Source organism: Stomoxys calcitrans, chromosome 1 (genome assembly GCF_963082655.1).
Source record: "Stomoxys calcitrans chromosome 1, idStoCalc2.1, whole genome shotgun sequence".
Taxonomy (NCBI): domain Eukaryota; kingdom Metazoa; phylum Arthropoda; class Insecta; order Diptera; family Muscidae; genus Stomoxys; species Stomoxys calcitrans.
This window is the reverse complement of record NC_081552.1, coordinates 217,359,380-217,431,468: the sequence shown is the minus strand read 5'-3', so window position 1 is coordinate 217,431,468 and position 72,089 is coordinate 217,359,380.

Sequence of the window (72,089 nt, the reverse complement as noted above, 5' to 3'; positions counted from 1 at the left end):
AAGATGAAATTTTAAAATTTTTAATGGGGTCACGAATTAAGGCCCATTTCCCTCTAGGACGTCTAGTTAAGGAGATACAGCCATTTTAAGTTTTCCAAGTGAAATTTCGAATTTTAATGGATTTTCAGTAATATTTGAAAATTTTTAATGGGATCACGAATTATTGCCCATTTCCTTCTAGGACGTATAGTTATGGGGATACAGCCCTTTTAAGTTTTCCAAGTGAAATTTCGATTTTTAATGGATTTTCGGTAAAGTTTTAAAAAATTTAATGGGGTCACGAATTGCGGCCCATTTCCTTCTAGGACGCATAGTTAAGGAGATACAGCCATTTTAAGTTTTCCAAGTGAAATTTCGATTTTTAATGGATTTTCGGTAAAATTTTAAAATTTTTATTGGGGTCACGAATTTAGGCCGATTTCCCCCTAGGACGCATAGTTAAGGAGATACAGCCATTTTAAGTTTTCCAAGTGAAATTTCGATTTTTAATGGATTTTCGGTAAGATTTTTAATGGGGTCACGAATTATGGTCGATTTCCTTCTAGGACGCATAGTTAAGGAGATACAGCCATTTTAAGCTTTCCAAGTGAAATTTCAATTTTTAATGGATTTTCGGTAAAATTTTAAAATTTATAATGGGATCACGAATTAAGGCCCATTTCCTCCTAGGACGCATAGTTACGGAGATACAGCCATTTTAAATTTTCCAAGTGAAATTTCGATTTTTAACGGATTTTCGGAAAAAATTTTAAATTTTTAATGGGGTCACGAATTATGGTCCATTTCCTTTTAGGACGCATAGTTAAGGAGATACAGCCATTTTAAGTTTTACAAGTGAAATTTCGATATTTAATGGATTTTCGGTAAAATTTTAAAATTTTTATTGGGGTCACGAATTAAGGCCCATTTCCCTCTAGGACGCCTAGTTAAGGAGATACAGCCATTTTAAGTTTTCCAAGTGAAATTTCGAATTTTAATGGATTTTCAGTAATATTTGAAAATTTTAAATGGGATCACGAATTATTGCCCATTTCCTTCTAGGACGCATAGTTAAGGAGATACAGCCATTTTAAGTTTTCCAAGTGAAATTTCGATTTTAAATGGATTTTCCGTAAAATTTTAAAAATTTTAATGGGGTCACGAATTAAGGCCCATTTCCCTCTAGGACGCTTAGTTAAGGAAATACAGCCATTTTAAGTTTTCCAAGTAAAATTTCGATTTTTAATGGATTTTCGTTGAAATTTTTAATTTTTAATAGGGTCACGAATTATGACCCATTTCCTCCTAGGACGCATAGTTATGGAGATACAGCCATTTTAAGTTTTCCAAGTGAAATTTCGATTTTTTATGGATTTTCGGTAAAATTTTAAAATTTTTATTGGGGTCACGAATTAAGGCCCATTTCCCTCTACGGCGCATAGCTAAGGAGATTCCGCGATTTTAAGTTTTCCAAATGAAATTTCGATTTTGAATGGATTTTTGGTGAAATTTTTAATGGGGCCCATTTCCCTCTAGGACGCATAGTTAAGGAGATGCAGTCATTTTAAGTTTTCCAAGTGAAATTCGCTTTTTAATCGATTTGCGGTAAATTTTGAATGGGGTCACGAATTAAGACCCATTTCCTCCAAGGACGCATAGTTAAGGAGATACAGCCATTTTAAATTTTTCAAGTGAAATTTCGATTTTTAATGGATTTTCGGTAAAATTTTAAAATTTTTATTGGTGTCACGAATTCAGTGAAGTGAAATTTCGATTTTTAATGGATTTTCGGTAAAATTATATTAAATGGGGTCACGAATTTAAGCCCATCTCCCTCTAGGACGCTTAGTTAAGGAGATACAGTTATTTAAAATTTTCCTAGTGAAATTTTGATTTTTAATGGATTTTCGGTAAAATTTTAAAAATTTTAATGGGGTCACGAATTAAGGCCCATTTCCCTCTAAAGGAGATACAGCCATTTTAAATTTTCCAAGTGAAATTTCGATTTTTAATGGATTTTCGGTAAAATTTTAAAAATTTTAATGGGGTCACGAATTAAGGCCCATTTCTCTCTAGGACGCATAGTTAAGGAGATTCCGCGATGTTAAATTTTCCAAGTGAAATTTCGATTTTTAATGGATTTTCGGTAAAATTTTAAAAATTTTAATGGGGTCACGACTTAAGGCCCATTTCCCTCTAGGACGCATAGTTAAGAAGATACAGCCATTTTAAGTTTTCCAAGTGAAATTTCGATTTTTAATGGATTTTCGGGGACGCATTGTTAAGGAGATACAGCCATTTTAAGTTTTCCAAGTGAAATTTCGATTTTTAATGGATTTTCGGTAAAATTTTAAAAATTTTAATGGGGTCACGAATTAAGGCCCATTTCTCTCTAGGACGCATAGTTAAGGAGATTCCGCGATGTTAAGTTTTCCAAGTGAAATTTCGATTTTTAATGGATTTTCGGTGAAATATTTAATGGGGCCCATTTCCCTCTAGGACGCATAGTTAAGGAGATACAGCCATTTTTCCAAGTGAAATTTCAATTTTTAATGGATTTTCGGTAAAATTTTAAAAATTTTAATGGGGTCACGAATTAAGGCTCATTTCCCTCTAGGACGCTTAGTTAAGGAGATACAGCCATTTTAAGTTTTCCAAGTGAAATTTCGATTTTTAATGGATTTTCGGTGAAATTTTTAGTGGGGTCACGAATAAAGGCCCATTTCCCTCTACGGCGCATAGTTAAGGAGATACAGCCATTTTAAGTTTTCCAAGTGAAATTTCGATTTTTAATGGATTTTCGGTAAAGTTTTAAAAAATTTAATGGGGTCACGAATTGCGGCCCATTTCCCTCTAGGACGCATAGTTAAGGAGATACAGCCATTTTAAGTTTTCCAAGTGAAATTTCGATTTTTAATGGATTTTTGGTAAAATTTTAAAATTTTTATTGGGGTCACGAATTTAGGCCGATTTCCTCCTAGGACGCATAGTTACGGAGATACAGCCATTTAAAATTTTCCAAGTGAAATTTCGATTTTTAACGGATTTTCGGAAAAATTTTTAAATTTTTAATGGGGTCACGAATTATAGTCCATTTCCTTCTAGGACGCATAGTTAAGGAGATACAGTTATTTAAAATTTTACAAGTGAAATTTCGATTTTTAATGGATTTTCGGTAAAATTTTAAAATTTTTAATGGGGTCACGAATTAAGGCCCATTTCCCTCTAGGACGCATAGTTAAGGAGATACAGCCATTTTTCCAAGTGAAATTTCAATTTTTAATGGATTTTCGGTAAAATTTTAAAATTTTTTATGGGTTCACGAATTAAGGCCCATTTCCTCCTAGGACGCATAGTTATGGAGATACAGCCATTTTAAGTTTTCCAAGTGAAATTTCGATTTTTAATGGATTTTCGGTAAAGTTTTAAAAAATTTAATGGGGTCACGAATTGCGGCCCATTTCCCTCTAGGACGCATAGTTAAGGAGATACAGCCATTTTAAGTTTTCCAAGTGAAATTTCGATTTTTAATGGATTTTGGTAAAATTTTAAAATTTTTATTGGGGTCACGAATTTAGGCCGATTTCCCTCTAGGACGCATAGTTAAGGAGATACAGGCATTTTAAGTTTTCCAAGTGAAATTTCGATTTTTAATGGATTTTCGGTAAGATTTTAAAATTATTAATGGGGTCACGAATTATGGCCGATTTCCTTCTAGGACGCATAGTTAAGGAGATACACCCATTTTAAGTTTTCCAAGTGAAATTTCGATTTTTAATGGATTTTCGGTAAAATTTTAAAATTTTTAATGGGATCACGAATTAAGGCCCATTTCCTCCTAGGACGCATAGTTACGGAGATACAGCCATTTAAAATTTTCCAAGTGAAATTTCGATTTTTAACGGATTTTCGGAAAAATTTTTAAATTTTTAATGGGGTCACGAATTATAGTCCATTTCCTTCTAGGACGCATAGTTAAGGAGATACAGTTATTTAAAATTTTACAAGTGAAATTTCGATTTTTAATGGATTTTCGGTAAAATTTTAAAATTTTTAATGGGGTCACGAATTAAGGCCCATTTCCCTCTAGGACGCCTAGTTAAGGAGATACAGCCATTTTAAGTTTTCCAAGTGAAATTTCGAATTTTAATGGATTTTCAGTAATATTTGAAAATTTTTAATGGGATCACGAATTATTGCCCATTTCCTTCTAGGACGCATAGTTAAGGAGATACAGCCATTTTAAGTTTTCCAAGTGAAATTTCGATTTTAAATGGATTTTCCGTAAAATTTTAAAAATTTTAATGGGGTCACGAATAAAGGCCCATTTCCCTCTAGGACGCTTAGTTAAGGAAATACAGCCATTTTAAGTTTTCCGAGTAAAATTTCGATTTTTAATGGATTTTCGTTGAAATTTTTAATTTTTAATTGCGTCACGAATTATGACCCATTTCCTCCAAGAACGCATAGTTATGGAGATACAGCCATTTTAAGTTTTCCAAGTGAAATTTCGATTTTTTATGGATTTTCGGTAAAATTTTAAAATTTTTATTGGGGTCACGAATTAAGGCCCATTTCCCTCCAGGACACATAGTTAAGGAGATACAGCCATTTAAAATTTTTCAAGTGAAATTTCGATTTTTAATGGATTTTCGGTAAAATTTTGAAATTTTTATTGGTGTCACGAATTAAGGCCCATTTCCCTCTAGGACGCATAGTTAAGGAGATACAGCCATTTTATGTTTTCCAAGTGAAATTTCGATTTTTAATGGATTTTCGGTAAAATTTTATTAAATGGGGTCACGAATTTAAGCCCATCACCCTCTAGGACGCATAGTTAAGGAGATACAGCCATTTTAAGTTTTCCAAGTGAAATTTCGTTTTTTAATGGATTTTCGGTGAAATTTTTAAAGGGGTCACGAATTAAGGCCCATTTCCTTCTAGGACACATAGTTAAGGAGATACAGCCATTTTAAGTTTTCCAAGTGAAATTTCGATTTTTAATGGATTTTCGGTAAAATTTTAAAAATTTTAATGGGGTCACGAATTAAGGCCCATATTCCTCTAGGACGCATAGCTAAGGAGATTCCGCGATTTTAAGTTTTCCAAGTGAAATTTCGATTTTTAATGTATTTTCGGTGAAATATTTAATGGGGCCCATTTCCCTCTAGGACGCATAGTTAAGGAGATACAGCCATTTTTCCAAGTGAAATTTCAATTTTTAATGGATTTTCGGTAAAATTATGAAATTTTTAATGGGGTCACGAATTAAGGCCCATTTCCCTCTAGGACGCATAGTTAAGGAGATACAGCCATTTTAAGTTTTCCAAGTGAAATTTCGAGTTTTAACGGATTTTCGGTGAAATTTTTAATGGGGTCACGAATTAAGGCCCATTTCCTTCTAGGACACATAGTTAAGGAGATACAGCCATTTTAAGTTTTCCAAGTGAAATTTCGATTTTTAACGGATTTTCGGTAAAATTTTAAAAATTTTAATGGGGTCACGAATTAAGGCCCATTTCCCTCTAGGACGCTTAGTTAAGGAGATACAGTTATTTAAAATTTTCCTAGTGAAATTTTGATTTTTAATGGATTTTCGCTAAAATTTTAAAAATTTTAATGGGGTCACGAATTAAGGCCCATTTCCCTCTAAAAGAGATACAGCCATTTTAAATTTTCCAAGTGAAATTTCGATTTTTAATGGATTTTCGGTAAATTTTTATTGGGGTCACGAATTAAGGCCCATTTCTCTCTAGGACGCATAGCTAAGGAGATTCCGCGATTTTAAGTTTTCCAAGTGAAATTTCGATTTTTAATGGATTTTCGGTAAAATTTTAAAATTTTTAATGGGATCACGAATTAAGGCCCATTTCCCCCTAGGACGCATAGCTAAGGAGATTCCGCGATTTTAAGTTTTCCAAGTGAAATTTCGATTTTTAATATATTTTCGGTGAAATATTTAATAGGGCCCATTTCCCTCTAGGACGCATAGTTAAGGAGATACAGCCATTTTAAGTTTTCCAAGTGAAATTTCGATTTTTAATGGATTTTCAGTAAAATTTTAAAATTTTTATTGGTGTCACCAATTAAGGCCCATTTCCCTCTAGGACGCTTAGTTAAGGAGATACAGCCATTTTAAGTTTTCCAAGTGAAATTTCGATTTTTAATGGATTTTCGGTGAATTTAAAAAAATTTTAATGGGGTTACACTTTAAGGCCCATTTCCCTCTAGGACGCATAGTTAAAGAGATACAGCCATTTAAAGTTTTCCAAGTGACATTTCGATTTTTAATGGATTTTCGGTGAATTTTAAAATTTTTTAATGGAGTTACACTTTAAGGCCCATTTCCCTCTAGGACGCATAGTTAAGGAGATACAGTCATTTTAAGATTTCCATGTGAAATTTCCATGTTTAATGAATTTTAGATGAAATTTTAAAAATTTTAATGGGGTCACGAATTAAGGCCCATTTCCCTCTAGGACGCTTAGTTAAGGAGATGCAGACATTTTAAATTTTCCAAGTGAAATTTCGATTTTTAATGAATTTTCGGTAAATTTATTAAATTTTTAAAGGGGTCACAAATTAAGGCCCATTTCCCTCTAGGACGCATAGTTAAGGAGATACAGCCATTTTAAGTTTTCCAAGTGAAATTTCGATTTTTAATGGATTTTCGGTGAATTTCCCTCCAGGACACATAGTTAAGGAGATACAGCCATTTAAAATTTTTCAAGTGAAATTTCGATTTTTAATGGATTTTCGGTAAAATTTTGAAATTTTTATTGGTGTCACGAATTAAGGCCCATTTCCCTCTAGGACGCATAGTTAAGGAGATACAGCCATTTTAAGTTTTCCAAGTGAAATTTCGATTTTTAATGGATTTTCGGTAAAATTTTATTAAATGGGGTCACGAATTAAGGCCCATTTCCCTCTAGGACGCATAGTTAAGGAGATACAGCCATTTTAAGTTTTCCAAGTGAAATTTCGAGTTTTAACGGATTTTCGGTGAAATTTTTAATGGGGTCACGAATTAAGGCCCATTTCCTTCTAGGACACATAGTTAAGGAGATACAGCCATTTTAAGTTTTCCAAGTGAAATTTCGATTTTTAACGATTTTCGGTAAAATTTTAAAAATTTTAATGGGGTCACGAATTAAGGCCCATTTCCCTCTAGGACGCTTAGTTAAGGAGATACAGTTATTTAAAATTTTCCTAGTGAAATTTTGATTTTTAATGGATTTTCGCTAAAATTTTAAAAATTTTAATGGGGTCACGAATTAAGGCCCATTTCCCTCTAAAGGAGATACAGCCATTTTAAATTTTCCAAGTGAAATTTCGATTTTTAATGGATTTTCGGTAAATTTTTATTGGGGTCACGAATTAAGGCCCATTTCCCTCTAGGACGCATAGCTAAGGAGATTCCGCGATTTTAAGTTTTCCAAGTGAAATTTCGATTTTTAATGGATTTTCGGTAAAATTTTAAAATTTTTAATGGGATCACGAATTAAGGCCCATTTCCCCCTAGGACGCATAGCTAAGGAGATTCCGCGATTTTAAGTTTTCCAAGTGAAATTTCGATTTTTAATATATTTTCGGTGAAATATTTAATAGGGCCCATTTCCCTCTAGGACGCATAGTTAAGGAGATACAGCCATTTTAAGTTTTCCAAGTGAAATTTCGATTTTTAATGGATTTTCAGTAAAATTTTAAAATTTTTTTGGTGTCACCAATTAAGGCCCATTTCCCTCTAGGACGCTTAGTTAAGGAGATACAGCCATTTTAAGTTTTCCAAGTGAAATTTCGATTTTTAATGGATTTTCGGTGAATTTAAAAAAATTTTAATGGGGTTACACTTTAAGGCCCATTTCCCTCTAGGACGCATAGTTAAAGAGATACAGCCATTTAAAGTTTTCCAAGTGACATTCGATTTTTAATGGATTTTCGGTGAATTTAAAATTTTTTAATGGAGTTACACTTTAAGGCCCATTTCCCTCTAGGACGCATAGTTAAGGAGATACAGTCATTTTAAGATTTCCATGTGAAATTTCCATGTTTAATGAATTTTAGATGAAATTTTAAAAATTTTAATGGGGTCACGAATTAAGGCCCATTTCCCTCTAGGACGCTTAGTTAAGGAGATGCAGACATTTTAAATTTTCCAAGTGAAATTTCGATTTTAATGAATTTTCGGTAAATTTATTAAATTTTTAAAGGGGTCACAAATTAAGGCCCATTTCCCTCTAGGACGCATAGTTAAGGAGATACAGCCATTTTAAGTTTTCCAAGTGAAATTTCGATTTTTAATGGATTTTCGGTGAATTTCCCTCCAGGACACATAGTTAAGGAGATACAGCCATTTAACATTTTTCAAGTGAAATTTCGATTTTTAATGGATTTCGGTAAAATTTTGAAATTTTTATTGTGTCACGAATTAAGGCCCATTTCCCTCTAGGACGCATAGTTAAGGAGATACAGCCATTTTAAGTTTTCCAAGTGAAATTTCGATTTTTAATGGATTTTCGGTAAAATTTTATTAAATGGGGTCACGAATTTAAGCCCATCACCCTCTAGGACGCATAGTTAAGGAGATACAGCCATTTTAAGTTTTCCAAGTGAAATTTCGTTTTTTAATGGATTTTCGGTGAAATTTTAAAGGGGTCACGAATTAAGGCCCATTTCCTTCTAGGACACATAGTTAAGGAGATACAGCCATTTTAAGTTTTCCAAGTGAAATTTCGATTTTTAATGGATTTTCGGTAAAATTTTAAAATTTTAATGGGGTCACGAATTAAGGCCCATATTCCTCTAGGACGCATAGCTAAGGAGATTCCGCGATTTTAAGTTTTCCAAGTGAAATTTCGATTTTTAATGTATTTTCGGTGAAATATTTAATGGGGCCCATTTCCCTCTAGGACGCATAGTTAAGGAGATACAGCCATTTTTTCCAAGTGAAATTTCAATTTTTAATGGATTTTCGGTAAAATTATGAAATTTTTAATGGGGTCACGAATTAAGGCCCATTTCCCTCTAGGACGCATAGTTAAGGAGATACAGCCATTTTAAGTTTTCCAAGTGAAATTTCGAGTTTTAACGGATTTTCGGTGAAATTTTTAATGGGGGTCACGAATTAAGGCCCATTTCCTTCTAGGACACATAGTTAAGGAGATACAGCCATTTTAAGTTTTCCAAGTGAAATTTCGATTTTTAACGGATTTTCGGTAAAATTTTAAAATTTTAGTGGGTCGGGGGGGGTGGGGGGGGGGGGGGGGTCCTAGGAGCTAGGAGATAGTTATTTAAAATTTTCCTAGTGAAATTTTGATTTTTAATGGATTTCGCTAAAATTTAATAATAATGGGGGTCACGAATAAGGCCCATTTCCTCTAAGGAGATACAGCATGTTAAAATTTTCCAGTGAAATTTCGATTTTTAATGGATTTTCGGTAAATTTTTATTGGGGTCACGAATTAGGCCCATTTCCCTCTAGGACGCATAGCTAAGGAGATTCCGCGATTTAAGTTTTCCAAGTGAAATTTCGATTTTTAATGGATTTTCGGTAAAATTTTAAAATTTTTAATGGGATCAAGAATTAAGGCCCATTTCCCCAGGACGCATAGCTTAAGGAGTTTCCGCGATTTTAAGTTTTCCAAGTGAATTTAGATTTTAATTATTTTCGGTGAAATATTTAATAGGGCCCATTTCCCTCTAGGACGCCATATTTAAGGAGATACAGCCATTTTAGTTTTCCAAGTGAAATTTCGATTTTTTAATGGATTTTCAGTAAAATTTTAAAATTTTATTGGTGTCACCAATTAAGGCCCATTTCCCTCTAGGACGCTTAGTTAAGGAGATACAGCCATTTTAAGGTTTCCAAGTGAAATTTCGATTTTTAATGGATTTTCGGTGATTTAAAAAAATTTTAATGGGGTTACACTTTAAGGCCCATTTCCCTCTAGGACGCATAGTTAAAGAGATACAGCCATTTAAAGTTTTCCAAGTGACATTTCGATTTTTAATGGATTTTCGGTGAATTTTAAAATTTTTTAATGGAGTTACACTTTAAGGCCCATTTCCCTCTAGGACGCATAGTTAAGGAGATACAGTCATTTTAAGATTTCCATGTGAAATTTCCATGTTTAATGAATTTTAGATGAAATTTTAAAAATTTTAATGGGGTCACGAATTAAGGCCCATTTCCCTCTAGGACGCTTAGTTAAGGAGATGCAGACATTTTAAATTTTCCAAGTGAAATTTCGATTTTTAATGAATTTTCGGTAAATTTATTAAATTTTTAAAGGGGTCACAAATTAAGGCCCATTTCCCTCTAGGACGCATAGTTAAGGAGATACAGCCATTTTAAGTTTTCCAAGTGAAATTTCGATTTTTAATGGATTTTCGGTGAATTTTAAAAATTTTTAATGGGGCTACACTTTAAGGCCCATTTCCCTCTAGGACGCTTAGTTAAGGAGATGCAGACATTTTAAATTTTCCAAGTGAAATTTCGATTTTTAATGAATTTTCGGTAAATTTATTAAATTTTTAATGGGGCCACGAATTAAGGGCCATTTCCCATTAGGACGCTTAGTTAAGGAGATACAGCCATTTTAAGTTTTCCAAGTGAAATTTTGATTTTTAATGGATTTTCGCTAAAATTTTAAAATTTTTAATGGGGTCACGAATTAAGGCCCATTTCCTTCTAGGACGCATAGTTAAGGAGATTCAGTGATTTTAAGTTTTCCAAGGGAAATATCAATTTTTATTGGATTTTCGGTAAAATTTAAAAATTTTTAATGGGGTTACATTTTAAGGTCCATTTCCCTCTAGGACGCATAGTTAAGGAGATACAGCCATTTTAAATTTTCCAAGTGAAATTTCGATTTTTAATGGATTTTCAGTAAAATTTTAAATTTTTATTGGGGTCACGAATTAAGGCCCATTGCCCTCTAGGACGCATAGCTAAGGAGATTCCGCGATTTTAAGTTTTCCAAGTGAAATTTCGATTTTTAATGGATTTTCGGTGAAATTTTTAATGGGGCCCATTTCCCTCAAGGACGCATAGTTAAGGAGATGCAGTCATTTTAAGTTTTCCAAGTGAAATTCGCTTTTTAATGGATTTGCGGCAAATTTTGAATGGGGTCACGAATTAAGACCCATTTCCTCCTAGGACGCATAGTTAAGGAGATACAGCCATTTTAAATTTTTCAAGTGAAATTTCGATTTTTAATGGATTTTCGGTAAAATTGTAAAATTTTTATTGGTGTCACGAATTAAGGCCCATTTCCCTCTAGGACGCACAGTTAAGGAGATACAGCCATTTTAAGTTTTCCAAGTGAAATTTCGATTTTTAATGGATTTTCGGTAAAATTATATTAAATGGGGTCACGAATTTAAGCCCATCTCCCTCTAGGACGCTTAGTTAAGGAGATACAGTTATTTAAAATTTTCCTAGTGAAATTTTGATTTTTAATGGATTTTCGGTAAAATTTTAAAAATTTTAATAGGGTCACGAATTAAGGCCCATTTCCCTCTAAAGGAGATACAGCCATTTTAAATTTTCCAAGTGAAATTTCGATTTTTAATGGATTTTCGGTAAAATTTTAAAATTTTTATTGGGGTCACGACTTAAGGCCCATTTCCCTCTAGGACGCATAGTTAAGAAGATACAGCCATTTTAAGTTTTCCAAGTGAAATTTCGATTTTTAATAGATTTTCGGGGGCGCATTGTTAAGGAGATACAGCCATTTTAAGTTTTCCAAGTGAAATTTCGATTTTTAATGGATTTTCGGTAAAATTTTAAAAATTTTAATGGGGTCACGAATTAAGGCCCATATTCCTCTAGGACGCATAGCTAAGGAGATTCCGCGATTTTAAGTTTTCCAAGTGAAATTTCGATTTTTAATGTATTTTCGGTGAAATATTTAATGGGGCCCATTTCCCTCTAGGACGCATAGTTAAGGAGATACAGCCATTTTTCCAAGTGAAATTTCAATTTTTAATGGATTTTCGGTCAAATTATGAAATTTTAATGGGGTCACGAATTAAGGCCCATTTCCCTCTAGGGCGCATAGTTAAGGAGATACAGCCATTTTAAGTTTTCCAAGTGATATTTCGAGTTTTAACGGACTTTCGTTGAAATTTTTAATGGGGTCACGAATTAAGGCCCATTTCCTTCCAGGACACATAGTTAAGGAGATACAGCCATTTTAAGTTTTCCAAGTGAAATTTCGATTTTTAATGGATTTTCGGTGAAATTTTTAATGGGGTCACGAATTAAGGCCCATTTCCCTCTAAAGGAGATACAGCCATTTTAAGTTTTCCAAGTGAAATTTCGATTTTTAATGGATTTTCGGTAAAATTTTAAAAATTTTAATGGGATCACGAATTAAGGCCCATTTCCCCCTAGGACGCATAGCTAAGGAGATTCCGCGATTTTAAGTTTTCCAAGTGAAATTTCGATTTTTAATGTATTTTCGGTGAAATATTTAATGGGGCCCATTTCCCTCTAGGACGCATAGTAAAGGAGATACAGCCATTTTGTAAAGGAGATACAGCCATTTTAAGTTTTCCAAGTGAAATTTCGATTTTTAATGGATTTTCAGAAAAATTTTAAAATTTTTATTGGTGTCACCAATTAAGGCCCATTTCCCTCTAGGACGCATAGTTAAGGAGATGCAGTCATTTTAAGTTTTCCAAGTGAAATTCGCTTTTTAATGGATTTGCGGCAAATTTTGAATGGGGTCACGAATTAAGACCCATTTCCTCCTAGGACGCATAGTTAAGGAGATACAGCCATTTTAAGTTTTCCAAGTGAAATTTAGATTTTTAATGGATTTTCAGAAAAATTTTAAAATTTTTATTGGTGTCACCAATTAAGGCCCATTTCCCTCTAGGACGCATAGTTAAAGAGATACAGCCATTTTAAGTTTTCCAAGTGACATTTCGATTTTTAATGGATTTTCGGTGAATTTTAAAATTTTTTAATGGAGTTACACTTTAAGGCCCATTTCTCTCTAGGACGCATAGTTAAGGAGATACAGTCATTTTAAGATTTCCATGTGAAATTTCCATGTTTAATAAATTTTAGATGAAATTTTAAAAATTTTAATGGGGTCACGAATTAAGGCCCATTTCCCTCTAGGACGCTTAGTTAGGGAGATGCAGACATTTTAAATTTTCCAAGTGAAATTTCGATTTTTAATGAATTTTCGGTAAATTTATTAAATTTTTAAAGGGGTCACGAATTAAGGCCCATTTCCCTCTAGGACGCATAGTTAAGGAGATACAGCCATTTTAAGTTTTCCAAGTGAAATTTCGATTTTTAATGGATTTTCGGTGAATTTTAAAAATTTTTAATGGGGCTACACTTTAAGGCCCATTTCCCTCTAGGACGCATAGTTAAGGAGATACAGCCATTTTAAGTTTTCCATGTGAAATTTCCATGTTTAATGAATTTAAGATGAAATTTTAAAATTTTTAATGGGGTCACGAATTAAGGCCCATTTCCCTCTAGGACGTTTAGTTAAGGAGATGCAGACATTTTAAATTTTCCAAGTGAAATTTCGATTTTTAATGAATTTTCGGTAAATTTATTAAATTTTTAATGGGGCCACGAATTAAGGGCCATTTCCCTCTAGGACGCTTAGTTAAGGAGATACAGCCATTTTAAGTTTTCCAAGTGAAATTTCGTTTTTAAAGGGATTTGCGGAAAATTTTAAAATTTTTAATGGGGTCACGAATTAAGGCCCATTTCCTTCTAGGACGCATAGTTAAGGAGATTCAGTGATTTTAAGTTTTCCAAGGGAAATATCGATTTTTATTGGATTTTCGGTGAAATTTAAAATTTTGAATGGGGTTACATTTTAAGGTCCATTTCCCTCTAGGACGCATAGTTAAGGAGATACAGCCATTTTAAGTTTTCCAAGTGAAATTTCGATTTTTAATGGATTTTCAGTAAAATTTTAAAATTTTTATTGGGGTCACGAATTAAGGCCCATTGCCCTCTAGGACGCATAGCTAAGGAGATTCCGCGATTTTAAGTTTTCCAAGTGAAATTTCGATTTTTAATGGATTTTCGGTGAAATTTTTAATGGGGCCCCATTTCCCTAAAGGACGCATAGTTAAGGAGATACAGCCTTTTTAAGTTTTCCAAGTGAAATTTAGATTTTTAATGGATTTTCGGTGAAATTTTTAATTGTTAATGGGGTCACGAATTAAGGCCCATTTTCTTCTAGGACGCATAGTTAAGGAGATACAGCCATTTTATGTTTTCCAAGTGAAATTACGATTTTTAATGGATTTTCGGTGAAATTTTTAATTGTTAATGCGGTCACGTAGTAAGGTCCATTTCCCTTTAGGACGCATAGTTAAGGAGATACAGCCATTTTAAGTTTTCCATGTGAAATTTCGATTTTTAATGGATTTTCAGTAAAATATTAAAATTTTTATTGGGGTCACGAATTAAGGCCCATTGCCCTCTAGGACGCATAGCTAAGGAGATTCCGCAATTTTAAGTTTTCCAAGTAAAATTTCCATTTTTAATGGATTTTTGGAGAATTTATTTAATTTTTAATGGGTTCACGAATTAAGGCCCATTTCCCCCTAGGACGCTTAGTTAAGGAGATACAGCCATTTTAAGTTTTCCATGTGAAATTTCGATTTTTAATGGATTTTCGGTGAAATTTTAATGGGGTCACGAATTAAGGCCCATCTCCCTCTAGGACGCATAGTTAAGGAGATACAGCCATTATAACTTTTCCAAGTGAAATTTCGATTTTTAATGGATTTTCGGTGAAATTTTTCATTTTTAATGGGGTCACGAATTAAGGCCCATTTCCCTCTAGGACGCTTAGATAAGGAGATACAGCCATTTTAGGTTTTCCAAGTGAAGTTTCAATTTTTAATGGATTTTCGTTGAAATTTTTCATTTTTAATGGGGTCACGAATTAAGGCCCATTTCCCTCTAGGACGCTTAGATAAGGAGATTCCGCGATTTTAAGTTTTCCAAGTGAAATTTCGATTTTTAATGGATTTTCGGTGAAATTTTTAATGGGGCCCATTTCCCTCTAGGACGCATAGTTAAGGAGATAAAGCCTTTTTAAGTTTTCCAAGTGAAATTTAGATTTTTAATAGATTTTCGGTGAAATTTTTAAATTTTAACGGGGTCACGAATTAAGGACCATTTCCTCCTAGGACGCATAGTTAAGGAGATACAGCCATTTTATGTTTTCCAAGTGAAATTACGATTTTTAATGGATTTTCGGTAAAGTTTTAAAATTTTTAATGAGGTCACGAAGTAAGGTCCATTTCCCTTTAGGACGCATAGTTAAGGAGATACAGCCATTTTAAGTTTTCCATGTGAAATTTCGATTTTTAGTGGATTTTCAGTAAAATATTAAAATTTTTATTGGGGTCACGAATTAAGGCCCATTGCCCTCTAGGACGCATAGCTAAGGAGATTCCGCGATTTTAAGTTTTCCAAGTGAAATTTCGATTTTTAATGGATTTTCGGTGAAATTTTTAATGGGGCCCATTTCCCTCTAGGACGCATAGTTAAGGAGATACAGCCTTTTTAAGTTTTCCAAGTGAAATTTAGATTTTTAATGGATTTTCGGTGAAATTTTTAATTTTTAATGGGGTCACGAATTAAGGACCATTTCCTCCTAGGACGCATAGTTAAGGAGATACAGCCATTTTATGTTTTCCAAGTGAAATTACGAATTTTAATGGATTTTCGGTAAAGTTTTAAAAATTTTTAATGGGGTCACGAATTTAGGCCCATTTCCCTCTAGGACGCTTAGTTAAGAAATACAGCCATTTTAAGTTTTCCAAGTGAAATTTCGATTTTTAATGGATTTTCGGTGAAATTTTTAATTTTTAATGGGGTCACGAATTAAGGACCATTTCCACTTAGGACGCATAGTTAAGGAGATACAGCCATTTTAACTTTTCCAAGTGAAATTTCGATTTTTAATGGATTTTCGGTGAAATTTTAAAATTTGTAATGGGGTCATGAATTAAGGCCCATTTCCCTCTAGGACGCATAGTTAAGGAGATACAGCCATTTTAAGTTTTCCATGTGAAATTTCGATTTTTAATGGATTTTTGGAGTATTTATTAAATTTTTAATGGGTTCACGAATTAAGGCCCATTTCCCTCAAGGACGCTTAGTTAAGGAGATACAGCCATTTTAAGTTTTCCGAGTGAATTTTCAATTTTTTGATGTAGTTTCGGTAAAATTTTTAATGGGGTCACGAATTAAGGCCCATTTCCCTCTAGGACGCTTAGATAAGGAGATACAGCCATTTTAGGTTTTCCAAGTGAAATTTCAATTTTTAATGGATTTTCGGTAAAATTTGAAAATTTTTAATGGGGTCACGAATTAAGGCCCATTTCCCTCTAGGACGCATAGTTAAGGAGATTCCGCGATTTTAAGTTTTCCAAGTGAAATTTCGATTTTTAATGGATTTTCGGTGAAATTTTTAATGGGGCCCATTTCCCTCTAGGACGCATAGTTAAGGAGATACAGCCTTTTTAAGTTTTCCAAGTGAAATTTAGATTTTTAATAGATTTTCGGTGAAATTTTTAATTTTTAACGGGGTCACGAATTAAGGACCATTTCCTCCTAGGACGCATAGTTAAGGAGATACAGCCATTTTATGTTTTCCAAGTGAAATTACGATTTTTAATGGATTTTCGGTAAAGTTTTAAAATTTTTAATGGGGTCACGAAGTAAGGTCCATTTCCCTTTAGGACGCATAGTTAAGGAGATACAGCCATTTTAAGTTTTCCATGTGAAATTTCGATTTTTAATGGATTTTCAGTAAAATATTAAAATTTTTATTGGGGTCACGAATTAAGGCCCATTGCCCTCTAGGACGCATAGCTAAGGAGATTCCGCAATTTTAAGTTTTCCAAGTAAAATTTCCATTTTTAATGGATTTTTGGAGAATTTATTTAATTTTTAATGGGTTCACGAATTAAGGCCCATTTCCCCCTAGGACGCTTAGTTAAGGAGATACAGCCATTTTAAGTTTTCCGAGTGAAATTTCGATTTTTAATGGATTTTCGGTGAAATTTTAATGGGGTCACGAATTAAGGCCTATCTCCCTCTAGGACGCATAGTTAAGGAGATACAGCCATTATAACTTTTCCAAGGGAAATTTCGATTTTTAATGGATTTTCGGTGAAATTTTTCATTTTTAATGGGGTCACGAATTAAGGCCCATTTCCCTCTAGGACGCTTAGATAAGGAGATACAGCCATTTTAGGTTTTCCAAGTGAAGTTTCGATTTTTAATGGATTTTCGTTGAAATTTTTCATTTTTAATGGGGTCACGAATTAAGGCCCATTTCCCTCTAGGACGCTTAGATAAGGAGATACAGCCATTTTAGGTTTTCCAAGTGAAATTTCAATTTTTAATGGATTTTCGGTGAAATTTTTCATTTTTAATGGGGTCACGAATTAAGGCCCATTTCCCTCTAGGACGCATAGTTAAGGAGATTCCGCGATTTTAAGTTTTCCAAGTGAAATTTCGATTTTTAATGGATTTTCGGTGAAATTTTTAATGGGGCCCATTTCCCTCTAGGACGCATAGTTAAGGAGATACAGCCTTTTTAAGTTTTCCAAGTGAAATTTAGATTTTTAATAGATTTTCGGTGAAATTTTTAATTTTTAACGGGGTCACGAATTAAGGACCATTTCCTCCTAGGACGCATAGTTAAGGAGATACAGCCATTTTATGTTTTCCAAGTGAAACTACGATTTTTAATGGATTTTCGGTAAAGTTTTAAAATTTTTAATGGGGTCACGAATTAAGGTCCATTTCCATTTAGGACGCATAGTTAAGGAGATACAGCCATTTTAAGTTTTCCATGTGAAATTTCGATTTTTAATGGATTTTCAGTAAAATATTAAAATTTTTATTGGGGTCACGAATTAAGGCCCATTGCCCTCTAGGACGCATAGCTAAGGAGATTCCGCGATTTTAAGTTTTCCAAGTGAAATTTCGATTTTTAATGGATTTTCGGTGAAATTTTTAATGGGGCCCATTTCCCTCTAGGACGCATAGTTAAGGAGATACAGCCTTTTTAAGTTTTCCAAGTGAAATTTAGATTTTTAATGGATTTTCGGTGAAATTTTTAATTTTTAATGGGGTCACGAATTAAGGACCATTTCCTCCTAGGACGCATAGTTAAGGAGATACAGCCATTTTATGTTTTCCAAGTGAAATTACGAATTTTAATGGATTTTCGGTAAAGTTTTAAAAATTTTTAATGGGGTCACGAATTTAGGCCCATTTCCCTCTAGGACGCTTAGTTAAGAAATACAGCCATTTTAAGTTTTCCAAGTGAAATTTCGATTTTTAATGGATTTTCGGTGAAATTTTTAATTTTTAATGGGGTCACGAATTAAGGACCATTTCCACTTAGGACGCATAGTTAAGGAGATACAGCCATTTTAACTTTTCCAAGTGAAATTTCGATTTTTAATGGATTTTCGGTGAAATTTTAAAATTTGTAATGGGGTCATGAATTAAGGCCCATTTCCCTCTAGGACGCATAGTTAAGGAGATACAGCCATTTTAAGTTTTCCATGTGAAATTTCGATTTTTAATGGATTTTTGGAGTATTTATTAAATTTTTAAGGGGTTCACGAATTAAGGCCCATTTCCCTCAAGGACGCTTAGTTAAGGAGATACAGCCATTTTAAGTTTTCCGAGTGAATTTTCAATTTTTTGATGTAGTTTCGGTAAAATTTTTAATGGGGTCACGAATTAAGGCCCATTTCCCTCTAGGACGCTTAGTTAAGGAGATACAGCCATTTTAAATTTTCCAAGTGAAATTTCGATTTTTAATGGATTTTCGGTGAAATTTTTAATTGTTAATGGGGTCACGAATTAAGGCCCATTTCCCTCTAGGACGCTTAAATAAGGAGATACAGCCATTTTAAGTTTTCCAAGTAAAATTTACATTTTTAATGGATTTTTGGAGAATTTATTAAATTTTTAATGGGTTCACGAATTAAGGCCCATTTCCCTCTAGGACGCTTAGTTAAGGAGATACAGCCATTTTAAGTTTTCCAAGTGAATTTTCAATTTTTTGATGTAGTTTCGGTGAAATTTTTAATAGTTAATGGGATCACGAATTAAGGCCCATTTCCCTCTAGGACGCTTAGTTAAGGAGATACAGCCATTTTAAGTTTTCTAAGTGAAATTTCGATTTTTAATGGATTTTCGGTGAAATTTTTAATTGTTAATGGGGTCACGAATTAAGGCCCATTTTCTTCTAGGACGCAAAGTTATGGAGATACAGCCATATTAAGTTTTCCGAGTGAAATTTCGATTTTTAATGGATTTTCGGTGAAATTTTAATGGGGTCACGAATTAAGGCCCATTTCCCTCTAGGACGCATAGTTAAGGAGATACAGCCATTATAACTTTTCCAAGTGAAATTTCGATTTTTAATGGATTTTCGGTGAAATTTTTCATTTTTAATGGGGTCACGAATTAAGGCCCATTTCCCTCTAGGACGCTTAGATAAGGAGATACAGCCATTTTAGGTTTTTCAAGTGAAATTTCGATTTTTAATGGATTTTCGTTGAAATTTTTCATTTTTAATGGGGTCACGAATTAAGGCCCATTTTCTTCTAGGACGCAAAGTTATGGAGATACAGCCATTTTAAGTTTTCCGAGTGAAATTTCGATTTTTAATGGATTTTCGGTGAAATTTTAATGGGGTCACAAATTAATGGTCACGATTTTTAATGGTTTTTCGGTAATATTTAAAAATTTTTAATGGGGTCACATTTTAAGGCCCATTTCCCTGTAGGACGCATTTAAGGAGATACAGCCATTTTAAGTTTCCCAAGTGAAATTTCCATTTTTAATGGATTTTCGGTGAAATTTTTCATTTTTAATGGGGTCACGAATTAAGGCCCATTGCCCTCTAGGACGCATAGCTAAGGAGATTACGCGATTTTAAGTTTTCCAAGTGAAATTTCGATTTTTAATGGATTTTCGGTGAAATTTTTAATAGGGCCCATTTCCCTCTAGGACGCATAGTTAAGGAGATACAGCCTTTTTAAGTTTTCCAAGTGAAATTTAGATTTTTAATGGATTTTCGGTGAAATTTTTAATTTGTAATGGGGTCACGAATTAAGGACCATTTCCTCCTAGGACGCATAGTTAAGGAGATACAGCCATTTTTTGTTTTCCAAGTGAAATTACGAGTTTTAATGGATTTCCGGTAAAGTTTTAAAATTTTTAATGGGGTCACGAAGTAAGGTCCATTTCCCTTTAGGACGCATAGTTAAGGAGATACAGCCATTTTAAGTTTTCCAAGTGAAATTTCGATTTTTAATGGATTTTCAGTAAAATTTTAAAATTTTTATTGGGGTCACGAATTAAGGCCCATTGCCCTCTAGGACGCATAGCTAAGGAGATTCTGCGATTTTAAGTTTTCCAAGTGAAATTTCGATTTTTAATGGATTTTCGGTGAAATTTTTAATGGGGCCCATTTCCCTCTAGGACGCATAGTTAAGGAGATACAGCCTTTTTAAGTTTTCCAAGTGAAATTTATTATATTATATTTTTTGAAAAATTTTTAATGGGGTCACGAATTAAGGCCCATTTCCCTCTAGGACGCTTAGTTACGAAATACAGCCATTTTAAGTTTTCCAAGTGAAATTTCGATTTTTAATGGATTTTCGGTGAAATTTTTAATTTTTAATGGGGTCACGAATTAAGGACCAATTCCACTTAGGACGCATAGTTAAGGAGATACAGCCATTTTAAGTTTTCCAAGTGAAATTTCGATTTTTAATGGATTTTCGGTAAAATTTTAAAATTTGTAATGGGGTCACGAATTAAGGCCCATTTCCCTGTAGGACGCTTAGTTAAGGAGATACAGCCATTTTAAGTTTTCCAAGTGAAATTTCGATTTTTAATGGATTTTTGGAGAATTTATTAAATTTTTAATAGGTTCACGAATTAAGGCCCATTTCCCTCTAGGACGCTTAGTTAAGGAGATACAGCCATTTTAAGTTTTCCAAGTGAATCTTCAATTTTTTGATGTAGTTTCGGTAAAATTTTTAATGTGGTCACGAATTAAGGCCCATTTCCCTCTAGGACGCTTAGTTAAGGAGATACAGCCATTTTAAGTTTTCCAAGTGAAATTTAGATTTTTAATGGATTTTCGGTGAAATTTTTAATTGTTAATGGGGTCACGAATTAAGGCCCATTTCCCTCTAGGACGCTTAGATAAGGAGATACAGCCATTTTAAGTTTTCCAAGTAAAATTTCCATTTTTAATGGATTTTTGGAGAATTTATTAAATTTTTAATGGGTTCACGAATTAAGGCCCATTTCCCTCTATTACGCTTAGTTAAGAAGATACAGCCATTTTAATTTTCCAAGTGAATTTTCAATTCTTTGATGTAGTTTCGGTAAAATTTTTAATGGGGTCACGAAGTAAGGTCCATTTCCCTTTAGGACGCATAGTTAAGGAGATACAGCCATTTTAAGTTTTCCATGTGAAATTTCGATTTTTAATGGATTTTCAGTAAAATATTAAAATTTTTATTGGGGTCACGAATTAAGGCCCATTGCCCTCTAGGACGCATAGCTAAGGAGATTCCGCGATTTTAAGTTTTCCAAGTGAAATTTCGATTTTTAATGGATTTTCGGTGAAATTTTTAATGGGGCCCATTTCCCTCTAGGACGCATAGTTAAGGAGATACAGCCTTTTTAAGTTTTCCAAGTGAAATTTAGATTTTTAATGGATTTTCGGTGAAATTTTTAATTTTTAATGGGGTCACGAATTAAGGACCATTTCCTCCTAGGACGCATAGTTAAGGAGATACAGCCATTTTTTTTAATGGATTTTCGGTGAAATTTTAATGGGGTCACGAATTAAGGCCCATTTTCTTCTAGGACGCAAAGTTATGGAGATACAGCCATTTTAACTTTTCCAAGTGAAATTTCGATTTTTAATGGATTTTCGGTGAAATTTTTAAATTGTTAATCGGGACACGAATTTAAGCCCATTTCCCTCTAGGGCGCTTAGTTAAGGATATGCAGCCATTTTAAGTTTTCCAAGTGAAATTTCAATTTTTAATGGATTTTCGGTGAAATTTTTAATTGTTAATGGGGTCACGAATTAAGGCCCATTTTCTTCTAGGACGCAAAGTTAAGGAGATACAGCCATTTTAAGTTTTCCGAGTGAAATTTCGATTTTTAATGGATTTTCGGTGAAATTTTAATGGGGTCACGAATTAAGGCCCATTTCCCTCTAGGAGGCATAGTTAAGGAGAAACAGCCATTAGTAATTTTCCAAGTGAAATTTCGATTTTTAATGGATTTTCGGTGAAATTTTTCATTTTTAATGGGGTCACGAATTAAGGCCCATTTCCCTCTAGGACGCTTAGATAAGGAGATACAGCCATTTTAGGTTTTCCAAGTGAAATTTCGATTTTTAATGGATTTTCGGTGAAATTTTTCATTTTTAATGGGGTCACGAATTAAGGCCCATTTCCCTCTAGGACGCTTAGATAAGGAGATACAGCCATTTTAGGTTTTCCAAGTGAAATTTCGATTTTTAATGGATTTTCGGTAAAATTAAAAAATTTTTAATGGGGTCACGAAGTAAGGGCCATTTCCCTCTTGAGCGCTTAGTTAATTTAAATGTATTAAATTTTTCCTCTAGGGCGCTTAGTTAAGGATATGCAGCCATTATAACTTTTCCAAGTGAAATTTCGTTTTTTAATGGTTTTTCAGTAAAATTTTAAAATTTTTAATGGGGTCACATTTTAAGGCCCATTTCCCTATAGGACGCATTCAAGGAGATACAGCCATTTTAAGTTTCCCAAGTGAAATTTCGATTTTTAATGGATTTTCGGTGAAGTTTTTCATTTTTAATGGGGTCACGAATTAAGGCCCATTTCCCTCTAGGACGCTTAGATAAGGAGATACAGCCATTTTAGGTTTTCCAAGTGAAATTTGATTTTTAATGGATTTTTGGAGAATTTATTAAATTTTTAATGGGTTCACGAATTAAGGCTTATTTCCCTCTAGGACGCTTAGATAAGGAGATACAGCCATTTTAAGTTTTCCAAGTGAATTTTTGATGTAGATTCGGTAAAATTTTAAAATTTTTAATGGGGTCACGAATTAAGGCCCATTTCCCCCTAGGACGCTTAGTTAAGGAGATACAGCCATTTTAAGTTTTCCAAGTGAAATTTCGATTTTTAATGGCTTTTCGGTGAAATTTTTAATTTTTAATGGGGTCACGAATTAAGGCCCGTTTTCTTCTAGGACGCATAGTTAAGGAGATAGAGCCATTTTAAGTTTTCCAAGTGAAATTCCGATTTTTAACGGATTTTCGGTAAAATTTTAAAATTTTTAATGGGGTCACGAATAAAGGCCCATTTCCCTCTAGGACGCTTAGTTAAGAAATACAGCCATTTTAAGTTTTCCAAGTGAAATTTCGATTTTTAATGGATTTTCAGTAAAATTTTAAAAATTTTATAGGGGTCACGAATTAAGGCCCATTGCCCTGTAGGACGCATAGGTAAGGAGATTCCGCGATTTTAAGTTTTCCAAGTGAAATTTCGATTTTTAATGGATTTTCGGTGAAATTTTTAATGGGGCCCATTTTCCTCTAGGACGCATAGTTAAGGAGATACAGCCTTTTTAAGTTTTCCAAGTGAAATTTAGATTTTTAGTGGATTTTTGGAGAATTAATTAACTTTTTAATGGGTTCACGATTTAAGGCACATTTTCTTCTAGGACGCATAGTTAAGGAGATACAGCCATTTTAAGCTATCCAAGTGAAATTTCGATTTTTAATGGATTTTCGGTGAAATTTTTAATTTTTAATGGGGTCACGAATTACGGCCCATTTCCCTCTAGGACGCAAAGTTAAGGAGATACAGTCATTTTAAGTTTTCCAAGTGAAATTTCGATTTTTAATGGATTTTCGGTAAAGTTTTAAAAATTTTTAATGGGGTCACGAATTACGGCCCATTTCCCTCTAGGACGCTTAGTTAAGGAGATACAGCCATTTTAAGTTTTCCAAGTGAAATTTCGATTTTTAATGGATTTTTGGAGAATTAATTAACTTTTTAATGGGTTCACGATTTAAGGCCCATTTTCTTCTAGGACGCATAGTTAAGGAGATACAGCCATTTTAAGCTATCCAAGTGAAATTTCGATTTTTAATGGATTTTCGGTGAAATTTTTAATTTTTAATGGGGTCACGAATTACGGCCCATTTCCCTCTAGGACGCAAAGTTAAGGAGATACAGTCATTTTAAGTTTTCCAAGTGAAATTTCGATTTTTAATGGATTTTCGGTGAAATTTTTAAATTGTTAATGGGGACACGAATTTAAGCCCATTTCCCTCTAGGGCGCTTAGTTAAGGATTTGCAGCCATTTTAAGTTTTCCAAGTGAAATTTCGATTTTTAATGGATTTTCGGTGAAATTTTTAATTGTTAATGGGGTCACGAATTAAGGCCCATTTTCTTCTAGGACGCAAAGCTAAGGAGATACAGTCATTTTAAGTTTTCCAAGTGAAATTTCGATTTTTAATGGATTTTCGGTGAAATTTTGAATTTTTAATGGGGTCACGAATTATGGCCCATTTCCCTCTAGGACGCATAGTTAAGGAGATACAGCCATTATAACTTTTCCAAGTGAAATTTCGTTTTTTAATGGTTTTTCGGTAAAATTTTAAAATTTTTAATGGGGTCACATTTTAAGGCCCATTTCCCTGTAGGACGCATTTAAGGAGATACAGCAATTTTAAGTTTCCCAAGTGAAATTTCGATTTTTAATGGATTTTCGGTGAAATTTTAATGGGGTCACGAATTAAGGCCCATTTCCCTCTAGGACGCTTAGATAAGGAGATACAGCCATTTTAGGTTTTCCAAGTGAAATTTCGATTTTTAATGGATTTTTGGAGAATTTATTAAATTTTTAATGGGTTCACGAATTAAGGCTCATTTCCCTCTAGGACGCTTAGTTAAGGAGATACAGCCATTTTAAGTTTTCCAAGTGAATTTTTGATTTTTGATGTAGTTTCGGTAAAATTTTAAAATTTTTAATGGGGTCACGAATTAAGGCCTATTTCCCTCTAGGACGCTTAGTTAAGGAGATACAGCCATTTTAAGTTTTTCAAGTGAAATTTCGATTTTTAATGGATTTTCGGTGAAATTTTTAAAGCCCATTTCCCTCTAGGACTCATAGTAAAGGAGATACTGTCATTTCAAGTTTTCCAAGTGAAATTTCGATTTTAATGGATTTTTGGTAAATTAATTAAATGGGGTCACGAATTAAGGCCCATTTCCCTGTAGGACGCATAGTTAAGGAGATACAGCCATTTTAAGTTTTCCAAGTGAAATTTCGATTTTTAATGGTATCTCGGTAAAATTTTAAAATTTTTAATAGGGTCACGAATTAAGGCCCATTTCCTTCTAAGACGCATAGTTAAGGAGATACAGCCATTTTAAGTTTTCCAAGTGAAATTTCGATTTTTAATGGATTTTCAATAAAATTTGTAATAAGGTCACGAATTAAGGCCCATTCCCCTCTAGGACGCATAGTTAAGAAGATACAGCCATTTTAAGTTTTCCAAGTGAAATTTCGATTTTAATGGATTTTTGGTAAATTTATAAAATTTTTAATGGGGTCACGAATTAAGGGCCATTTCCCTCTAGGACCCTTAGTTAAGGAGATACAGCCATTTTAAATTTTCCAAGTGAAATTTCGATTTTTAATGGATTTTCGGTAATTTTATTAAATGGGGTCACGAATTAAGGCCCATTTCCCTCTAGGACGCATAGTTAAGGAGATACAGCCATTTTATGTTTTCCAAGTGAAAATTCGATTTGTAATGGATTTTCGGTAAAATTTAAAAATTTTTAATGGGGTCACAAATTAAGGCCCATTTCCCTCTTGAGCGCTTAGTTAAGGAGATACAGCCATTTTAAGTTTTCCAAGTGAAATTTCAATTTTTAATGGATTTTCGGTAAATTTATTAAATTTTTAATGGGGTCACGAATTAAGGGCCATTTCCCTCTAGGACGCTTAGTTAAGGAGATACAGCCGTTTTAAGTTTTCCAAGAGAAATTTCGACTTTTAATGGATTTTCGGTGAAATTTCAAAATGTTTAATGGGGTCACGAATTAAGGCCCATTTCCCTCTAGGACGCATAGTTAAAGAGATACAGCCATTTAAGTTTTCCAAGTAAAATTTCGATTTTTAATGGATTTTCGGTGAAATTTTTAAATATTTAATGGGGTCACGAATTAAGGCCCATTTCCCTCCAAGACACATAGTTAAGGAGATACAGCCATTTTAAGTTTTCAAAGTGAAATTTCGATTTTTAATGGATTTGCGGTGATATTTAAAAAACTTTTAATGGAGTCACATTTTAAGGCCCATTTCCCTCTAGGACGCATAGTTAAGGAGATACAGCCATTTTAAATTTTCCAAGTGAAATTTCGATTTTTAATGGATTTTCAGTAATATTTTAAAATTTTTAATGGAGTCACGAATTAAGGCCCATTTCCATCTAGGGCGCTTAGTCAAGGAGATACAGCCATTTTAAGTTTTCCAAGTGAAATTTCGATTTTTAAACGATTTTCGGTAATATTTTAAAATGTTTAATGGGGTCACGAATTAAGGCCCATTTCCTCCTAGGACGCACAGTTAAGGAGATACAGCCATTTCAAGTTTTCCAAGTGAAATTTCGATTTTTAAAGGACTCTGGGTGAAATTTTTAAATATTTAATGGGGTCACGAATTAAAGTCAATTTCCCTCTAGGACGTATAGTTAACGAGATACAGCCGTTTTAAATTTTCCAAGTGAAATTTCGATTTGTAATGGATTTTCAGTGAATTTTTAATGAGGTCACGAACCAAGGCTTATATCCCTTTAGGACGCATAGTTAAGGAGACATTTTAAGTTTTTCAAGTAAAATTTTGATTTTTAATGGATTTTCGGTGAATTTTTTAAATGTTTAATAGGGTCACGAATTAAGGCCCATTTTCCTCTAGGACGCATAGTTAGGAGATAGTTAACGAGATACAGCCATTTTAAATTTTCCAAGTGAAATTTCGATTTTTAATGGATTTTCAATAAAATTTTAAAATTTTTATTGGGGTCACGAATTAAGGCCCATTTCCCTCTTGGACACATAGTTAAGGAGATACAGCCATTTTAAGTTTTCCAAGTGAAATTTCGATTTTTGATGGATTTCGGTAAAATTTTGAAATATTGAATGGGGTCACGAATTAAGGCCCATTTCCATAAAGCCATTTTAAGTTTTCCAAGTTAAATTTCGATTTGTAGTGGATTTCCAGTAAATTTTTTAAACTTTTAATGGGGTCACAAATTAAGGCCCATTTCCCTCTAGGACGCATAGTTAAGGAGATGCAAGAATTTTAAGTTTTACAAGTGAAATTTTGATTTTTAATGGAATTTTGGTGAAATTAAAAATTTTTTAATGGGGTCACGAATTAAAGCCCATTTCCCTCTAGGACGCTTAATTAAGGAGATACTGCCAAATCAAACTTTTTTAGAGACAATTCAATGATAAACGAATGCATTTCGGCTCACATTCTAACATTTTTATAACCACGTCCATAGGATGGGGGTAAACTAATCTTGTCTTTCAATTTGTAACACCTCGAAATATGCGTCTCAGACCCCATAAAGTAGATGTACTCTTGATGGTCTCGACATTGTGGGTCGAACTAGCCGTATCCGTCCGTCTGTCGAAATCACGATAGCGGTCGAACGCGAAGAGCTAGCGGCTTGAAATTGTGCACAGATACCTAATGTTGAAGCAGGTTGTTGGGGATTGGAAATGGGTCATATCGGTTCAGATTTGGATATAGCTCCCATATAAACCGATCTCCCGATTTGACCTCTTGAGCCCCTGGAAGTCGCAATTTTTGTCCGATTTAGCTGAAATTTTGCACATAGTGTTTTGTTATGACTTCCAACAATTGTACTATGTATGGTTCAAATCGGTCAAGAACCTGATATAGCTCCCATATAAACCAATATCACGATTTGACTTCTTGGGCCTTTACAAGACGCACATTTTATTCGATTTAGCTGAAATTTTGCATATTGTGTTCTGTCATGACTCTCAACAATTGCGCCAAGTACGGTCCAATTCGGTCTATAACCAGATGGGCTCCCACATTTGAGCAGAGTCCATGGTGGTGGTTTCCCAAGATTCGGCCCGGCCGAACTTAGCACGGGAGTCCACCGTAGCGCAGAGATAAGCATGTCCGCCTATGACGCTGAACGCCTGGGTTCGAATCCTAGCGAGACCATCCGAAAAATTTTCAGCGGTGGTTTTCCCCTCCTAATGCTGACAGCATTTGTGAGGTTCTATGCCATGTAAAACTTCTCTCCAAAGAGGTGTCGCACTGCGGCACGCCGTTCCAACTCGACTATAAAAAGGAGGCCCCATATCATTGAGCTTAAACTTGAATCGGACTGCACTCATTGATATGTGAGAAGTTTGCCCCTGTTCCTTAGCGGAATGTTAAAATTCCAATTGTTTTTGGCTGATATTTGCACATTAGGAAACATTTTTTTTCAACCTTTTTGCTGAATTTTTTTTCCGTAAATTATGGTTTTACCATAAATTAGCCAGTGTTTATGGTTATCGATTTTTATGTGGCAAGACTTTCATTTGCATTGGCGTTTTTTGACCCTCCCACATTTTATGAACAAAGCAGAACCTGACTTCAATGAAAGTGAACTTTTTCACAAAGGCCTTGCATGTACTGCAACACCTTCTAGTTTGTTTTTGGTTTTTCTGTAGGCGTTGAATCGCATCCGTTCCCAAGTCTGTTTCCTTCCATTTTCAGTTCAAGTTCCCATTTGATTATAACTTTTAAAATTTTATATTTGTCACCGGCAGTTAGTGTAACATGATGATTGTTTTTTGGTGTTCTGGTTTTTTTTTTTTTTGATTTCCCAAAGTCCATGAATAGCAGAACGCCACAGAAAGACAGACAGACAGAGTATTCCATGCGGCCCTCATAAGGCTGTGTAAATGGGGGGTAAGCAAAGACTCTGCATGCCACAATGAGTTCTTCTGCAGCTGGGGCCATTGAAGGCTGTGCCTTTGTTCAGGACTTGTGACTTGTGGTGGCTGGCAACTGTCATGGTAGGTGGTTGGGCGTTGTTCAATGTTACAAGGTGTTCAATTGCGGCCATGTTCTTCTTGTTATTGTTGTTCACGACGTTGATGATGATAATGATGATGATGATGACGGCGATGATGACAGAAACTCATGTCTTTTTGCGTCAATACGAAAGACTAGTTAACTGCCCGTCTGAAATGGCATGAAGCAATTTGCTGTATGATATTATGGTCTTATTTGTTTAAATCCATTATCAGCGCCATCATCAGCAACAGCAGGATCCCCATTATGGACATCATGCAGAATTCATGTAACGCCGGACGGCACAAAGAACATAAAGATTACTCATAAATTTCCATTATCCATTCATACATACATAGCTGGCCCCTACAATGCTTAAGCCATCCACATCAGCTTTCACAGGCGTTGTGGGTCATATGACATATGTGTATATATGAGAATATGAAGATGACGGCAATGGCTATGGTGATTATGATGGTACTGTTACATTGAAGATATTGTGGCTAGCATTCGTGTTGACGTTGATGATTGTGTGTTGATGTTAACAATTCCATTTTAGATCATCTTAAAGGGAGTTCCTATTTTCGTTTCTTTACATGACAGAGAGTGGCTTTATTTGATGCAATAAAATTGTCTTAATATCTTACAGTTCAACATTGGTAGAGGGTATCATAACTTTGTGCCTTTGTTTGCAATGCCTGGTTGAGGCCTTGGCTATTACGAGAAGTGATGTCGTGTTGTGCAACGTGATCGCTGACTCTCTAAAAAGGCTAGGGAGGTATAGTGCCTTAAGCGTCTTAGGTGAAGAAGAAGAGCTAGATGCACGACTAACTTAAAATCAGTTTCTGATTCTATCTAGCCATATCTGTCAGCCCATGTGTTTTTGTGATAACGGTGTTTGTTCTCTGATTGACATTAACTTTTCTTGACTAAGAACGGATCTTCCGATTGAAATTTTTGTCAATTCGTCAACATCGTCAGCCACTATGGGCGGTGGCTGGTTTTCAAGAACGTCATTTACACGGTAGGATTATATTTAATCCTGTTTGATACGTTGCACTCTCTCCCCTAGCGTTAAAACTCTCGCTCTAGGTCATGAAAATTCAGCCTGACGTTTCGGGGCGGTCGTTGCCAATCTTCTAGAGAGTGATGTGCATCGCTGCTGATATAACACTTTTAATTTAGTTTAATTGGCTATGACAGAACATTTGTCCTATTAACCGAACTAAGTATAACGTTCCAAGCGCCACGATCTTCCGCAATCATTCTAAAATCTCTAACACCAAGTTTTGAGGTGTCTTGCCGTCCCAGTTTTCGTGTACCATCGTCATCGCCTTCAAAAGACTTCTTCGATGGAGCTCCTTCATTCATTCTGACAACATGACCTAGCCAAATCAATCGTTGTATTTTGCTACGTTTTACTATGCTAAAGTCATCCGACAGCTCATACAGTTGGTGGTTTATACGACACCGATACTCTCCATCAATGCGAATTGGTCGAAGAAACTTTCTCTCAAACACTCCAAGCACTGCCTCGTCTGCTTTCACAAGTACCCATGTCTCAAAACCATATAACAACAAGGGTAGTATCAGTGTCTTGTATAGTGTGATCTTCGTCTGTCGAAGGCTGACCTTGTTTCTTAACTGCTTACTCAACCCAGAGTAGCATATGTTTGCCAGAATTATTCATCGATTTATTTCAAAACTGGTGTCATTCGTTTAGGATTCGGCGGTGCCTAGGTTGATAAAATTGCTGACTATCTCAAAGTTGTGGTTCCCTATTTTTCCATTTTCTTTATCTGATCGGTTGTACAGGACGTTTTGGGAGTTGAAACCATTCATTTCGTTTGACCTCTATTTACTGCCAGACCTGCCATGGCTGTCGAAAGCGGTTTTGTAGTCAACAAAGAGATGGTAGGTTTTGATTTGTCCTTCTCGGGTTTTCTCCAGAATTTGGCGCAGTGTGACTATTTGGTCAATGGTGAATTTACCAGGTCTAAAGCCGTATTGATAGGGCCCAATAACCTCATTGAATTTAGCTTTGAATCTTTCACACAGTACTCTTGAGAGTAGTTAGCACATTTCGTCTTGTCTTCTTTCTTGTGTGCAGGACATAGCATGCTGAGGTTCCAATCATCAGGTATGCGTTCTTCTGACAAGATTGCGCAGACAAGCTGATTCATACGCCTTATCATCATGTCGCTTACGGTCTTAAATAGTTCAGCCAGTAACCCGTGGGCACTTGCTGCCTTGTTGTTCTTCAGTCGGTTCAATGCTATTTGGATCTCATTCTGACTAGGAGGTAAACATTCAATAGCATCACCAGGGATTGGTTCTGCGGCTTTGTAGTTAACAAAGAGATGGTGGGTGTTGATTTGTCCTTCTCGGTCCTTTTCCAGGATTTAGCGCAGTGTGAATATCTGGTTTAGGGTGGATTTACCAGGTCTAAAGCCGCACTGATAGGGCCCAATTATATCATTGATTTTAGATTTTAAACTAAAACTACTCTTCTCCAGAAGAAAGATTACCAAAACTACCCTTCTCCAAAAGAAGGGGTACTAAAACTACCCATCTCCAAAAGAAAGGTTACTAAAACTACCCTTCTCCAGAAGAAAGGGTACTAAAAATACCCATCTCCAAAAGAAAGGTTACTAAAACTACCCTTCTCCAAAAAAAAAGGGTACTGAAACTACCATTCTCTTTTTTTAAAAGACAGGCTACTAAACTACCATATCCCTAACAAAAGTATGATAAAACCAGTGAGGAAAGCAAAAATTGCGCGGAGCTTCGAAATGAAATGAAACAATTAAAAGCGTGCAAAGTTCGGCCGGGCTGAATCTTGAGAACCAACCACCATGGATTCTTCTAAAAATTTATACGAAATAAATTAAGTTGTAGCGCATAATTTTATTCTGCATATCAAACTTCTGTCAAACCAGCTAAACATAAAGCTTCTGGGAACCGAACAAGGATGATCGAGAGACCGGTTTACATGGGAGCTATATCAGGTTGAAGACTGATTTTGGCCGTACTTGCCCCAATTGTTGGAAGACAAAACGAAACACTACACGGAAAATTTCAGCCAAATCGGACAAAAATTGTGGCTTCCAGGGGCACAAGAAGTCAAAGCGGGAGAACGGTTTACTTGGGAGCTGTTTCAGGTCAAAGATCAATTTGGACGTACTTGACACAGTTGTTGGAAGTCATAACAGAACAGAACATGCAACATTTCAGCCAAATCGGACAAAAATTGTGGCTTCCAGGGGCTCAATCGGGCGATCGGTTTATATAGGAGCTATACCAGGTTATCGACCGATTTGGACCGTACTCGGCAAAGTTGTTGGAAGTCAAAAAAGAACACCATGTGCAAAATTTCAAATCGGATTATAATTGCGGCTTCCAGGGGCTCAAGAAATCACATCGGGATAAGGTAAAAATTGCAAATTTTGCCCATCAACATTCCACTAAGGAACAGGGGCAAACTTCGCACATATCAATGAGTGCAGTCCGATTCAAGTTTTAAGCTCAATGATAAGGGGCCTCCTTTTTATAGCCGAGTCCGAACGGCATGCCGCAGTGCGACACCTCTTTCGAGAGAAGTTTTACATGGCATAGTACCTCACAAATGTTGCCAGCATTAGGAGGGGAAAACCACCGTTGAAAATTTTTTCTGATGGTCTCGCCAGGATTCGAACCCAGGCGTTCAGCGTCATAGGCGGACATGCTAACCTCTGCGCTACGGTGGCCTCGGGATAAGGTTATATGAGAACTATATCAGGTTATAGATCGATTTAGACCGTACTTAACACAGATGTCGAAAGTTATAACAGGACACTACATTCAAAATTTCAGCCAAATCAGACAAAAGTTACAGCTTCCAGGGGCTCATCGATTCGGACCATACTTAGCATAGTTGTTGGAAGTCTTAATACAGCACTACATGCAAAATTTCAATCAAATCGGTTTAATTGGGAGCTAAATCAGTTTATAAGTCGATTCCGGCCGTACTTGGTACAGTTGTTGGAAGTCTTAACAAAACACACCATGCTAAATATTAGCCAAATCGGACAAAAATTGGACTTCCAGGGGCTCAAGAAGTAAAATCGGGAGATCGGTTCATATGGGAGCTATATCCAAATCTGAACCGATATGGCCCATTTGTAATCCCAAACGACCTAAACCAATAGTAAGTATCTTTGCAAAATTTCAAACTGCTAGCTTTACGCGTTTGACCGTTATTGTGATTTCGACAGACGGACGGACGGATGAATGGACATGGCTAGATCGATTCAAAACGACGAGACGATCAAGAATATATATAGTTTGTGGAGTCTTAGACGAATATTTCGAGGTGTTACAAACGGAATGACTAGATTAGCCGCCATGCTATGGTGGTGGGTATAAAAATGATGCCGGTAATGGTAGCCATAATGGTTTCAAGGGTTGCTAATATAACTTTTTATCCCATTTTTTTCGCTATAAAAATGTACCAATTTTTACACCCAACACCATAGGATGGGGGTATACTAATACAGTAATTCCGTTTGTAACACCTCGAAATATTCATCTAAAACCACATAAAGTATATATATTTTTGAAATTGCTTGAAATTTTGCACAGATTCTTAATATTGGTTTAGGTCGCTGGGGATCACAAATGGGCCATATCGGTTCAGATTTGGATATAGCTCCCATATGAACCGATCTCCCGATTTTACTTCTTGAGCCCCTGGATGTCCAATTTTTGTCCGATCTGGCTAAAATTTAGCATGATTTGTTTTGTTAAGACTTCCAACAACTGTGCCAAGTACGGCCGGAATCGGCTCATAACCTGATCTAGCTCCCAATTAAGCCGATCTTCTGATTTGACTTCTTGAGCACCTAGAGGCCGCAATTTTTGTCCGATTTGACTTAAATTTTGCATGTATTGTAGTGTTCTGTTAAGACTTCCAACAACTATGCTAAGTATGGTCCGAATCGGTGAGCCCTTGGAAACCGCAACTTATCAACTGTGTTAAGTACGGTCTAAATCGGTCTATATCCTGATATAGCTTTTATATAACCTTTCGATTCGATTTTTTTAAATCTTGGAAGCCGCAATAGTGCGATTTGGCTGAAATGGAGCATGTAGTGTTCGATTATGATTTTCAACAACTGTGCCAAGTACATTTGTATATCGGTCAAGACCCTGATATAGCTCCCATATAAACCTATCTCCTGTTTTGACTTCTAGAGCCCCCCTGGTAGCCGATTTAGCTGAAATTTAGCACATGGTGATCTGTTGCGACTTCCAATAGCTGTGTTAAGTACGATCTAAATCGGTCTATAACCTGATATAGTTCCCATTAAAGCCGATCCCCCGATTTGACTTCTTGGGACCCTGGATTTTTTCATGCGATTTGGCTGAAATTTTGCACATAGTGTTCTGCTATGTCTTGAAACAGCAGTGTTAGGTACGGTAAATCGGTCTATAACCTGATATAGCTCTCATATAAACCTATCTCCTGATTTGACTTCTTGAGCCGCTGGAAGCCCCAATTTTTGTAATATTTGGCTGAAATTTTGCATATGGTGTTCCGTTAAGACATCCAACAACTGTGGCAAGTACGGTTTAAATCGGTGTATAACCAGATATGACTCCCATATTTAAGCAGAATCCATAGTGGTGGGTTCCCAATGTTCGGCCTCGCCGAACTTAGCACGATTTTACTTGTTTCCCAATTTTCCCTACTTTTCGCTGACGTTTGCAGAAAAAATGTTTAATTGCTTCGTGGAAAACTATGTTCTTTTTAATTGATTATTTTTATAATAATCACTCACGTGCACATCTCTAGTGTGAAGTTTCTATTTTCGATTTCCGAGGTACCTCGTCATCGCTGCAAGTTAAGAATAAATTATTTTCATTTCCTCAGCACAATTTCTGTATATGTAATCAGATTCACCAAGAATATCCGTCGAAAGTTTTATTATTTGGTAATAATTTGTGGGCTCCCATTTTCTTCCGCAATGACGTATGAGACCAATTGTCCAATTTGCCCCGGAATACCCCATATTTATTTCTTAAGGAAATAATAAATTAATGGTGGTGGTAATCGAGTGTGAATTCAGGCTAAATACAAAAAAATGGTTTGCGAAACTATTAAATGAAGTCTGTTAGCTAGCACTCAATAGAACTTTAAGTTCTACTCTCTCTGGTTGTCTGTTTGTCTGTCTGACTGCTTGTCTGTAGTTTAACTTTAATCCGCATTATTTCTATTAGCACTAGACATTCAAGGATAATTGGATGTCATCCTCCACGTAACCTGAATGTTGTCACATTTAATTGAGACTCTGAGGGAGAGAGAAAAGGAGGGCTATATAATAATAACTTTGAAATTTTCCTCCACTAAAACACACATTCACACACACTCTCCTTCCGCCAGCCACGAAATGATGATTATTTTCCCGCACAGTTAATGAGAAAGTGAATACATGTGGTCCTTGAGAACAGAAACAGGAGCAGAAGTGATATAAAGTACATCATATGAGTATGGTTGTTTTCAAACAACAATAACGGCAATGACTGTCGCACTGAGAATCAGCATGAGAACACAAGAACAACGAAAACAACAAATAATCCACAGTAGAACTATTTTAAAATTTATGTTGATTTTCTTCCGCTTTCGTTTTAAAGTAACTTAACAACACTTCTCATAAATAAATCATTTTTATATGTGCGTATAACTGTGGGAGTTGAGCTCTATTGTAGCCAACATAAAAGTCTGCAGTTAGTTCACATGAGCGAAAGTACGATAGACATGGCGCTGTGCAAGCATCACCATTCTCTACAATTCTTTAAATTTTAAAACACACCAATTTTGAGTTTTTTTTTTTTTTTGTGAACAGATCAGTTGGGGGTTTTGGAAACTTTACAGTTTTTATTCCTCCCCACATGTACACTTATACACAGCAAATAGTTTGCAGACAATGCTGGAATAGAAGACCACAAAAATGGGGTTAAGAAACGCTCAAAAAAGGCCAGAACAATATAATTCAAATTCAAAAAGTTCGCACAAATCTTTAAATATGAACGAGATAACTTAGCATCAATGCTGTCTTGAATAAAATGTATAACTCATTCTATGCCTTCCCCATAATTTGGAGGGTATACTGACTTCGCTATTCCATTTGTAACACTTCGGAAAAATGTAAAACAAGTAAAAGCGTGCTAAGTTCGGCCGGGCCGAATCTTATATATTTATAATCAGGAGATGGGTTTATATAGGAGTTACATCCGGTTATGGATCGATTTAAATCATACTTGGCACGCATGTAACAATTCATAGAAAAAAGTCACGTTGCAAAATTTCAGCCAAATCAAACAAGAATTACGCCCTCTAGATGCTCAAGAAGTAAAATCGGGAGATCGGTTTATATGCGAGCTAAATCAGCTTATGGACCGATTCAAATCATATTTGACACCCACGTAAGAGATCATAGAAAAGTCACTGTGCAAAATATCAGCCAAATCGGATAAGAATTAAACCTTAAAGAGGCTCAAGAAGTAAAATCCGGAGATCGGCTATATGAAAGCTGTCCATAACCTGACCGATTTAGACCATATTTGACATGTCGGAACAGGAATGAAGGAAGCGCGCACGGCCTCTGTGTCTTCATGGAGGACTGTGACTTCCAAAAGGAGGCCGATGCCATCACGGAAGGGCAAGATGGTCGCTGAGAATGATAAGGAACCGCCCTCTTAAGCTAGAATGGCAATGAAGCACAACAGAGATGAGCTGACTTATGCAGTCATTAATATCGGCAATGCATCCGGTAGGATTCCACCAAATCATCCGTCCCAAGTGAAGGATCTGGTCAACAAGCGGATTTTCGAACATGTGTGGAACTCTGAAGAGGGTAACGCCAGAGTGGCAAGGAAACACAACAGAGATGAGATGACTTATGCTGTCATCAATATCGACAGTGCATCAAGTAGGATTCCAACTTGACCGTCAGTCCCAAGTGAAAGATCTGGTCAACAAGCGGATTTTCGAATATGTGTGGAACTCTGAAGAGGGTAATGCCAGAGTGGCAAGGAAGCACAATAGAGATGAGCTGACTTATATATTCATCAATATCGGCAGTGCATCCGGTAGGATTCCATCAGATAATCGGTTCCAAGTGGAGGATCTGGTCAACAAGCGGATTTTCGAACATGGATGGAACTCTGTAGAGGCTCCATCCATACAAATGATGAGCTGCGATCATAGAGGGGACAGTTGTACGCTGCGTTTTGCATCCGCGGAATGTATTGATACCGTTAAAAAGCTCGTCGGAGGTATCCATGCTCCCTGGGAGGGCGCAAAGCTCGAAATGGTGAGCTATATGGTCATTCCCCAGCTCACAAAGACGACGATCTTCATCAAGGAATGGGGCAGTAAATTTGCGACGTTACGCATGTTGGTATTCTTGGGTAAGCAAACCCAAGGTTTGGTAGCCGAGAAGTGAGAGGTCTTCCACAGGGAAGAGAAGGAGAAAGAAATGTTCCTTGTGGTTGGCATTGATCAAGTCTCCGTGACAAGTTTGTTAAGACTAAATGCATGGCGTACTACGGAAGCAGTGCTGTCTTTTTATACTTACAATCGGAGAATGGGGGTATATTCATTTTGTCATTCTGTTTGTAACTCCTCGAAATATTCGTCTGAGACGCCATAAAGTATATATATTCTTGATCGTCGCGACACTTTATGTCGATCTAGCCATGTCCGTCCGTCCGTTTGTCCGTCCGTCCGTCCGTCTGTCTGTCGAAAGCACGCAAACTTCCGAAGGAGTAAAGCTAGCCGCTTGAAATTTTGCACAAATACCTTTTATGAGTGTAGGTCGGTTGGTATTGTAAATAGGCCATATCGGTCCATGTTTTGATATAGCTGGCATATAAACCAATCTTGGGTTTTGACTTCTTGAGCCTTTAGAGGGCGCAATTCTCATCCGATTTGACTGAAATTTTGCACATAGTGTTTTAGTATCACTTCTAACAGCTGTGTTAAGTATGGTCCATAATCGGTCCATAACCTGGTATAGCTGCCATATAAACCGATCTTGGGCCTTGACTTCTTGAGCCTCTAGAGGGCGCAATTCTCATCCGATTTGACTGAAATTTTGCACATAGTGTTTTAGTATCACTTCTAACAGCTGTGTTAAGTATGGTCCATAATCGGTCCATAACCTGGTATAGCTGCCATATAAAACGACCTTGGGTCTTGACTTCATGAGCCTCTAGAGAGCGCATTTCTTACCCGATTGGCATGACATTTTGCACGACGTGTTTTGTTACGATATCCAACAACTGTGCGAAGTATGACTCAAATCGGTGCATAACCTGATATAGCTGCCATATAAACCGATCTGGGATCTTGACTTCTTGAGCCTCTAGAGGTCGCAATTATTATCCGATTTGCTTGAAATTTTGTACAACGGATTTTCTCATTACCATCAACATACGTGTTTATTATGGTCTGAATCGGTATATTGCCCGATACAGCTTCCATTTAAATCGATCTCTCTATTCTACTTCTTGAGCCCCCAAAGGGCGCAATTCTTATTCGAATTAGCTGACATTTTACATAGGTCTCCAACATATAATTTAATTGTGGTCTAAACCTCACTCAAACCACCAGTTTGGTGAGAGTAAGGTTGTGGCCCTGGATATCTCCAAGGCATTTGATAGGGTCTGGCATGGTGCACTACTAGATATAGCTACCATATAGACCGATCTCCCGATAAAGGGTCTAAAGCCCATAAAAAGTTTATTTGTTAACCGATTTCGCTGAAATTTGAAACAGTCACAGTTGTGTCTACATCCTCAGAACCACAGTTGTGTTGGATGTCTCGGACTATATTAAGATATAGCTGCCATATAGACCGGTCTGACGATAAAGGTTCTAAAGCCCATAAAAGCTTTATTTTTTATCCGATTTCGCTGAAATTTGAAACAGTGAGTTGTTTTAAGCCTCCCGACATCTGCTCCATATATGTTTCAGATCATTGCATTTATGCATTTATTACCCAATTTCGCTGAAATTTTAATCAGTGAGTTGTTTTAAGCCACCCGCCAAATACGGTAAAGATCGGACTGTATTTAGATATAGCTGTCATATCGACCGATATGCCGATTTCCAACATATGTATTATAAGTAGGAAATGTATATAATATCCGTTAGAGTTTCCGACAGGCCATCTATGGTCATTACTTTTCCACATTGTTCTTATTTTCCTCATTTTATACGGGGCCTCCTTAAATACATCTTTGCATACCCTCACAGGTTAAACATCAGCCAACCTCCGCACACCGTACACAAGCACTAACACGGTGTTGGATAATGTATGAGCCATTAAACAACACAACTTAATTTAGTGTCTTTAAAGTTTTCCCACCAAAAAAAGAAGACATCTTCATCACTCCCCCTTTTAAACTGTATGTAACTGACTCAACTGCATAAAACATTTTGGGGTGTCTGCGGAAATTCTAAAATTTCTTCCTTTTGCATTTACTTGTCGTGTGTGCGTTGTTCTTTTTTCAGTTCTCCACTTTTAGACTTCCTTTAAGTTGTGATCAGAAACTTTTCACCAAAAATTTTTGTCATATTTTAGAAAACAATAAGCCAACGCTAGCAGGTGATGCTGAAGCTTATAAAAAGTTCATGAGAATTGTGAAAAATTTCAACAATTTTTGTTTAAACATTTCAGAGTATGAAAGAAGCGTTTATTGGGCGTTTTACAGGAAAATATATTTATTAAGAAAATTTTTGGGAAGATTTTCTTGTGAGGCATTTTAGTTATTTATACCCACCACCATAGGATGTTTGGTATACTAAGTTCAATGATAACGGGCCTCATTTTTTATGCCGAGTCCCAACGGCGTGGCACATAGCGAATCCACTTGGTAGTGAAGTTTTAACATGGCAGGATACCTCACAAATGTAGCCAGCATTGGTAAGGGAATAACCTACACTGACAAATTTTCTGATGTTCACGCCGGAACTTGAACCCAGGCGTTCGTTGTCATAGGCGGACATGGTAACCTCTGCGCCCCGGTGGCCTCTATTCCGTTTTCTTGATCGTTTTCACATTCAAAGTATATAAAAGACGCATTTATTGTCTGATTTCGGTGAAATTTGGTAAAGTGAGTTGTGTTGACCCTTCGACATCCTCTTAAATTTGGCCAAGATCGGTTCAGATATGAATATATAGCCATATAGACCAATCTCCCGATTTAAGGTCTTGGACCAATTAAAGGCGCATCTATTGTCTGATTTCGGAGTAATATGGGACAGTGAGTTGTGTTAGGCCCCTAGATATTCTTTTTCGATTTGGTCTAGATCGGTGCCGATTTGGATATAGCTGTCATAGATATTTATCTCACAATTTAAGGTCTTGGGCCCATAAAACGCGCATTCATTATCCGATTTCGGAATCAAAATTTGGGAGAGTGAGTCGTGTTAGATACTTCCACACCTCTTTTCAATTTGGTTCAGATCGGTTCAGATTTGGATATAGCTGCAATATATACCGATTTAAAGTATTGGGCTCAAAAATGGCGCATTTATTGTCCAATTTTGTTCAAATTCGGGACAGTGAGTTGTGTTAAGCGCTTCAGCAACCTTTTTATACCCAAAATCATAGGATGGGAGTATACTAATCTAGTCATTCCGTTTGTAATACCTCGAAATATTGATCTGGGGCCCCATAGAGTATATATTCGAGATCGTAGAAATGATTCGATCTAGCATGTCCGTCCGTCCGTCCGTCTGTCGAAATCACGATAGCGGTCGAACGCGTAAAGTTAGCCACTTGAAATTTTGCATAGATACTTAATATTGATGTTGGTCATTGGGGATTGCAAATGTTCCATATCGGTTCAGATTTGGCTATAGCTCCCATATCAACCGATCTCCCGATTTGATTTCTTGAGCCCCTGGAAGCCGCAATTTTTGTCCGATTTGGCTTCAATTTGGCATGTAGTGTTCTGTTATGACTTACAAAAACTGTGCCAAATGGGGTCCAAATGGGCCTATAACCTGATATAGCTCCCATATAAACCGGTCTCCCGATTTGATTTCTTGAATACCAGGAAGCCTCAATTTTGTGCGATTTGGCACAAATTTTGCAAGTAGTGATCTGTTATGACTTCAAACTACTTTTCCGAGTACGGTCTAAATCGGTATATAATCTCATATAGCTCCCATATAAACCGATCTCCTGATTTGACTTATTGAGCCCCTGGAATTTTGCCCATAGTGCTATGTTATGATTTCCAACAATTTTGTCAAGTACCGTCCAAATCGGTCAAGAACCTAATATAGCTCTCATATAAACCGATCTCCCGATTTGACTTCTTGAGCCCTTATAAGCCGCAACTTTTGTCAGATTTGGCTGAAATTTTGCACATAGTGTTCTGTTATCACTTCCAACAATTGTACCAACTACGGTTAGCAGAATTCATGGTGGTGGGTTCCCAAGATTCGGCCTGGTCGAACTTAGCATGCTTTTACTTGTTTTTGGTTCATTAGGGGACTACATGTTTTTGGAATAATCCATAACAGATTGGTATTAAAACCAATACCAGTTCGGTAATAAGGCTTGTGCCAAACGATACTAATCATTTTGTGTTTCATTCATACCATCCGGTATTGTTTTTGAACCATACGGTGTTGCTTAACTATAATACGGTATGGTACTGAAATGAGCACGTTAACTATCAACTTATCTCTGGGTGTATGCATTTAAGCAAACTCATCCCACTGTTATTTTTCTCCAAGCATTTCTCCTCCTTATAGAATATAGAATTTTTAAATTTTAATAAATCAACCCATCTTTGCTTAATGCCTTTTATATGTTTTTTTTTTTTTTTTGATTTGGAAACATTTCAACACAATATCCGATGAGCAAAACAAAGTGAAGTGGAAAATTATAATGCGCACTTCGAAAAGTTGCAACAAAAAGCAATTTGAAGAAAATGTTTAACAACAATTTAATGTTAGCTAAAAACTTCCTTTCATTGTCAAACCTCTGACAAAGACCAAAAAACAACAACATTTTTCGGATTTCAAACAGTTCCGTTCATCACACTTTGCAGACACATTCATACACACACACTATGCACTTGTATATGTATCTATGCCTTAAATGAAAGTAAGCTGAACTACGTGAGCATAACAAGAGCACAACGTTAAACAAAAAATGTAAACAAACACCGAACCTTAACATCAACTAAATCAAGCCAATCACCCAACGCCCACTGTACCACAATACACACAGTTGCCGAATGAGCACAACATTGATAGTGACGTTGGGGGTGGTGATGGCAATGAGGCGGTAGTTGTGTTGCTGCTGCTACTATTACCGAACAAATAAACTATCAGCAGGCATCATCCATCTATCCATTCATCTACCGGTTGTATGACGACACGACCGACGACACAATCTAACAAGTTGTTGTGCGTAAAGTGAGGTAGAAAATGAAAATAACAACAAAACGCCAACGACCGACCATGGCAGGAACAAAAACACGAGCAAAAGCAAAAAAACAAACACAAGAAAAACACACACACCCACCCATTTGGCACACAGGAGACTTTGTGCCATGCACATGCTGTGTGTTCAAGGAAGCCAAAGCAAAGAGCACGTCTCGCATTCATGTCTCAAGAGAACAGCACGCCAACTGCGCTTTTGCCGAGAACAGAAACGCCGGCGCAATGCCAACAGCGCTAGTAGCAGCATGTGGGCTTTGTATTTTCTCAGTTCTCAGTATGCCTTTTCGCCACATTCACAACATTCTCCCAGAGATGGGTATCATCGTCATCGTTAACATCATAATCATCGTCTTCCCAAACAATGATTGTCGTTCTACATCTCTTCGTTATCATGTGATTAGGCGAGTATTATCACAACAATGAGTTTTCCCTTTTATGCCTTATCGTTGGCATCCTCATCTCCGTTATCGTCCATCGTCGTTTTGTAAAAAAGATAAAGGGCCATCAATGTTATAGCACCGTCAAGGTGAAGTTAAGTCAAGACAGACATTCAAAGCAAGGATGTTGGACCAACATCCGTCTGTGGTGTGTGGGAAACTCACACATACACACACACACACATACGCGACTTCGTTATCATCTTGGTTACCAAGATTTTCAAGTGTAACATCATTTAACAGCAGCATACAGCAACACAGCCTACCCATTGCTACCCAATGCATTTGCCAACCAAGTTTACCTTTAATGACGACACTGCTGGGACTTTGGGTGTATAAAACTAATCATTGGAGTAGGAAGTCTCGTAGCATGTTGTGCACCACATCAGGAAACACATAACTGCATAGGCACACGCAGACGTGCAGCCAATGCACAGTGAATGGAAACAGTACAAAATCTATGCACTTTGTATATAAAAGTGTTGCTTTTTGTTGCGTTCGAAAATAACTGAACCGAATTTAATAAAATTATCACAGAATGTAATGTTTGGCCTCCGCTGAATATAGGGTACTTAATTTTTTAATATCCTAAAAAGGAGTCATATGCTGCCCTTACCAAAAATTTCCAAAAACGCTTATCTGGGAAATGAGTGTACCGATTTATGACTGGTATGGTTTCTCGCGATTACTTTTTTGTATTACTACACAATTCTCAATGCAATCTACTACAAAACTTGTTTGATAATCCTTGATATTCTAAGCCGATTTAGCCCTAGTCCGTCCGTCTGCCCGTCCATCTATCCGTCCGTCTGTGCGTCCATTTGTCCGTCTGTCGATACCGCGCCAACTTTCAAATGAATAAAGCTAGGCGCCTTCAATTTTGCACAAATACTTCCTATTGGTGCAGGTCGGTTGGGATTGTAAATAGGATTGTAAATATCGCACAGTGAGAGAATATCGAAAAAATAGCAAAATATATGCCGTGTGAGAACGGGTAGAGATATCTATTTGAAATGGTTAATGAGATGTTTACAAGATCGTGTACAAAATTTGTCCAGGCGCCTTTTGCCAGGCCCCTAAAGTTGATCGCCTCGGTATTTCGAAAAATTATTCGGGCTGCCAAATCTTCATTTATGGTCTGAAATTTCTTAGTTATTGTTTTGAATATTGCAGATTAAAGTGTTCATAAAAAACTAAAAATAAACTCTGCCCCAATTTTTTTACGAAAATCCCCAAAACAGCCCTTTCGGGCAAAGATGGTTTCGAAATCGACATCTTTTAGAAAATTTTCTGCCCCAAACAATATTAGGCAACTTGCAAATTTGCAAATTCTGCCCACGAACATTCCACTAAGGAACATGGGCAAACTTTTTACATATCAATGAGTGCAGTCCGATTTAAGTTTAAGCTCAATGATAAGGGGCCTCCTTTTTATAGCCGAGTCCAAACGGCGTGCCGTAGTGCGACATCTCTTTGGAGAGAATTTTCACATGGCATAGTACCTCACAAATGTTGCCAACATTAAGAGGGGAAAACCACAGCTGACAAGTTTTACTGATGGTCTCGCAGGGATTAGGCTACAACTAAATAAAATAAATTTTTTGCATGTGTTTAGGGGACATATGGAGTCAAAAAAACATGAGTCCAATTTGGGGATCTGCGCTTTAGAATTTTTGAACTTGAGGAGTTTTTCCAATTTGTTAACAAAAAATTGCCTATTTTAAATAGAACCGGTTTAGGTTGATATATCTTATTCAAATTTCACTTAAAAAACATCTACAATACGCCCTCTTCACAAGCAAAAAAGAAAAAAATAGGGTATTAAAGCAAGTTTTTTAAAAAATACTTTTTTTGACCAAAAATGCAAAAAATACACTTTTTTAACATTTTTTGACTTCAAAACTATAAAAATTTTTATAAAAAATTTTAATTGAATTATCAGATGTGAAAACTTTCTGCAGCAAAGTTGTTCTAAGTTGTTGTCACAATTCTAAATCATGCATAAAAATTAAAATCGAACCACAAATGCCTTCGCAAATTGCAAAATACGAAACCAATTTCGATCAAAATCACAACAAATAAAAATTAAACAAGTAAGAGCGTGCTAAGTTCGGCCGGGCCGAATCTTATATACCTTCCACCATGGTCGCATCTGTCGAGTTCTTTGTATAAGGACGGATGAACAGCTTTATCCAGTTATAGTCTGATTCGGGACTGAAGAAGCGAAATCGGGAGATCGGGGTCTCAGGCGAATATTTCGAGTAGTTACAAAGAGAATGGCGAAATTAGTATACCCCCCATCCTATGGTGGAGGGTAAAAAAATTAAAAACAAGTAAAAAGGCGTTTGGATACCTACCACCTAGGGTATATATGTAAACCACCTTAGGCCATAATCCGGTGAAAAATGCATAATTAATGCCTCCATAGCAGCTATGTCGAAATATGGCCCAATTTGGACCAAATTCGACACGGACATTTGGTGTTCTAATAAGTAAAAGCCATTGTTCTATTATGTAGAACAAAATATTGGTCTTTTTGGTAGCTATATCCAAATATACACCGATCTGAACCATATACGACACGGATGTCGAAAAGCCTAACATAAGTCACTGTGTCAAATTTCAGCGATATCGGATTATAAATGCGCCTTTTATGGGCCCAAGACTTTAATTCGAGAGATCGGTCTATATGGCTGCTATATCGAAATCTAAATTGATCTGCGCCAAATTGAAGAGGGATGTCGAAGTGCCTAACACAACTTACTGTCCCAAATTTCGGCAACATCGGACAAAAAAAGCGCCTTTACTAGGGCCAAAACCTTTAAACTAGAGATCGGTCTATATGGCAGCTATATATTTAAATCTGGACCGATCTGGGCCAAATTTTAGAACGATGTCCATGAGTCTAATACAATTCACTGTCCCAAATATCAGCAAAACCGGATAATAAATGTGGCTTTTATGGGCCCGAAACCTAAAATCAAGAGATCAGATCATATGGCAGCTAAATCCAAATCTGGTCCGATCAGACCCAATGGCTGTCTCAAGTTTCGGCGAAATCGGACAATAAATGCGCTTTTTGTGGGCCTAAGATATTAAATCAAGAGTTCCGTCTATATGGCAGCTATATCCAAATCTAGATCGATTTGCAAATAGATGTCGAGGGACCTAACACAACTCGCTGTTCTAAATTTCGGCGACATCGGACAATAAATGTGGCTTTTATGGGCTTAAGACCTTAAATCGGCGGATCAGTCTATGTAGCAGCTATATCCAAATCTTTACCGTTCTGGCCCAAATTGAAGGAGGATGTAGAATAGCCAAACACAACTTACTTCCCAAATTTCAGCAAAATCGGATACTAAATGTGACTTTTATGGGCTTAAGACCTTAAATCGGTGTATCGGTCTTTATGGGGGCTATAACAAAATATAGTCCGATATAGCCCATCTTCGAACTTAACCTGCTTATGGACAAAGAAAGAATCTGGGCAAAGTTTCAGCTCAATATGCATATTTTTAAACACTGTAGCGTGATTTCAACAGATAGGCGGACAGACGGACGGACACGGCTGGATCGTCTTAGATTATTACGACTATCAAGAATATATATACTTTACAGGGTCGGAAATGGATATTTCAATGTGCTGCAAATGGAATGAGAAAATGAATATACCCCCATCCTTCGGTGGTGGGTATAAAAACGTATATCCTCGAATATAGTGTAGATATTCCAAGCCTTTAGTGGACTTTTTTCTACGAATTTTTGAGCACTATCGATATTCTCCCACTGTGCGTCGTTGGAATATGTGACCCCTCCGACCTCTTCTGAGCGGAAATATATGCATCAGCAGCCTCCCAGCCCCAAACATTGCCGGGCCGGTGCCGGGAAGAACATCTTGCTTGCAATTGAATTGCAATGGTCTGCGAGGCAAGATCGACGAGATAGTAGATTTTATAAGTCGAAAGAATATGTTGGCTGCAGCGATACACGATACACGCTGATCAAGGCTTGCAGCCTGCACAGTTGTCAATGTGCTATGTAAGGATATCTTAAAGAATGGAGGTGGGGGATTGGGCTTAGTGACCCATCTCGCCTGGCGCTAGTGACCCCAACATGGAGTGTATGGGGATTGCAGTCAGGTCCGGTACTACAGAGATAGAGCTATACAACGTGTAAATTACGCCGGTTGGTAGTTGTGACGCTATTAGTGGCCACTGTCTGTCTGGTTCTAGGAGACTTAAATGCGCATCACGTTTCAAGGCATTTTCCCCTGCGTAACGAGCAGCGGGGCATAACTTTGGCGGAGCAGACTGAAGGCTCCACGTTTTGCACGCTGAATGAGGATGGCTCCACTAGAATTACGAGTAGGTGCAGCAGTTTGCCAGACATTTCCATTGCATCACACAGTGGAATTGAACCAAAAAAAAAGTAAACAAGTAAAAAGGCATTAAGTTCGGCCGGGCCGAACTTTGGATACCCACTATGAAAACCCCCTTTCGCCACAATCTGGTGAAAGTTGGATAACTTATGCACCCAAATTCTGCACGGACATTGAGTGGTCTAATAAATATAAGTCACTGTTGAATTTTGTATTTCAACTTTCAGCGAAATCGGATAAAAAATAAAGCTTTTATGGGCTTCAGACATTTTATCGACAGATCGCTCTGTATGGAACACATATCTAAATATTGTCCGATATAAACCATATTTGGGACGGACGTCGGGATACCTAAAACTACTTACACTTTCAAATTTTAACGAAATCGGGTAATAAATAGAGCTTTTATGGGCTTCAGACTCTATATGGCAGCTATATCTAAATATAGTCCGATCCGAACCATATTTGGGTCCTGTGTTGGGAGGCGTAAAACAACTCACTGTTTCAAATTTCAGCGAAATCGGTTAAAAAAACAAAGCTTTTATGGCTTTCAGACCCTTTATCGGGAGATCGGTCTATATGGTAGCTATATTTAAATATAGTCCGATCTGAATTATATTTGGGTCAATTATCGGGAAACCTTAAACTACTCACTGTTTCAAATTTCAGCAAATTTGGATAAAAAATAAAGCTTTTATGGTCTTCAGATCCTTTATCGGGAGATCGGTCCATATGGTAGCAATATCCAAATATGGTCCGATTTGGCCCGTTCAAGAACTTAATCAGCGTGCATCAAAAATACGTATCTGTGCCAAATTTCAGCTCAATATCTCAATTCTTCAAAGCTCTTTAGTGATTACTGCAGACGGACGGACAGACACACGGACATGGTTAAATCGTCTTAGAATTTTACGACGATCCGAAATATATATACTTTGTAGGGTCGGAAATTGATATTTCGATGTGTTGCAAACGGAATGACTAAATGAATATACCCTCTATCCAACGGTGGTGTGTATAAAAATATGTCGTGTAAGAAGGGATAGAGATATGTCTTTGATATTTGGAATGGTTAGAGCTGAAGTTCTAGCGAGATCGGATGCAAAGGCCCTAGGTTGTCCGGGCGCCAATATCTCTACTCGTTCTCACACGGCATATTTTCTTTTTCTTAATAGTTATTTTTCGATGCTCGCCCACTGTGCATCATATCTTTGGGATCAGACCACTTCGCTATAATTCTAACCATCGACCAACCACCCGAATTCATAACCTCTGAGCGCCCGATGTTTATCAGTCAGATGAAGGCCGTTTGGGCTGGCTCCAGAGAGTACACCAATCGCCGCATCAGTGAACTGACACCCCCCTCAAATGTGCCGAGAGGAAATACCGAGACATCACAAACGCAGCAGGCGCTCGCTTTATACTAGACCGTTAAATACCTCAAGTGCGACCCTATTTCCCGGCGCAGGCAGTGGTGCTCGCAGACGAGCGTGATGGGATTCGTTGCACGGAACCGACTAACCCCAGAATTAGCGAGGTGAACCTGAAAATAAACAGGATAGTCAACGAACATAAGCGTAATTTGTGGCTGTAACGTAGGTACTAGCTGGGGCAAGCTGTGGTCTATTGTTAAGTCACTCTCGAACCCCGGTAGATGGTATGACGGGTCCTCAATCACTCATGGCGATGCAACTGTGAATTATCTGAAGAGATGCGCCGGGTTGTTTAACCGTCAATTTATTGTGTATCCCGAGAGTGACAGGGCTAGGAGGAGAGCCATTCGTCGTATCCGTGGTCTCTGAGCCGATGGACAGCCATTACAATTTACCGTGGGCGAAGTTACAGATATCATCCGTGGTGTCAAATTATCCAAAGCGTTGCATTTATTAATATGCACGGACAGACAGACGAACAGACGGACAGAGCTAAATCGAATCCGAAAGTGATTGTGAGCCGATCAGCACATTCATTAATGGGTCTATTGCTATTCCTTCTGGGTGTTACAAGCAAATGCACTAAGTTATAATACCCTGTACAACAGTAGTGGTGTAGGGTGTAATAAACCATCGGAACTATTACCTGATTTCCCTCATACCCTTCGTCAACCAAGAAATGGTCATAAAGTAGTATTCATAAAGTTTCAGTGGTCTTGTCATTGGTAAAAATTTCAAGAATATTGCAAATTTTGTCAAAATTGATTTTTGTACAAACTTCTGTCGACGTTTCTTTTCTACAAAAAATTAAATTCTTAATTTTTTATAGCATCTTTAGGTTTGTCAAAATATTTTATAGTAATTTTTGCTAAACTCTAACTTCAAGCTGCTCCACGAAGCACTGTGCACCTGCTGCTAGTCCAACAGCCAAGCCTTACTTTGTCAATTGCATGCGGTTTCCTTTCATTTCAATTCAAGGTATTTCGCGTGTTAGTCGTGTTCTTGTATTTCACGTTTATTTTCTATTTATTGCCAACAATTGTTGATAACAAATTTCAGTTTGTTAATAGTCATCATTGTTGAACTTGAGAGGGTGGGAGTTCTTCCGATTATGTTGCTTTTGTTGCCGGGCTGTGTATGCATGCGTGTTTTAAGAACACCACCACCATCACCACATTATATCGATGTGTTGGTCTAAATTGCAACACAATTGTTGCGCTTTCCATTTGCAGGCGGCTGGCTGTTTCCTTTCCGTTTAACTAACTAAGAGACGGCCCGGCTTCCGTTCATCGCTAGCTAAGGACTGATAAATTGTCGGTTATGTGGTCGGTTTGGTGGTTATATGCTACCAACCGCACTAACGCACAATGTTGCTTGTATTCTTCGTGCACAATTCCCGTTAGGGGTTTGTTCGCATTTGAAATGTTATGTTGTTGTAGGTTGTGTTTTGAGTTGTTGTAGTTGTTTTGTACAATCTTTTCAATGGTTTATGTTCACCTCGTTGTACGTGAGTGAGGGTACTACTGTGCATTGTGTGTCTTCCATGTTTAATTGTCTCCCCTAAATGGTTGGTGTTATTAATGCCGTCGCTCTACCACACTGTTGCTGTGTTTGTTGTTGTTGTGGGTGTAGGTGAAGGGAGCTTTGATAGTTTTGGCAACACGACATGTGTGCTCTATTGCTTTGAGAATGCTCTGCAAAATCATGGTAAGGCATTTAATTGAAAATGAAAAAAGATCGCAACACAGTGGTCCAAGAGCCTTAACTAAATTTTGTGTGTTTATGGTACACTAGCTGAACCGGGCCCGCTACGCTGTGCCTTTTTTCACTCTCTAATATCTTTAACATATTTGACAACATTCGTGGTATTGAGAAAACGGACGATATACTATTGGGTTGCCCAAAAAGTAATTGCGGATTTTTTAAAAGAAAGTAAATGCATTTTTAATAAAACTTAGAATGAACTTTAATCAAATATACTTTTTTACACTTTTTTTCTAAAGCAAGCTAAAAGTAACAGCTGATAACTGACGGAAGAAAGAATGCAATTACAGAGTCACAAGCTGTGAAAAAATTTGTCAACGCCCACTATATGAAAAATCCGCAATTACTTTTTGGGCAACCCAATAGAAGTCCAACCTTTCGGGAATAGTTTCCAAGTTTGGGCGTTCCGGTGGACGAATTGGTAGTGTGCTCGTACTGCCAGTGTGGGTTTGTGGCTTCATTTCCCACCAGAGGCCTAAGCCTGTCGCTGCCATGGTATCACAATCGACTTAAAATGGTCTAAGTAAGTCTATTCCTAACCAACTTTACCTAACCTAACCTGGCATTAAGTATTAACTTAATTGGGAATATTTTCCAACTTTATTAGGACAAGTTCACAATCTTGTTGAGAAAATTTCGCTTTTTTGTTACAAAAAAATATCAACTCTGATTCCATACTCCCATCTTTTTTCTCACACTGCCAATGCATATGGCAAAAAATCTCAACCCAGCTGGGAAAGGATCCCACATATGATGCGGGATGCACCTACCTCTAATGGGAATGATAGCCAACTCAGTTGGGGAAACAGTTCCCTACTTATTTTGAAAGACTTTGAACTCTGTCGGGTATCGAATTTTCTAAGGGAAGATTCCCAGGTCTGTTGGAAAAGGTTTTTCGGAAGAGATCCATGTGTAAGTAGGGGTTTCCAGCTCTGTAGAAAATGTTATCCAACGCTGACGGGAAAAGTTCATAAAACAGTTACGAAAGGTCCCCAACTATGACGGGAAAGGTAAGTAACTCCGGAGGGAAAAGTTCAGAAAGCAGTTGAGAAAAGTTCCTAACTCTGTTGGGAAAGGTTTCCAAGTCTGTTTGGACAGGTTCCCAATTTTATCGGGAAAGGTTCCCAACCCTGTTGGAAAAGGTTCCCTACTCAGTTGGGATAGTTTCCCGACTCTATCAGGAAAGCTTCCCAACTCTGATAGGAAAGGTTCCAAACTCTACTGGGTAAGGTTCCCAACTCTGTTGGGACAGGTTCCCAACTCTACTGGGACAGTTTCCCAACTATACTGGCACAGGTTCCCATCTCTGTTGGGACAGGTTCCCAAATCTGTTGGAACAGGTTCCCAAATCTGTTGGAACAGGTTCCCAACTGTGTTGGAACAATTCCCAACTCTGGCGAAGAAAGATTTCCAGCTCCATTGCCAAAGGTTCGCAACTTTGTTGAAAAGGCTCAAAACTTTGTCGGATAGGGTTCCAAAGACCATTAAGAAATGTTCCCAACTCTATAAGGAAAATTTACTAACTCTGTTGGGAAAGGTTCTCAACTCTGTAAAGAAAGTTTTGAACTCCGTTCCCAACTCTGTTGAGAAAGGATCCCAGCTCTGTTGGGAAAGGTTTCCAACTCTGTTGGGAAGGGTTACATATTCGGTTGGTAAGAGTTCCCAATTTTGTAGGGAACGGTTTGGAACTCTGATGGGAAAGTTTTCCAACTCTGATGGAAGAGTTTCCTGAATCCGTAGAGAAAGTTTTCCAACTCAGTTGGGAAATATTTTTAACTCTGTTGGGAAAGTCTCTCAACTCTATTGGGAAAGGTTCCCAACTCTATTGAGAAAGGTTCCCAACTCTATTAGGAAAGGTTCCCAGCTCTATTGGGAAAGTTTCCCAACACTGTTGGAAAAGGTTCCCAACACTTTTGAAAGGGTTCGAAATTCTAATAGGAAAGTGTCCCATTTCTGTTGGAAAGACCATACTCAGTTGAGAAACGTTCTAACCCTGTCAGTTAATTTTCCCAACTCTATTGGGAAAGTTCTCTAACTCTGTTGGGAATGATTCCCAACACTTTTGGGAAGGGTTGGGAAAGACTTCCAACATCATTGGAACAGTTTCCCAACACTGTTGGTTCCTTATTCGGTTGGATAATTTCTCATTTCTGTTGGAAAAGTTTCCCAACGTTGTGGGGAAAAGCCATACTCAGTTGGGAAGCGTTTCAACCCTGCCAGGAAATGTTCCAAACTTTGTTGGGAAAGTTTTCCAACGATGTTAGGAATGATTCCAAAAACTGTTGGGAATGATTCCCAACACTGTTGGAAAGGGTTATCAATTCTGTTGGGAACGTTTCACATTTCTATTGGAAAAGATTCCTAACTTTCAGAGGAAAGACCATACTCAGTTGGGAAACGTTCCAATCCTGTCGGGAAAGATTTCCAGCTCTGTTCGTAAAGGTTGCCAACTCTGTTGGGAAAGGATCTCAACTCCGTTGGGAAAGGTTTCAAACTCAGTTGGGAAAGTTTTCTAATTCTCTTGTGAAATTTTCCAACTCTGTGAGCAAAGGTTTGCACTCTGTTGGGAAGGGTTCCCTGTAAGGAAAGGTTACCGAATATGTAGGGAAAGTATTCCAACTCTGTTGGGAAAGTTTCCCAACCTTTTTGGAAAAGGTTCCGAACTTTGTTGGAAAAGGTTCCTTACTTTGTTGGAAAAGATTCCCAACTTTGTTCAGAAAATGTCTAAATATTTGGTGAATTGTTCTTCAATATAATGGGAAATATTCCTAACACATTGGTGTTTGGTTCCTATCTCTAACTGAAATAGTTGTTAATTCTCTTGCGAAAAGTTCCTAACTCTAAAAGAAAAGGATTTAAACTGTGATGGAAGTTTTCCAACTATGTAGGTAAATGTTCCAAAATTAGTTGGGAAAAGTTCTCAACTCATTTAGAAGAGTTTCCCAAATTTATTGGGGAAGTTCTCTAGGGATTCCGATTCTCAAGGTTCGGTTCAGACGTAGGTTATACCTATCAGAAATTTTCCTAACTATCTTGGGAAAATTCACCTACTGGTTTTAGGAATGGTTCCCTATCGTTCTGGGAATAGTTCCCTGTGTTGGGAAAGCTTTCCAATAATGTTTGGAGAAGTCTAATTAATCAGTTGGAAAGGTTCTCAGCAAAAATGGGAAAGATTCCAAACTATGTTGGGAAAGATTCCAAACTATGTTGGGAAAGACTCCCAACTATGTTGGGAAAGATTCCCAACTATGTTGGGAAAGATTCCCAACTATGTTGGGAAAGATCCCCAACTATGATGGGAAAGGTTTCCAAATATGTTAGGAGAAGTTTTATTACTCAGTTCAAAAGGGGTTTGAAATCTGTTATGTATGTGTCGAGAATTTCTTACTCTGGTGTTAGTGTTCCCAAAACTTTTGCAATAGGTTCTTATCTTTGTTGGGAAAGGTTCCCAGCGTCGTAACTCTGATGGAAGCGATATCCAAGTGTATTGCCAATAGTTTAACACAGTTTTAGAAAGTTTTCTAAATTATTGGAAGAGGTTCTTAATTATTTTGGAGGAGTTTCCCAATTATGTTGGGAAAGGTCTGTTAAAAAGTATTCGAACTTTAGAAGGGGTTTATTCCGAAGCTGATGGAAGTAGTTCCTCACTATGAAAGAATAAATCCTAAGTCCGAGCCGAATTTTGATGGCTCCCATCAAGTCGTTCGATACATATCTTTTTGGGCCTCAATAAGCCACAACGTGAAATATCCGTTAGTGGACCTCTTTGTGCCTTATATAAGGTGTATTTTGGAGGTCATTATTGCAGTTTACAATTTGAGATGAATCGGACAAATATTCAGGGTTTTTAGAGGTTCGAAAATTAAGTCGGTTGATCGGCTTAAAGAATCGTAAGGAATGGCATGATTTAAATAAATGTTCGTCCAATCGTGCAAAAATTAAGAGTTATTAATGGCTTAAGAATTTAAAACGAAGGTCAAATTTTTTTGAAATCCTTTTTGAAATGGGAACCAATACTGAATGACCTACATTAAAAAAATAGATATAGCATGCAAATATTTTTGCGGACTGATTTGTTTGTTCGATTGCTTCTGTGATTTCTCCAGATGTTCGGATGGAATGGGCATGACTAGAGCGATTGTTTATAACAAGATGATCCAGTTTTTATAAACTTTATAGATTCACTCGTGCATATTTTGACGTGCTGTAATAATAAAATCCATCATACTTTTTATTAAAAACCCTTGGTATGATCAATTTTGTTATCTTTCCAATATAACCACTGTACATAGCAAATAAATTCGTGTGAGTCGACATTGTTTTTATCATAGACAGACATTCAGACCGTCTGGACGTACTGCGATTCATGCAACCCCTGACAGGAAAACCACCAAAAATGAAAAACACATAAAAGAAATGCAATGCTGAGAAATCTAGCACCCTCTTGAATGCGCACAAAATATGCGGCTCATATTTTATTGCAAAAAATTGGGGGGAAAACTACCCTACATCATACACACTGCAACAACAGCTTAACACTAAGGGTCTACCGCCTGGTAGTTGTGCCTTCTTGTTTTTTGATTTCATTCGCTTCCTTCTTGTTGGACCATGGTTTATAGCAGCGGCTTAAAAGCCACTCAATTGCCATAAGGGCGTGTAATCTTTTTAATGGAAGTTTAACATCGATTTTGGGTCCTTTTCGCTTTTATCAAGCAGTTGTTGTTTCTGTTGAGTGTGTGTGTGTGTGTTGTGTTTTTGTTCGTGTAAGAATCCTTGTCACTGCTTTCCACTGCATTTCTAAGTGCCTACGAAAGAGATATGAAAAAAAAAACTAAAACAAACAAAGGGACAGATACCCTTTTACAAGGAAAACGGCCAAAAACAAAAGCAAATTTAAATCAAAGCTGAATTTATATGCCGCCTACATGTAGTATGAGGATTTTTTCGAGAGAGTCCAAAGTGTTGGTTGAAAATGCGAGGGCTCTGATTGGAACATGCGGGGCAGAAAGCCAGAGCAGCCCGAACGGAAGGCAAAAACATTTTTAGCTTCAGAAGTTAGCCAGAACGACAGGCAAAAACATTTTTAGCTCCAAAAGTTAACATACAATCCATAGGCACCTACTGCTTTGTTATATGGCTTGATGTAATACGCTTTTTGTCAAGACCAACAGTTGCGCTAAGTGTTCGATGCATCAGTTCGTTTGCAGCCCATAGGTATACTAAATACCTAATTTAATGGTCGGGTCTTCGTCGCTGCATCATTCCATTACCAACGTCGCCGATTTTTGTCAAGACCAACAGTTGTAGGATTTTCAACGATGCTTCTTTCCAAGATCAACCGCAGCGACCACGTTTCACTTGCGCCACATTTTCCTGGCGCCACGCTTCACTTGCCATTTTGTATAAATAAAGCGATGCATAGATCCGTTTGTAGCCCATAGGTACCTACTGCTTGTTTGTATGGCTTGATGTAATTATACTAAACTCAATCTTTAGGAATAGTTATTTCGATGCAGCTTCTATTCAAGACCAGCATTTATGAACAGTTTTCAATTGGCACATTTTTGCTTGCAATTTCGTATACACAAGGCGTTGCATAGGTCCGTTTGCAACCCATAGGCAACCACTGCTTTGTTATATGGCATGGTGCAATGTACTAAACTCCATCCTTAAGAATCGGTTCTTTGCCGCCACTTCTTTTCAAGACCAAAAGTTGTGTTAAATTTTCATATTCTGCATGCCATTTTGTATAAACAAAGCGGAGCATACATTCGTCTACAACCTATAGTCATCTACTATTTTGTTATACGGTTTGATGCAATGCACCAAGATGCTTCTTAGCAATCGGATCTCTTTGCGTTTATTTACAAGACCAGTAGTTGTGGCCAGTTTTAAATTCCACGTTCTGCTTGCCATTTTATATAAACAAGGGGATGTATAGTTGAATTTGCAACCCATAGGCACCTATTGCTTTGTAAAATGGCTTGGTGTATTGGTCTAAATACCTTCTTTAGGAATCCCGTTTTCGATGCCGCTTCTTTCCGAGATTTATACTTGTATACAGTGTTCAATTGGCCCGTTCTGCTTGCAATTTGTATAAACAAAGCGATACATAGGCTCGTTTGCAAACCATAGAAACCAACTGCTTTGTTATATGGATTGGACAAAGAACTAAATGCTTTCTTTATGGATGGGGTATTCGTTGTCGCTTTATTTAAGACCAACAGTTGTGACCACTATTGATATGGCACTTTCTGTTTGCCATTTCGTATAAACCAGCCGATGTATAGGTCAGTTTGCAACCCATAGTCACCTACTGCTTTGTTAAATGGCTTAATGTAATGGCCTAAATACCTTCTTAAGTAATCGGGTGTTCAATTGGCCCGTTCTGCTTGTCATTTTGTATAAACAATGTGAAACATAAGCTTGTTTGCAGACCTTAGGCACCAACTGCTTTATTATACGGTTTGGTGCAAAATATTAAATGTCTTCTTTATGCATCGGGTCTGCATTACGTTCTTTTTAAGACCAACATCCGTGAGCAGTGTTAAATTTTCATTGTCTGTTGGCCATTTTGTAGTAGTAAAGCGATGTATAGGTCCATTTGCTACCCATATGCACCTACTACTTTGCTTTACAATTTGGTGCAATGCACAAAACGCATTCTGTAGGAATCGGATCTCCGTCACCGCTTCTTTTAAAGACCAACAGTTGTGACCAGTGTTCGATTGGCACTTTCTGCTTGCTATTTTATAAAAAACAGGCGACGTATAGGGCCGTTTGCAACCCATAGGCACATACTGTTTTATTATAAGGTTTGGTACAATACACCAAATGCCTTCTTAGGGAACAGGTCTTCCCTGCCGCATTTTATGTAGACCAAAAGTTATGACAAGAGTTCCGTCAGCAAATAATTTATCCAACTCTACAGGATGATGACTCTGTCCCTGACAAATTCCTTGGTCAGCTTCAAATAAAGCGGAGTGATGACCCTGTCCCTGACAAATTTCTTGGTCAGCTTCAAATAAAGCGGAGTTAGTTTGTAATGCAAATATTGACCATGAACATTCCACTAAGGAACAGGGGCAAACTTCTCATATATCAATGAGTGCATTCCGATTCAAGTTTAATCTCAATGATAAGGAGCCTCCTTTTTAAAGCTGAATCCGAACGGCATGCGGCAGTGCGACACCTATTTAGAGAGAAGTTTTTACATGGCTTAGTACCTCACAAATGTTGCCAACGTTAGGAGGGGGAAAACCACCGCTGAATCTTTTTTCTGATGGTCCCGCCAGGATTCGATCCCAGGCGTTCAGCGCCATAGACGGACATGCTAACCTCTGCGCTACGGTGGCCTCTTCTTCTATTATATAACAAGCGTGCAAAAGCGTGCTAAGTTCGGCCGGGTCGAATCATAAATACCTTCCATCATGGATCGCATTTGTCGAGGTCTTTTCTCCATATCTTTTTTAGCCAAACGAAGGATAAAGTTTCGATTCGGACCATAACTGAATTGAATGTTGTAGAACATATTAGAAGTCGTTTCAGCCAATTCAGGGGCTCAAGAACTAAATCTGTGATCGGTATATATAGGAGCTGTATCAGGCTAAAGACCGATTCAGACCATACTTGGCACGCATATTGAAGCGTGCCAACGGCTATATCAGGATATCGACAGATTTGAACCACATTTAATACAGTTGTTGAAAGTCACAAGAAAATAAGTCATGCAAAATTCCAGCCAAATCGGATTAGAATTGCGCACTCTAGAGGCTCAAGAAGTCAAGATCCAAGATCGGTTTATATGGCAGCTATATCTGGTTATGAACCGATTTTAAGCATACTTAGCACAGTTATTGGAAGCCACACTTCCAAAAATAAAAGTGGATCGATCGGGACAAAATCAAAAGTGGACCGATAAGGACAATATGGGTATCAAATAAAAGGTATTGAAGAGTAGAATACGAATATGGTATTAAAAATTTGGTCCAAGTACCCAGGAAGCCACCCCAACTCCAAAATTCCTTCAAGCTGATAAATTGAACGTTCCTATCAATATGGGGCTCAAATGAAAGGTATTCGGGAGAAGATTACAAATCTAGCATACAAAATCAGGTTGAAGTGTAGGCGGTCTCCCCACCACCGAAAAACGCCCCAAATCGGGGTTGGTTTGTTCCGCATAGACTCAAAAATACCAAAACAGTTTTTCTCTAAATTTTTTACTGATTGTGTAATTTGGCCTGGAAAGAAACATAGGCTATATAATTTTTTGAAATAGGAAGGGGGGCGCACCCTCCCCCATACCACAAAAACACCACCCAAAAAAAAAAATTGGACCGATCGGAACAATATGGATATCAGATGAAAGGTATTGGAGAGTAGAATACGAATATGGTATTAAATCTAAGTATCCAGCGGGCCACCCCAACCCTAAAACTCTCCCAAAAACATATTGGACGTTCATGTCAATAGGGGGCTCAAGCGAAAGGTATTCGGGAGTAGATTACGAATATGGTAATAAAAAATGAAGAATCATGGCTACATTGGACTCAAATGAAAAGTTTTTGCGAGTAAAGAACGGATTTGATACCTCTTCTTAGGACAAAGTGGCGGAGTCCCAGACTCAGCCCCAAAACACCCTCCAATCCGTACATATTTATCATCCATTGTAATTTTGGGCTTTAATAAAAGGTATTTGGGAGTAGAGCACGAATTTGACCCACCTTTAAGAAGTACTTCCCGTCAAATGGGTTTATAGACGAATCGCAACAATGTAGGACAGAAATGAAACATGACAAAAAGTATTTGCGATGTTTAGCACGAAGCTTACATTAACTTTAAGGGCCAAGTGTCTGGGTGGCCACCCCACTCACAAAATACACCCCAAACTGGACGTATGTTTTAGTCACTACACTACTAGGAGTCCAATGAAAGGCATGAGGGAGTAAAGCAAACTTTTTCCCATAAACATTTCACAAAAAAACAGGGGCCAAAATCTCACCGTTGTCAATGAGTCCTGACCGATTCAAGTTTAATCTCAATCTGCGCTTCAAACTCAAACTTCAAACTTAAAACTCTACCAAAACAAGACTTATATATCGATCATTGCAATATAGGACTCAAATAAAAGGTATAAGAGCGTTAAAGAAGGCGCTGCGGAGCGAGCCCGCTTCGGCTAGTTTGCAATAAAATGCAATTAGGCCAGAAATTGAATTTATATAGCAGCCCTCGTGGCATAGGTGTTGTGGTTGTTTTTTCATACACATTCTTAACCACAAGGTTAAAATATAAACCCCAACATCAAACCCCTCGCATGTTGCACATACTAAAAAATGAAGCAAGATTATCTGAAGCCATATCATAGGTGGCAAACTCGGGATGTAGTCATCGCAACAGTTACAGCGATGGCAATAAAAGTTGCAATATTTATGAATTTCGGCCCCAAACTACCTGATATTATGCTTTGCCTACCTCTTGTATACCCTGACAACGATTCAGTTTCTCATCGTTGAAGGACCATTTATGCAATAATCGAACAATTCATGGACAAAGCCTTGCAATATGCAATGCAACCAACACTCATTGAAAAACTCCAAGGACACTTAAATCCTGCACAAGTCTTGGGCAAAAAGTTGTCAATGTTGGTGTTAAATGGTCTCGATGCAATAACGTTGTTACGCTTCGTAGAACCATCGTAAATGGAGGCTGAGGCTGGTTGCTTTAATATTGGTGGCATGGAAATTTTTTCGAAACTCCTTTGGTGAATTACTCTTGTGCACTGCTTGTGAGTTGAATTTGTGGGCTTTTTGTTCTTTCCTCCTTTTTTTTAAAGCTAATTGCTATTTAATGGCTGACAATATAACAGTCAGACTCACTCACACCATAGCAAGTTGCTGTTCTGCAAAGCAAACAGAAGTTATTCGGCAGGCAACAGGCGGTTGGGGCGCCAGCGGCATTTACTTGTGGCAAATTTATGGCCGTCAATAAGAATACTCAAAAGTTATGATTTATAATAAACGATATGGAGGAGTGTTAAAGTAAAAGGAAAACGCTGCACTCACCGCGTGCGAGGAGGGAATTTATAAATTGTTCTTACGCGTTGGGGGAAATCCCATGTTAAAATAAAAGCCATTAATAAAGTGCTTAAATTAAAAGCTTAAATTAAGATAAAAGATTTAAAAAAGAGTGATAACGGTATTCAATCGTGAATAGATTTTATGCCAAAACACTCACACTCTTCTGGAGTATACAATTTACAAAGTCCATATAAGGGAAGATGTCGACAGACGAAACCGCATAGGATAGGGTGCAGTATTGACGAGATTTCTCACCAAATCGAGTTTTTTTTCGAAAATAGGGACTATACTGTTGCATAAGTACTTCGCACTCGGCATTAAGTGCCATATGCCATACGATGTTAAAATTCTTTCCATCCGCCCAGGTGTGCTACTGTCGCCCCGATTATGCTGCGATGGTATGACTGGCTTCGAAACTCTATTGCCTTCTGGTTCTATGTCGGAGTCGAAGTACTAAGCCGGAGTCGGAATAATCGTGTTCAGCTCCGAACCAAAATCCGAATCTGGCTCAATAGTCCGACCCCGACTACGACTCCAGCTTTAAAGGCTCGACTCCGGTGGACTCCGCAGCCCTGGACTTGACAACGGTTCTGATTGATTTTGACTTGGCAAAATCCCGGCTTCTCTTCTTTCATCTGATATGTGGACATATACCTCCCCGCGGTGTCACCTGGGTAGTTACCTTCGACATCGTTGAAAGGTAGTGGGCTAAAATGTGCTCCGAGTTCACCTGTTGAACGATAAAAAGATGGCTGGGGGCGTCGGTTTAGTCAATCGGAAAACTTAATGAAATTATTATGAACAAGTACAAGCGTGCTAAGTTCGGCCGGGCCGAATCTTATATACCCTCCACCTCCATCGCATTTGTCGAGTTCTTTTCCTGCAATCTCTTTCTAGGCAAATATATGATAAAAGGAAAGAATTGTTTCGATATTAGAGCTATAATATTAAGTTATCGTCCGATTCGGACCATAATTGAACTGAATGTTGAAGACCATAGAAAAAGTCGTTGCGTAAATTTCAGCCAATTCGAAAAAAATTGCGCCCTTAAGGGGCTCAAGAAGTAAAATAGGGAGATCGGTTTATATGGAAGCTGTATCGGGCTACAGACCGATTCAGACTATAATAAGAACGTATTTTGAAAGTTATGAGAGAAGTCGTTGTACAAAATTTCAACCAAATCTAGATGCTCAAGAAGTCAAGATCCCAGATCGGTTTATATGTCAGCGACCAATTAAAACCATATTTGCCATAGTTGTTGGAAGTCATAACAAAACATTTCTTGCAAAATATCAGACAAATCGGATAAGAATTGCGCTCTCTAGTGGTTCAAGAAATCAAGATTCAAGATCGGTTTATATGGCAGTTATATCAGGTTATGAGCAGATTTGAACCATACTTAACATAGTTGTTGAAAGTCACAACAAAACACCTCATGCAAAATTTCAGGTTATGAAGCAATTTGAAATACCCTTAACACAGTTGTTGGCAATCATAAAAAAACACCTCAAGCAAAATTTCAGCAATATCGGATAAGAATTGTGCCGTCTAGTGACTCAAGAAGTCAAGGTCCAGAATGGGTTTATTGGGCAGCTATATCAAAACATGGACCAATATGGCTCATTTACAATCCCAACCGACCTACACTAATAAGAAGTATTTGTGCAAAATTTTAGGCGGCTAGCTTTACTCCTTCGAAGTTTAGCTCGCTTTCGACAGACAGACGGACGGACAGATGGACATGGCTAAATCGACTTAAAATGACATGACGATCAAGAATATATATACTATGTGGGGTCTGAGACAAATATTTCGACGATTTACGAACAGAATGACGAAATTAGTATACCCCCATTCTATGGTGGAGGGTATAAAAACGAAGAAGATTAAAAGCGGATTCGCCTATGTTGACAACCCCTGCAAACGTTTTAAGGACCATGATTTAGGTATCTGCACCTGGAATGTCTGCACTCTTTATAGCGAGTATGTAGTGTACGCACTGTCGGTTGTATAAGAGAAATACAGGGCGGACATTACTGCCATACAGGAATTGCGAAGGCTTGGGAAGGGCTCCACAACAACACACAGAGGTGCCTGATTTCATTGCAATAGCTGCTATAAAATCAGGCATGAACTTGGCTGTGGATTTGTGGTTAGCCGGAGACTGAAACAACTTGTCTTCAGGTCTACTCCGGTGGATGAGAGGCTAGCCACAATCCGCATTTAGGCCAAAGTCTTCAACATCAGTCTTATTTGCGCCCATGCGCCGACGGACGCATGGGACGAGCCGACCAACGATATTTTCTATGAGAGAGAATACGACCGCTGTCCCGCGCATGATATTTAAATCGTTCTGGAAGAGTTTATTGCGGAAATAGGGAAAAAAATATCTTTGATCCAACAGTCGGAAAATTTAGCCTACTCGAAGAAACTTTCGATAATGGATTGAGGCAAATAGACTTTGCTACGGCAAAGAACATAGTAGTTAGTAGCATAAGATTCTAGGCTAAGTTATGCTGAAAAAAGGGTGCAGATATTAATCAGTCCCATGTCACTATGGATATACACCTAAGCCAATCGGCTTGTTGTTTGCTCTAAAAACTAAACAGTATCCTCTAAAAAGAAAATTTTAAGTTACGAATTCCGTACTACTTACAAAATCCTTAATTGTTTTCAATACCTCTCCCCTAAGTTGGTTCATATCCGTTATTGTGTCTCCACCTAAGTGCCGGTATCTGTTAGACGCGAGAGCCGGGCAATGACAAAGAAAATGCTTCAACGTCTCATCATCTTCCCCGCATGCCCTACACATGCTATCACTTGCCGCATCGATTTTACATAAGTGAGCTCGTAGTCATATGTGTCCCGTAATGATACCAATAGCTATACTGACCTCCTTCTTGCTTCCTTTCAGTAATAGCCTAGTCTTCTCACGAACTGGATCCCCCAATAGGATTTTCGCCGTCCTACCGACCGTTTCGTTGTTCCACAATGTTGCATGCGCAATTGTCGCCCTCTCCCTTAACTCGGACTGCGTCGACCCGAAAGGCTTCGGGTTAACCAATTTTATTGATGGCAGTCCTCTAGCCTCCGTTATGGCCCGGCACGCAAACGATGCGGATTTTGCCATCCTCAGAGAAGGCGTTAATCTCCTTCTTACACTGCAAGGCTGTTCGTGACATTACCGTCCTGGTTGTTATTGCCCTCATGGCAATTTTACTGTCGGTAAAGATGTTCACACTCGACTTCCTCGCGTTAGCACCAGATCGGCTTTCCGCCGATCGAAACACGAGAAACCAAACAGATTATGTTGTGATAGAGGGAAGGCACTCAACTAGTGAGTTCGATGTACTCTCGATGCGAAGGACGTACATCTATTCGGATAATTATCCCGTTGCAGCAAAGGTTCGCACTCGTCTTAGTGTGGCGAGAAACGTACGTTCTGACATTGCGTGCACTTTTAAGAAAGAACATCACGCGCTCATTAATGCTAGTCGGACAAGAAATGCATTCTGTAACTTGATTACAAGAATACATGGACAGACGGACATAGCTAAATCGAATTAGGAAGTCATTCTCAGCCGAACGGTATACTTATCGATGGGTCTAGCTCTTCTCCCTCCTAGCTATACAAACAAATTCACAAAATTATAATACCCTGTAACATAGTGGTGATGTAGAGTATAAAAATGGTTTGAATGTCAAAATTGGTACAAATGTACCAAGGATGTTGTCTTAGGGTAAAAAGACTCTCAGAATAACATAAATCAAAAGTTCTGTTGACCTACGTTTGCATCTACATGTCATCCCCAATTCTTATATGCAAACATTTATGGACTATGAGATAAATATGTTATTGACAATAGTTTCGGGCTATGACATATCTCTCACAGCAAAAAGCACATAGAAAAAGTGTTCGAAGGCATAGTTTAAACGAGAAGAGTAATGAACTCGCGCATACGAGATTGATTTAAAAATGATTTGTGCTCCCTTTTTAAAACTTTAACTCCAAAACTTATTTTCAAACTCCCTTTGTAATAAATTTTTCGAATATCTCGTTATTGAAGACCACATTGAAGAGATTTTTTGTACTTGTATAAATTAACAGAATCACTTAGACAGTTTTAGTCCATTGTGATACCACAAAAGCGACACAGCAGCCCTCTAGTGGGAATCCGACCCTCGACACCAGCACTGGTAATCCATGCAGTCTACCAACTCCGACATTAAGTTTGACCGGACGAACTAATCACCACCTTGTACCATTTATGAACCAATGGGAGCTATATCGAAATATAGTATGATCGGAACCAAACTCGGTTCCGACCCCACTCGGCCCCACTAAGGTAGTGGGGCCTAAAACCACGCACTCTTCTAAATTCCAACAAATCGAGTAACAATTGGGCATAACATGCAGTCAAGACCATTTTCAAATGTGGCCCCTCACATACTTCCCATATTCGGGAAGCATGTGTAGGGGTCTTATTGTACAAAATTATAGCAAAATCACCTAATTAATACGTGATTTATGGGAAAGACCTTTAACCCGGAGATCGGTCTAATTGGACGCTATACTCAAATGTGGTCCGATCTGAGCGAAACTAGGCACAGATGTTGACATGCTTCATACAGCATGTTACTCGATTTGCCCTGTGCCAAATTTCAGCGAAATGGGCAAAAATATACTCCTTTTATGTACTCAACATATTTATTCGGGAGATCGGTATATATGGCAGCTACATCTGAATATAGGTCGTTTTAAACCATGTTCGATGCGCATGTCAATGGACCTAACACAACTCGAATGCTCGATATTTACAAAATTGGGCAATAAATGTGATTTTTGTTGGCCTAAAAGGGCGATTGGAATATATGGCCCAACTAGATCGGTCAATCTAAACCATATTTGGCATGAATGTGGAGGGACCAACACAAACACAACTCTGTATGCCAAATTTCAACAAAATCAATAAAAATGCGGCTTCCATGAGCCTACATCCGTTTATAGGAAGATGGGTCTACAACAATCTTCGAACTTAACCAAGAAAATAATCTGTGTCAAGTTTCAGCTCAATATCTCTATTTTTGAAGACTGTAGCGTAATTACAACAGACAGACATAACTTGATCGTGTTAGAATATTACGACGATCAATGCAGCAAACGGAATGACAAAATGGCTATACCCACGTCCTTGGGTGGTGGGTATAAAAACTTAAATGGATCAAGTAACAATATATAATTTATATATCAAATGACAAAATAGGTTATACTTAGAATGCAACAACATTATTTTGCAGCATATAGGGAGCTTATAGGTTGAATATTTGAAGTCTGTTATGAATAAAATCCAACTTACCTTCCAATAAATGCAATAACTGAAAATAAAGAATGAAACATATCTATTAAAAATTTTATAAAGTTGTGTATTTAGCATTCAAATATAATTTTAGCAATAAAGTATAAACATCAAGTAACTAAAATTTAGGAAGTTGGCTGGGAAGAACCATTCGGTTTTATAACGTGAAATACCTATTAACTGAGAAAGTTTGTAAGCTACAAATGTCGTTATTATATGCAACTAATTTCGCATTACTAAACCAAAAGGTTAGGTTGGGTTTAAGTGGCAATATTCCATCAGACTCACTTAGACGTTTTCGTCCTTTGTGATACCACAGGAACAGAAGAAGGAAGATGCCTTCTAGTTCCTACCATTGAGCCATTCAGATTGCTTTAAAAAGCCCAACAACTTGCGAATGTCCACATCCGCTAAATCAAAGAGGTTCTCAAAGAAATGTGAACCTAAAGTGAAACTCCTTCTGACTGCTAGTGTGGGACACAAACACAGAAGGTGTTCTATAGTCTCTTCTTCTTCGATGTCCTCGACTGACCCAACTGTTTGATGAAAGCACTCCTTGTCCCGATTACATAACGGCTCAGTGGCAAACCATTACCCACTCCATGGTAAATGGTACCAGAAGCCTCCCCCAAGAAACCCATGGTACAACCAAGAGCGTCGAGATGCTACTAAAGCCAAGAATGTTGCATGCAAGGTGAGTTATCGTAAGAAAAGGAGAGGAGAAACGTCTATTCCGCAGAAAAAAAAGGGAACGGAGCTCTGCCAGAATCTGAATAAAGTCTGGAAATGTTATTAAATAATCAAACATTTCATTGCTGGCTGGCTTCCCTATATACGGCACACGATTCAGAGATGCCGCCTGCAAACCTTAAGTTGCTGTTCAACGAAAGGGGTGAGCTGCTTATCGAATATATTATAAGTTGCAATCTGGCGATTTGTAATAATAATAAACCGACCTATATTACCGACAACTGGCAAGAGGTATTAGTTATTACCGTAGCATCGAAAGATATAAGCTTAACAATATGCGACTGGGAAGTGTTAAATGAGCACAGCTTCTCTGATCATCGTTTTATTAGTTTCAGCCTTGGAGAAAATACGCGTCTATCCCTTCTACACCAGTCTGTCATCATCCTTTATGCTGAAGACTTCTAAGAGGTTGATAGTAACATATTTTAGGGCAAAGATCCCTGGAGATCGCCTGGCGCGGCAGCAGCATGCATATAGCAAAGGCAAACAGCCCTTCAATACCTAGTCGGCTACATAGAGGGTTCTCTAGCTGTCAAGGAAGGTGGTTGATATTGAAGGCGTTTTCAATGATGTAAAACTGACGTCAATCATGGGTTGGAATTTCTAGGCACCAACTCTTCCGTAAAAAGTTAATTAATTACTTACTTACCATAAGATGTATTACGGCAGGCTTGGAATCTGTGGATCTAAAAATATGGATCAGCAGAGGAATACCTCAAGGAGGTGTACTGTCCCCTCTACTTTGGAATATAGCCATTAACAATATATTATTGTCTCTGGGCGAAAAAGTTGTTAAAGTGGTTGCGTAGGCTGACGACGTGGCAATTGCGGTTAGGGGAAAGTTTCCCAGCACTACGTGCAACAGCGAAGTGGGCTACTAAAAGGGGTCTAGACGTAAATCCGTGCAAAACAGAAAAACTTCTTTACAGCAGCAAATACCAGTTGCCTACAATGACACGCACCTGTCACCTTGAGTGTTCCATTTATTGAAAGCGCAAAATACCTGGGTGTTTTGCTGGACAGGAAATTGAACTTCAATCCAACACCTGCAAGAAAGCCATTGGCAAAACTTGGGTGGTTTAGACCGCGCGGCATGCATTGGGCATATACTGCAGTTGTCAGGCATATGGTATTGTGGTTCGGTGAACGGCGCTTCAAAAGTTCACCTACTGTTCAATACCCAAACGGATCCAAAGGATGGTTTGTTTGTGCATCACAGCCGCACTAGGGCGGACCCCATCTGATTCACTGAATTTAAAGCTACATCTAATGCCTCCAGACATTGTGGCTAGACAAATTGCTGCACTGGGTGTATACTACAGATGTCAGACCTATAGTACTATATGGTGTTGTGGTCTGGTGGAAGGCTCTTCAAAAGTTCACCTACTGTTCAATACTCAAGCGGATCAATACTCAAGCGGATCCTGATGCACTGACTTTAATAGTACATCTTATGCCTCAGCACATTGCAGCTAGACAAATTTCTGCGAGCATTGCCGTGAGGCTAAAGGAGTTTTCTCTCTGGTCATGTGGCGGCTACACACACTGTGTTATCTTTGATACAATATCCGATGTTCCAGACAGTGTGGATTACACCCTACCTGAGCCGCTTTTTGATAAGAAGTACTGTACCGGATAGAACCGATTGGAACCACGATATTCACTGGTAATAGAAGTTACATAGACTTCTATACGGATGGTTCCAAACTAGACGAGCATGGTATGTACGCTAAAGATCTAGAACTGGTCATATTGGAAAGGTTACCCGACCACTGCAGTGTTTTTCAAGCGGAGATCTTTGCAATTAAGGAAGTGGTGGAATGGCTTCATAATGATTAATAAGATATAATGTCATAACGACGATTGTTATAAATATCTTCTCAGACAGCCATTAAATCCCTGGAGAACGTATTTCTGAACACAAAAACCACTCTCAACGGTCGCAGATCTCTCAATGAGATGGCTGAACGGTTAAAAATTCTCCTGTTCTGAGTGCCGGGCCACAGAGATATCCCAGGGAATTGTAAAGCGGACGAGCTTGCGAGACTAGGAACTACCCTACACATTCTAGGGATACTGGAATCTGTGGGTATGCTTCTAGCGACATGTAATCTAAGTTTTCAGGACCAGGCCCGAAGGACAAAGAATGATACGTGGTCGCAAAGAAGAGGCTATGAGCATTCCCAAACTAATGGGCCTAATCTAGACTTGAAGAGGTCTACCGCTTTGTTGTCACTTGTTAGAACAGACGTCTCAGTCATTGTGTGCGTCATGACAGGTTACCAGCAACTACTTTTGCCGAAGCTGTGATGACACCGAAGAAGAAGACACTATAGAACACTTTCTGTGTGTGTATCCCGCACTAGCAGTCAGAAGTAGTTCCACTTTAGGTTCCCATTTCTTTGAGAACCTATCTGATTTAGCGGATGTGAACATTTGTAAGTTGTTGGACTTTTTAAAGCCGTTTGGCTGGATCAAAGGTAGGAACTAGAAGGCATTTTCCTTCATCTGTTCCTGTGGTATGAAAATAGACGAAAACGTCTAAGTGAGTCTGGTGGCAGACTACCACTTAAACCTAACCTAAACAGTAAACCGATGGCTTTGGTACAAGCGCATCCTGCTGCAGAGACAAACAAGTAAAACTGGTAACTAATACGGACAGTGTGCCTGGAATATGAGAAGAACATTCTTCCCAGCACTAGTCAGAATGAGATCCAAATAGCAGTGACTCGACTATAGAAACAATTAGGCCACAGGAGCCGATGGATTGCCAGCTGAACTGAAGAACGCATATCCGATTATTGGAACCTCAGCATACTATTTTCGGTACACAAAAAAGGAGACAAGACAGAATGTGCCAACTACAGACGAATAAATCTGCTTCCCGTAGCATGCATGCAAATACTCTCAAGCGTAGTGTGTGAACGATTAAAATATAAAGTCAATGGGATAATTGGGCCCTGTCAATGCAGTTTTAGACCTGCAATATACCTGAGAACGACTGGCCAACTCTTACCATCTCTTTGCATTGACGGAGAGTATCTGGGTGAACCACGCATTCCAAATTTGGAATGAACCACGAACTGTAGTTGTATAACGACGTTAACATACTAAAATGTATCAAATACAAGGGTTGTGTTGGCTTGGTCATGTTGTCAGAATAAATAAAGCAGCTCCAGCGAAGAAGTCTTATGAAGGCAATCGTTGTGTTACGAGGGTTGCCCTTTACATTGCGGGATTGGACAAACCTCGTGTTGCAATCTGCCAACTGACAGCCCTATTGTAAAGCTTGACCTTTTTGAGATTATACATGCTCAGAACGTTTTAACATACGAGCGCTATTTGTGTTGTTACAGTAACTTAAAAGATTCATCTGGCCCAAAAAATGGAATTAAATCGTGAACATTTTCGTGCGAGTATTTTTTAAAACTTTCAACGTGGATTAACTCAACAACAGTGCATCGATGAACTTAATGCAATTTTTGGCGATCAAGCTCCATCAAGGACCATTGTTTATCGATGGTATGGTGAATTCAACCGAAGTCGTAGTTAACTCCAAGACGACGTTCGTGAAGGCCATCCAAAAGCAGTTGTTGTTCCAAAAACCATTGATGCTGTGTGACCTATCGTGAGATTGAGACAACCTTAGGCATTAGTGGGACCAGCATACATTCAATATTGCATGAACATTTAACCGTCAAAAAAATTTGGTAGCGTTGGATCCCACACAATTTGTCAATCGCTCAAAAAAGGCACGTGTCGCTTGGTCGAAAGAAATGCTCCAAGAATACGATTGTGGTGCTTCGAAACACGTCTATAACATCGTGAAATTACGCGTATGAGCCCGAAAGTAAACAGCAGTCGACTGTATGGGTGTTTCTAGATGAGCCAATTCCAGCAAAAGTTGCTCGAGCACCAAGCACTTCCAAGCTAATAATTGCCTGTTCTTTTGGAAAAACTGGACATGTCGAAATCGTACCACTAGAACAACGCAGAACATTCAATTATGAGTGGTACCCAACCATTTCTTTGCCAGTTGTCTTCCAAGATATCAGGAAAACCAACCGCCGAAGACGGATCACTCTTCACCACGACAATGCGATCTCTAATACATCGGCTCAAACAACTGCATTTTTGAGCACTCAAAACATAGATTTGATGACTCATCTGTCGTATAGTCCTGACTAGGCACCGAATGACTTATTTTTATTCACGTACGTTAAAAAATAAAATGAGAGGTCAACGTTTGTTTTTGTTCTGTAATCCCGAATTATAAAAGGCAACCCTCGTATACACAAACCCGGACGATCACAACTCTGATCGAACCAGTAAGGAAACGCAAAAGTGGGGCGGAGCCGACTGTATAATACCCTACACCACCGAGTATACGTAATACTTTTAATCTATAGCACTTATATCCAAGTTTAGTCAGACTTTAATTTTGCATACCTATTGAAATATTGAAGAGAAACTTCTACAATTTTCCTACGATGTTACGAAAATTGTGGCTTCTACAGCCTTAAAAGTCGAAACGCATAAAATATATATATGTATGGGAGTTTTATCTAAATCTGATTCCATTTTGATGAAATGTCAATTAAACAAAAAATTTTTGCAGGGATCGAACCAAAATTGTAGCTACTACAGCCTTAAAAGTCGAAACGATTAAAATATATGTATGGGAACTTTACTAAATCTGGTTCGATGTTGATGACATTTTTTGCATTTAGTGCGACGTCTCCTTCTTAGCGTTGCAAACAAATGCACAAATCTATAATACCCTGTACCACAGCGGTGGTGTAGGGTATAAAAATTAAGTAGTGAAAGACATCTGTTGTCAAAGATTGGAGAAGGAATGCTCTGAAATCTATTCTAAGTTCTGCCAAAGGGGCAAATGTTCTGCCAATTAGGGTAAAAGAAATTTTTATACCCTCCACCATAGGATGGGGGTATACTAATTTCGTCATTCTGTTTGTAACTACAGGAAATATTCGTCTGAGACCCCATAAAGTATATATATTCTTGATCGTCGCGACATTTTATGTCGATCTAGCCATGTCCGTCCGTCCGGCTGTATGTCGAAAGCACGCTAACTTTCGAAGGAGTAAAGCTAGCCGCTTGAAATTTTGCAGAAGTACTTCTTATTAGTGTAGGTCGGTTGGGATTGTCAATGGGCCATATCGGTCCATGTTTTGATATAGCTGCCATATAAACCGATCTTG